Source organism: Lissotriton helveticus, chromosome 7 (assembly GCF_964261635.1).
Source record: "Lissotriton helveticus chromosome 7, aLisHel1.1, whole genome shotgun sequence".
NCBI lineage: Eukaryota > Metazoa > Chordata > Amphibia > Caudata > Salamandridae > Lissotriton > Lissotriton helveticus.
The window spans coordinates 1,654,453,768-1,654,525,856 of record NC_136068.1 but is presented as its reverse complement, the minus strand read 5'-3'; the positions used below and the strand labels follow the sequence as shown (position 1 = coordinate 1,654,525,856).

Here is a 72,089-nt window from a genome sequence, read left to right as displayed (position 1 = left end):
GGAGGCCTGTGTTACGCCCCTGGCATAACATTAACGTGGCAGCTCCTCGAACTGCAGCACGTTAATAATAACTACCTGATTTTGTTTCTTTTATGTAGTCACTTTGGGGTAGTTCAGATGGGAGCTCCGTACACTCCTATTTTTGATAGTTTATATGTTGGCGACACAAATGTTCATGAATTACGAAATAGCAGCAAGATAATGAAATATAATACAAAAAATACTCCCTTGAGAAATGAACCCTGTGTTTCAGAAGTGGTGACCACCGGAGTTATGCGGCAGGGAATGGTCGTACTATCCAGCAGGGTTGAGCTAAATTATGTGGCAAGTAAAGGCAACTAATGCGGCGTAACGAGGAACAGAAAGGTGACTAATCAAGCATTACAGAGGACCTCCCAATCCGCAGATAACCAACCAGATGAATGTTCAGAACAACCACACAAAGGTTTCATTTAAATATATTTTTAGATGATTGTATCCCACTTGAATTGTCCACAGAACATTTTGGTGAATCTTGGAAGGAAACTATTTCTACAGTTTGAAAGCTCCACCAGTAATGTCATATTTGGTGTATGTAGCTCTTATGAGTGATACTAACAAGCCCCAGGTCCAGTTTAGCACATCTTGGGGACCGATGTGGTAGACCAACCCATTTCTCACAGATGGACATCTTAGCAGCTTGAACTCTTATGACATCTTTTGCATTCAGTATTTCCCTCTCAGACAATAGCAAGCTGACGGCTTTCAGCTTGAGTGATTATTTTAATAGGTCTATCATTTATTTGTGAAACAACTTCCTAACTGTCCCACAGCATGTGCCATTGAATTAGCACACACTATTCTGCAATCAGCATCAAAGAACAGGTAACTCCCAAATAAACATGAGTAGTCACTCTTTCCAAATCATAGGAGTTTGGTTTTCTTAGTATTTCTTTTTCTGGACACCATGATATTACTTTGGCTGTTTATTCTTAAATGATTTTCTCTGAATCAATGGTATCAAGTATCCACTAACCGCCGTAAGCCTATAGGCATTAGATCCAAAATTATGGAGTAATCTGCATAAAATATGCTTTGGATTACAGATGTATCTTATTGAGGAGGAAAAGGCTGTGATCCTTGTAAAGTTTTAGGTGCATCCAAAACATAAAGAGAGAACACAGCAGGGCCAGAACACAGCCTGGTCTAAGACCATTTGGTGTCTCAATCCTCTTTGTTACAGACCCATTTTCACTTTTCTGTGCTCTGGTCCAAGACCCAGTGTGTAATTATCAGTTTCAGCAATGCTGAAGGTACCCCAAAATCTGCCATTTTTCTCATAGTGGACTGGGCATTCTTGGGTCATGCACCTTATAGATACCATATAGTGAAGAGTACTAGCTAGTGCATTGTGCAGAACATTTTGGTGAATCTTGGAAGGAAACTATTTCTACAGTTTGAAAGCTCCAGCAGTAGTGTCATATTTGAACATTTTGACATTTGAACATATTTGATAAATTCAAGTGGGATACAATCATCTAAAAATATATTTAAATGAAACCTTTGTTTGGTTGTTCTGTACATTCATCTGGTTGGTTATCTGCAGATTGGGAGGTCCTCTTTAATGCTTGATTAGTCACCTTTCTGTTCCTCGTTACGCCGCATTAGTTGCCTTTACTTGCCACATCATTTAGCTCAACCCTGCTGGATAGTACGACCATTCCCTGCCGCATAACTCCGTTGGTCACCACTTCTAAAACACAGGGTTCATTTCTCAAGGGATTATTTTTGTATTATATTTCATTATCTCGCTGCTATTTCGTAATTCATGACCATTTGCGTCGCCAACATATAAACTATCAAAAATAGGAGTGTACGGAGCTCCCATCTGAACCACCCCAAAGTGACTACATAAAAGAAACAAAAGCAGGTAGTTATTATTAACGTGCTTCAGTTCGAGGAGCTGCCACGTGAGTGAGGCATTTGTCGCATTCTACTCAAAAATGACAATTTTTCTGCTGCATAAGTAAGTACAAGGCGTTTTATTTTCAGAGGGTCATCATCACAACTATGACAGATTGGGAAGTAGGAAAGGCCTTGAGCTGAGTTTGGGGATGGAGTTTACTCACTGAATACATACCCTGCCCCGTCATGCGAAGGCACACAGACACCTCTTCCCCATGCCTTATTTATCCACAGTTTTAGATCACATATATGTCATTTGGGGGAAGGGCTTGCATGACCGTCCTTTGACCCTCACGCTAACAGGGTGCAGTACTCGGCTGTATACTGGCCTTTTGTTTTGGCACACAATCTGGAGCTGCCTGGGCACCCAGACAGTGACACATACCTCATAAGATAGTCCCTGAAGTCCTTGCTCTTCATGTAGTAAATACTTTTTCAGGCCAGTACTCTCGGCAGCAGTTGGGTGTTCACAGCGCTGTAACAACCAAGGCCAATGCAATCAGCCGGCAGAGGGACTAGCTAAGACACTTAGCCCGTCCTGCACACTCAGCTCAAAAAGTAATGCCCCCTCCTCTGCATCATCACTTTATGGCACCCTTGCACAGGGCCCCTAGGGCTACGTCACCATTACTTGAAGCATGGCAAAACATGAAATTATGCCCGGTGGCCACACTGTGAAATACAGTCCTTCCCAACTGTCTCTGGAGTGGCTGGGTCTTGGGATGCCTTACTGGTCATGCGAACATTTAATTGCAATGCGCATGACAATGGCATTAACAGCCCCACCCTGAAGTCTGCGCAGACAACTGCGCGCCCGCACTCAACCAACATTTAATTAAATGAAGAGCCGAGAGGCCCTGCCGGCCGAGGCTTCAAGGCCCAGCCAAGGCCAGGCCTGGCAACCAATGATTAATTAGGAGGCTGGGGGTGGGGCGGGCGTGCACACCTTTAATCAATTAAGAAGATGCTGTGGCGTGCCTCCATGCACCATTTAGGGTGGCTTGCTCCGCTGAGAGGGAGGGGGCACCTGGAGCGCGAGGCCCCCCCGCCGCGCCAGGGCCTCCCCGCAACGCGGGGGCTGCAGGGGCCGGTGTTACGCTCCTGGCGACTATTCCAATAAAGACATTTTCCAATGAAGAAAACAGGCTTATGCAACATGCCTAAACATAGGAAGGGCAGTACTAAACAGGGGATTAAATAAAAATCCCACTACCAGTTCTTTTTAATAGTTTCTTAGAAACTGCATTAAGCTGGTATCACCTTACAACTGCATGACCTGATCTGGACAGCTTTGGACCATATACTCTGCAAATGTGTGCCCCCTTTGTAAAAATGTAGGTTACTGGTTGAGGGGGGTTGAAACCCTTCTCAAGAAGCAACCACACTTCTTCTCAGGGTGAAGTCACAAGCAAACCCTAAATTAACCTGTGCTCAATCATCAGGTAATTTGGAACGATGCAGGGCATGCTTAACTCAGAGGCAATGTGTAAAGTATTTGTACAACACTTCAAACAGTAACACAGTGAAAACACACCACAAAGGGATCCCACTACAGAAAAATTAAATTAATTTTAATCAATATAACAAGTAAAAACAGCAAAAATCCAATCAGAAGAACATAAAGATATTACATTTTAAAGATTTCTGGAAAAAAGGGCCAACTGTGGATATCTGGTCGTGCAGGAAATTCGCAAGGTCAGGCCAATTGCGAAGGAGCATGGGTCAACTACAGGGACCCAGAAAGGCCCTCAGTTAGGTCCACTAAACAGAGTACCTCAAATCCTGGTTTGAGGAGCCTTGCGAGGATCAGCATCTAAGATACATTGTGCAGCTCAAGTGATGCCTCTGTACCGAAGCTGCGGTGCAAGGCCATGCATTGTCGTTGAAGATCCTGATGAGCAGGGCTTGCGATGCAAAGTACAGCATTGTGGATGCGTCGCACAGAGGAGCTGCGGAGCTGCACAGTGTAGTCCAGCGTCATCGCTAAGTCAGCATGGAATGAGAGGGCCTGTGCCAAGGATGTGTCCTGCAGCGGTGTTTCCGAAGTGTCTGCTGGATGCAATGATTTTAGTCAACACAGCAGTGGCAATTCGTTGGTTCTGCTTTGGTTTTTACTGCACAGCAGAGGAGATGTGTTGGCTCTGCTGGGTCCTGACGGAGCACCTTAGGCCCACTTCTAAGGTTCCAGGACTGTGGTTGGCAAGGCAGACTTACAGGTGGCACAGTCCAGGGGCTGTCCTTGAGGCTCAAGTCACAAGGCCAGCAAACTAACCCTATGTATCACTGTGGGGTCCAGGGTTCAACAGATGCAGGTGCAGTCCTTCTCACACAGGAGAGAGGGCTGCAAGCAGCAGGTCAGCAAAGCATTGAAGCAATAATTCAGAGCAGGAGATAGTCAGAGTGGCATTCCTTTCGACAGCACATCAGTCCTTCTTCCTGGCAGAGTCTCCAAATGTCCAGATGTGTACTGAAGAGGTGATGTCTGAGGTCCAATATTTATACCTTGTACCCTTCCTCTGGAAAGTGGGAGAAGCTTCTGGAAATTCCCTTTGAAGTCCACAGGCATTCTGCCTTCTGTGTTCTCGCTCCAGACTAACTACAGGGGGTATGCAGGCCTTTGTATGGAGGCAGGACACAGTCTACTCAAGTGTATATAGGGCTGTGCCCAGCTCAGCCCTCCCATCATGCCAGTGATGGCACATCCAGGCACACCTAAGCTCCCTTTTGTGTGTGGCTATCCAGGAAGAATGCAAAAAAAAACAACTGTCAGTTACAGCCAGGCATGTTACCCAGAGACGGGCTAAAGGCACTGAATGGCTAAGACAGAACAAGCCAACTGTCTAAAAGAGCGATTTTAAAAGTTGCATTTAAATTCTGACTTTACCATGAAAGAATATTTTGTATTACAAATTCAAAGACACCAAACATGAACCGAGTACCTGCTCCCATTTGGAAATTACAGCGCATAAAATTTAATAAGGTAACTCTAATGTTATCTCATTGAAGAGGTAGGCTTTGCAGTAGTGAAAAACATTTAGGAGTTTTTCACTACTAGGACATGTAAACCTTAAAAGTACATGTCTAAATTTGAAAATACATTGCACCCTGCCTGATGGACTCTCAAGGGCCTAAACTTGGGGCGACTGATAGGTAATAAAAAGGATGGTTTGGGCCTGGCAAAATAGTTATTTTGCCAGGTTGAATTTGCAGTTTAAAAACTGCACACAGGCTGCAATAGCACGCCAGTGGTATGTTTTGAGGGGCTACTTTAGTGGGTGGCATAATCAGTGCTGCAGGTCCAATAGTAGCATTTTATTTAAAGGCCCTGGCCACATGTAGTTCCAATTTACCGAGGACTTCTAAGTAAATTAAGTATGGCCATTGTTACAATGTTTTAAGTAGTGAGCACATGCACTTTAGCACTGCTCAGCAGTGTCGTAAGTCCAGCAAAAAACATGATCAGCAAGAAATGGAGAAGGAAGGCAACATGTTTTGGGGAAGGCCACCCTAAGTCTAACAGTCTAACATCCCTAAATATAACAAATAAATGACTGATAGGTAAGTAAGTTTAGATTTTCTATACCTAACTCCAAATATATGCACCTATGAGGCACATATATCTTCAAGGTACGTAGATGTCCACATAAGACTAGTATCTAACCTGCGGGAAACGGCTTTTACAACGAAGCCGTTTCCACGAAATCTTTAACCACGCATGCTGCACAACGCATGCGTGGTTACAACTAATGCCTTTACCACGCATGCCTTTACTACGATGTTTGTAGTAAAGGCATATGTGGTAAAAGAAAAAAAAAAGGGGGGGGGTTTGGGGGGGTCTCCCCCCCAAATAAAACAACTCACCATAAGTCACGTCGGCATCAGAGTCGATTAAGAGAAATCGGCAAAAATATGCCGTTTTCTCTTCATGACGTATGACGTCACCACGTAAATAGTCGGTGAAAGTTTTATGCGTGCTAAACGAATTCCGTTGTAACGCATGCGTGGTAAAGGCATGCGTTGCAACAGAATTCGTTGTATCATCATATATTCCTAACCTGCCCTAATTGCACTTACATTTTAATATATTGTTCCTCGATATTCTGTCCTCAATATTAGTAGGCCACTGTAAGTTATTGGGTTATTCATTGAAGGAGGGTAAGACACCCATTCAAGTAAAAAAAAGTCTATGTCAGGGTAAACCATATAAGTCACTAAATAAAACTCTGCTTTATCCTCTGGTAACTTGGTACAAAGAAATCAGGCTTAACTTAGAGGCAATGTACAAAGTATTTATGCAGCACACAAATAGTGAGAAAGTGAAAATACAACACTAGAAAAATACCAAGCCAATTTAGACAAATAGAGTACATTTTCATAAATAAAATGACACCAAATCAACAAAAATGGGATCAATAGAACCGGAGATATGAGTCATTTAAGTTTTAGGTGAAAATAGAGCCAAAAAGCACAAAGCACCACTCACAGTTATCTGGTTGCGCTGGAATGGGTGAAAGTCACTAGTTCAGGCAAACAGCAATGGCGCATTGGTCGAATACAGCGACCAGGTTAGTCTCGTTGAAGAGTTACGTTCTCAAGTCCACAAGAAGTGTTCCATTTGCTTTGGCAGGGACTAATAGGAAGTTGTTCTTGGCATGAGGAGCTGGTTGGGTGTCACTATCACTAAAGATTCACTTTGGCGGTCGGCGCAAACAATCGCTGTTGGTGCGAAGATCAGGATTTTCTGGAGCTTCACATTGGTGGTCGTTTTGGACAGTCGTTGTCGGCATGAAGAGATGGTTCCACTGGAACTTTACATTGACAGTCGTCTCAGACAGTTGATTCTCAGTGGGTAGAGGCCACTTCGTGGTCATGAGGAGCATGAAAGATCTGTATCTTTAAGTGTTTCTTTGGGGAGAGTAAACTCTGATTCCAGCCATGAGTCTAAAACCTGGGGGCCATCTCTAGGAGATCAGTACTCACTCAAGCAGAGTCCAACAACAGCCCTCAAATAGGTCCTGCTAGAGATGATCAAGTGGGCAGTTGCTGTGGGGCCTCTGGAAACGTATTGTATCCTAGTAGCTCAAACAGAAGATCACTGCGGAGAGCTTGGTTTTAAGGAAAGCAGGTCCAATCTTCCTTCTTCAGTCAGTTGGGCAGTTGTTCTACTGAATTTTCTACAGGGCGAGGAATGTCTTGATGAGAGGTTCTGAAAGGGCCACTTTTATCTCAAGTGGCAGCCTGTGGGTGGGTGATGCCGCTTTGGAGTAAACGTTCCCCTTTCCTGGTTTAGGCTCCAAAACTGTCTAGAGTAACAAAGGCAGGCAGGGATATGTGTAATCTGCATTTCTTAGTGGCAGGGCAGTTTGCCCTTAGAAGTCAGGAAGTGAGTGGGCAATCCCTGAGGCTACCATTTAAAGCCCAGGAAAGGTGAGTAAACCTCATCCCCACCTCTCCTCGATATCCTGCCCAGGAGAGCAACACCCTGTCACCAAGGCCCTTTTGTCTCTATGTCTGGAAGCAATTTACACAACACCTCAGAAGAGCTACTCAAGAATATGTGACTATGGACACTGGCAGAAAGGACATTTGGTTTTGGCACAAAAATGCCAACTTTCTAAGAGAGGAATTTTTAGAATAGCAACTTAAAATCCGACTTTACCATTGAAGCGGATTTCAAATTACAATTCACTTGAGTGTAAGAAGCATTTCTCTATCTGATCCAAACTTATTAAGAGTAATAACTCAGAGGTTTCAGAGGGTTTTTGTTCACTGTCAGGACATGTAAAATGTAAACCCACATGATCCCTTTACCATGGACCCTGCCCTATGAGCCTTTAGGGCCTACATTAGGGATGAATTAAAGGTATTAAAAAAGGAAGGTTTAGAGAGGTAAATTTTGCCAGGCTGAAATGATAGTTTGAAATTGCTCTATAGGCTGCACTGCCAGTCTTGAAACATCTTTTAAGAGGCTACTTTAGTGCGTAGCACAATTAGCGTTACATTACGCTAGTAGCATGCAATTTACTACTCCTGGATACATGCAGTAACAGTTACTAGGGATTTATAAATAAATTAAATCGGTCAATTGGGTGTAGACCACATTTACCCTATTTTAGATGGGGGAATACACACACTTTGCCCTGGTTAGCAGGTGTACTGTGCACATAGCCCTAATGCCCAAAAAAACACGAGCTCAGAAAAACAAGGGCGTGCAGATAAACGAATTGGGGGAATACCACGCAAAGGGCGTTGTGTCTCAGCCACGATATTGTTGGTGTGATCTGCGAAGAAAGACATAAAGGAATGCGTAAACATAAACCATGCTGATACACTTTTGGTCAACAACGGGACACAATGTTCTGCTAATTCATCTAGCATTACTCCACCATGTTCCTCACTCCACTCTGACGCTATAAATGAGCTTCTTCTGGTGTTCCAGGAGTCTAAATGCTTCATAAAAACTTGAAAAACCTGCAAGTGTTTTGTAAGTGTTTACATACGTTTTTTACATAACTGACCTTAATTGAGGTTTCACAGATGGACACGCCCACCATTAACATTGCTCGTGTACTCATACTCTAAATAGCATGGTGTATGTTCCTGTGCGGCTCCTACGCACGAGCCTGTGTAACAATCACTGGTGTAATTGCTGGGTGGTTGTTCATTCCATCCCGGTTCAGAGGTGCAGGGTTGATCTGCCTTGGTCGAATTGAAAATGTAATGGAACATTTCCAAAACCTGTTTCATTTAGCGTTTTGGCACCACACCAGTGTGACCACACCTCTCGGTGTGGTATAAAGATGAGTGCGTGGCCGTCCGGTTACACTTCATCTGTAAACAACTCGGTACAGCTCGTTGCATCGAGGATTCCCAGAAGACACCGAGACTTAGTAAGACGTGCATTTCTCCTTTAATTCTCTGCTCTGACAAGTCTCCTCACAAATATGTATTCTTTTCTATGTCCTCTCTAGTACACGGCATTTGCCTTTATGATTCCACACCCTAATATGCACTCAACTTTCAATAAGATGTATAACGTCAAATCTAAGAGGGCAATTTCCTTTATGGTGTATTGCAATTACATTAGTATAGTGCTTCTAAACCCGAGTAGATATTAAAGCACTTTACTAATAGCACGGTATTGGGTCTGGTGTTCTTGTTTGGAAGGGTCTAGGCTCAGCGTGACGAGTGCAGATCTCTCATTGCAATGTGTAATGGCCAGTGTTATACTGTTGTGTTGTGTTGTGTTCATCTCTTACGTTACATGTTGTTGGTGCACGGCACGTGGACATTGGTAGCTTATGCTTAGAAAGTGTAGATTATGTTGGGAGCGGTGTGGGAATGCGATGTGCCCTAAGCAGTGAGTGTTTGGTATTGTGTTTGATAGGAAATAAAGCTTATATGTAATCACTGCAAGGGCCTGGCTTGCTTGTGCATGCATGGGTGCCACAAAATGGAGGATCATTCTCACCTCAGAACTGAAGTCAAGTCTCTCTCAAGGATGGAAGGTATGAACACATGTAAAACTATCTCTCGCTTTCCTTTTATGGACTGCATGTACAAGCAACCCAGGCCCTTGCAGTGATTACATATGAGCTTCATTTCCTATCAAACGGTTCAGTGACTAAATATCGAGGGACAGAATATCGACTGCCTAAAATTTCGACTAAAAAATATAGAGGGACAGAATATAGTATGCCTATCTACAAACAGGTAAGTACTAAAATATCAAGTACAAAATATAGAATGCTAAAATATAGTTAACGAAAATATCGAATTTTTTAAAGGTATTAAAAATAATATAAAAGTAATTAAATAATAAACACAATTAAACAAAACATAGTTAAAATATTGTAAGAAAGCTTAAAATGTAAAAATAATAAATGTAATGTAAAAAACATTTTTTAACATATTAATTTACTTAATAATATTATAAAATAATTATTAATCTTAATTATAAAATATTTAAAACATTATTCCAAATACATTTACATATATATATAAATATATATATATTTTTTTAACAAAGGACGCAGCACTCCAAAAGGGTTTTAGCTTATTTTATTGATAAGCTCTCCCCCACCAACGCGTTTCAGCCTCAACAGGCTTTTTTCACGGTTAGTAAGTCCTTCTTTACTTTCCACTTATATACCCACATCTGCCTTTAAGTGGCATTGTGGGATATGTAGTTCATCACAATTTCAAACAACTTTACACTTATTACAGAAAGACACTTGCGCCTTTTGTCATTATTATATTCATTCATCCTTATGTTACTCATGTTTTTTGTTGTTAACTTCTGGTTTAGTACCCAGAAACATTTCATACATGTATGAGGCTATTGTCAATATTTCATAGTTCCAGGTGTAGTACCCTCGTTCTCGATGTATATTTTGCAGAAGCATTAGATTTCAAAGGAATTCTCGAGGACTGTCCTAAAGGAGAGAAAATGTATTCCAACTGAACATAAAGTTCTTCGTCATTCTTAATACCGCCAGGGTATTTTGTCCTGAATTTTATGATCAGACGTGATTCAATTTGACGTAGCTTTCGGACATGATTTCCAACTCAATCTCCTTGTGGTTTCATCTTTATTCCGTAGAAACACATCACTCTCCAGTCTCCCTTTTGACATATGCTTATGAGTTTGGCTGTTGCATATGCCATGATGGCATTTTTCACTGCTCGTATATGTTCGAGGATTCGTTTTTTTAACATGCACGTTGTGCTTCCGATATATTTCAGACCACACTTACACTCTATAATGTATATGACAAACTTCGATGTGCACGTTATATTTTCTTCAATTATCATCGATATGCCATCAGGTTCTTGAATGTTTGTCATACTTTTGCCTATTTTGCAGGCTTTACACGATCTGCATGGTTTGAATCCTTTTCTTTGGTTAGTAAGCCAATCTGTTTTTTGTTTCATTTGGAAATGGCTTTTTACCAACATATCTCTAAAGGAGACATTTTTCTGATACGTCACAGTTGGTTTGTTCCCTACTAGTTCTCCGATATCCGGATCCCCTGAGATCAGGTGCCAGTATTTTTTCATTTTGTTCAGGATGCTTCCACTCTCCTTGCTATACGTGGGTATGAACCGAGGTGGATCTTTGTCTGATATGACTTTAGGTTTTTCAATTAGAATTTCCGCTCTGGTTTTCTGGTCAATTCTCTTTTTACATTTGTTGAGTGTCCGTTCATTATAACCTCTTGATTTGAACCTCTCCATGCTTTCCTGAATCTTTTCTTCAGCATCTGTTTCCCTTGAACAATTCCTTTTCATTCTTGTGAATTCCCCATAAGGGATGCTGTTTACCAGTGGCCTTGGGTGGAAGCTAGTTCCGTGGAGAACACTGTTAGTTGCGGTCTTCTTTCTGAAAATTGTTGATTCGATCTTACCATTTTCTTTAAAGATCTTTGTGTCCAGAAACTCAATTTGTTTTTTGTTTGTAGTACAGGTAAATTGCAGACCGACTTCATTCTGATTTTATTTCGAGAAGTAGTTATGAAATTCACGATCTGTTCCATTCCAGATAAGGAACAGGTCGTCGATGTAACGAACCCATAAAATGACCCGCTCCATCTCCATTTGGTTTTCAGTGTTCCACGCAATGGTCCGCTCCCACCATCCCATGATGATATTGGCATAATTCCGGGAAAATGAAATTCCCATTGCTGTTCCACATTCCTGTTTAAACAGCTCTTTGTTAAAAAGGAAGATATTGTTCGTCGGGCAGATGTCTATCATAGCCAAGAGCATTGTAGTGTGGTTCAATTTGTTTATATTGCGTTGCTTTCGGAAATATTGGCATGCTGTTATTCTAACCTTGTATCTGATTGACGTGTACAGCAACATGACATCAATAGTGACCAACAGATATCCTGGGTTCCATGCTATTCCTGTAAGTATCCTCAGGAAATCTCCTGTGTCCTTCAGATAGGAACTCATGTTTTGGGCAATTGGGGCCAGGAATTTGTCCACACATTTAGATACATTTCCATATAGCGAACTACAAGAGGAAACTATGGGCCTCCCCGGAGGATCAGTCAAGGTCTTATGAATCTTTGGGAGGAAATAGATACATGGTATCACTGGAAAGTCTATGGACATCAATTTTCGTTCCTCCTCACTAATTAGCTGTTCTTCATACCTGACTTGCAACTTTTCTTTCAAATCTTTTGTCATTTTTTCAATTGGATTATTTTTCAGTCTACTATAGTTGTTGGTATTGTTTTTACTGTCACGATGCCTCTCTAATGTAATTCTTGGTTTCCATAATATTGATATTTATCCCTTTGTCGGCGGGCTTTATCGTGATTTCTCCATTTTCTGACAGTTTCTTGACTGCATTCCTTTCCTTTGTGGTCAGATTTTCTCTCTGATTGATGTTTCTCACTTTAGGTAGTCTTTCCAATTCATCTATCATCGCGTCAGAAAACAGGTCAATCTTATTACCTGGTGATAAGGCAGGACAGTATCTGGATTTCTTTTTTAGGCCGGTATCAGTTCTCCTGTTTGCTTGGATCTTCAAATGATCCAGAAATTCTTGTTCTGTCATTGCATCATCCTCCTGTTCATATAAGATATAAAAAATATTTTTCAAATCTGACAGTTGGTCTATTGATAGAGGTAATTCGCTTTCCACATTATTATTATTATTATTATTATTATTATTATTATTATTATTATTTATTTTTATAGAGCGCGTAGTCACCCTGAGGTATCCCAGCGCTAACAAATCCTATCTCTTCAGTTCAATGGGACAAGGGAGAGAAGAAGAGGGAAGGGGGACAGAAGATCAGGGTTACGGACGAGCATGATTCATTGGGGAAAAAGGTGAGTCTTGAGCCGCTTCCTGAAGCGAAGGTATTGTGGTTCGAGTCGCAGGTCACGGGGGAGTGAGTTCCAGAGACGTGCAGTATGGACTGAAAAACGTCTTCCTCCTGAGCGGGCTTTCTTGAATCTGGGGGTAGTGATGAAGTTTTCCGTGTCCGAGCGGAGGGGTCTTGTGGATTTATAGGGTATGATGAATTTCCTGAGAACAGGGGGGGCCTTGATTTTGTAGCAGTTTGTGGGCTAGGCATAGGGCCTTGAATTTGACCCGCTCCCTTATGGGAAGCCAGTGGAGAAGTTTTAGGGCAGGTTTAGCCGAAGCTCTGGCAGGGGTATTTGTGAGAATCCGGGCAGCAGTGTTCTGGATTCTCTGAAGCTTGTTAAGCGTCGCTTCGGGGGCGCCCAGGTAGATCACATTGCTATAATCAAGCCTCGAGAGTATTAGGCCTTGGATTAGCAATTTGTGGGAGTTGGAGGGCAGGAGGGGCAGGACTTTCCTCAACGATTTCAGGAGCCCGAAGCAGGTCCCGGCTACTTTCTTTGCCTGCACAGTAAACGAGAGGTCAGTATCGAGCCACATACCAAGGCTTTTTACTTCTTTTTTTGGGTCAGGGGGGGGGCCCAAACAGGCTGGCCAGATGTTCGGGGAGAGTGTGAGTCCTTTCGGGCCGAGGAGCAGAACCTCAGTTTTCGTCCCGTTTAGTTTTAAGGCTGAGTTGTTCATCCAGCAGTGAACCTGCGTAAGGCAGTTAAATAAATCTGCTGATTGTTGTCTGGGGTGAGATAGTGACACCACTAGTTGTGTGTCGTCAGCATAGCTGACGACGCTCACTCCGAACGGGGTGATGACCTCCTCCAATGTGGACATATAGATATTAAATAATGTGGGGCTCAGGGAGGAGCCCTGAGGCACACCACATTGGAGGGGAGTTTCGGAGGAGCAGGCGTTCTTCTCCCAGATCTGATAGGTCCGTTGAGCCAGAAAGTATGAGAGCCAGGATAGGGCCGAGCCTTCCACACCGACTCTCTTGAGTCTTTTGATGAGAAGTTGGTGGTTGACGGTATCAAAGGCCGCACTTAGGTCGAGGAGGATCACTGCCACTGATCCTCCTCCGTCCAATAGTGCTCTGGCCTCCTCTACCGCTGCCAGGAGGGCGATGTCAGTGCCCTGCCCTGGGCGAAAGCCCGTCTGGGAACTTTTTAGCTTGTTGTTGACCTCCAGGAACTGGGAGAGTTTTTTATTAACCAGTTTTTCAGCAATCTTGCTGATTCCTGGGAGTAGGGAAATGGGCCTGTAATTGGCCAGATTTTCAGGGTCGAGGGAAGGTTTCTTTAATAGAGCTTTCACGACCGCCGTCTTCCAGCTCGGGGGTACAACTCCCTGTTGGAATGAGGCGTTGATCAGATGAGTCAGGGGGGGAATAATCGTGCAAGCTACCTCCTTGAGGATCCGAAGTGGGGCGGGGTCCCTGGGAGATCCGCTTTTTATGGATTTTAACGTGTTTCCTACTTCTTCGGTCGTAACTTGACCCCAAGAGGAGAGACAACTAGGTGTTAGGGAGTGCGGGAGATCATTTTCCTCGCACGGATTCGCGGGGGGAATTGAATCAAGAATTTTAGTTGGTTCAGTATTGGTATTCCGAGCATTATGTCCTTTGTTTGCATTAATTTTAGTTAACTTCAATTTCCTGATATATTTATACATATCAATGCGTACTTGAGTGTAATCAAAATGGGATTCCGGACAGAACGAAAACGCCTTATTCAGGACTGCTTCTTCTTCCTTGGACAGGTTATATTGTGTGAGGTTTCTAATTAGGTTAACTTTTTCTATTTCCTGTTGCGTAGAGGGTAATGTCTTTTTTCGCTTGGATCTTCTTGTTTTTCTCATGTTTCTGAGGGATTCACATATATATATATATATATATAAATAAACCTATTATCTAAATATAAAAATAAAAAATATATAATAATTTAAATAATTAAAGTAATACTGTTAATGTTAATTAATAATTTACACTACATTAAATATAACAAAATTAAAAACATTACATAGCTAAGGGAATAAAATTAGTACTCACACTCCAACAATTGCAAAAGTAAAGAATTTCTTGGATCGTGGTGGGGTAAAAATTTCCCACTCCAGTGAGTGCAACAGTAGGGAAAGCGTTGGCTAGCGTAGGGGTAAAAATGACTATTCCCACTCCAGTGAGTGCAACAGTAGTGAAAGCGTTAGATAGCGTAGGGGTAACAATTACTATTCTCACTCCAGAGACTGCAACAGTAGGGAAAGCGTTGGATAGCGTAGGGGTAAAAATTTCTATTCCCACCCCAGAGAGTGCAACAGTAGGCAAAGCGTTGGATAGCGGGAGGGTAAAAATTACTTTTCCCACTCCAGAGAGTGCAACAGTAGAGAAAGCGTTGGATAGCGTAGGGGAAAAAGTTACTATTCCCACTCCAGTGAGTGCAACAGTAGGGTAAGCGTTAGATACCGTAGGGTTAAAATTTACTATTCCCACTCCAGAGAGTGCAACAGTAGGGAAATTGTTGGATAGCAGGAGGGTAAAAATTACTATTCCCACTCCAGAGAGTGCCAAAGTAGGGAAAGTGTTGGATAGCGTAGGGGTAAAATTTACTTTTCCCACTCCAGAGAGTGCAACAGTAGGGAAAACGTGGGATTGCGGGAGGGTAAAAATGACTATTCCCACTCCAGAGAGTGCAACAGTAGGGAAAGAGTTGGATAGCGTAGGGGTAAAAATTACTATTCCCACTCCAGTGAGTGCAACAGTAGGGAAAGTGTTGGATAGCGTAGGGGTAAAAATTACTATTCCCATTCCAGAGAATGCAACAGTAGGGAAAGTAATGATTTAATATTTAAATAAGAATACATTTTTATCAATCCCAATTAAAAAATAATAAAACATAATTACCAATCACAAAATATTTAATAATTAATTATTTATAAATACCCATAAATATTATTTATTACAAATTAATTACCTATTAATAGTTAATTAACAACCAATTAATTTCCGATACCAAAAATTGAAAAAAGTAATACAAAAATGCCCAATTAATAATCAATTAACAACCCATTATTTCTCAATACACAAAAATATTTTTAATAATTATTTAATTACAATTAAATTACTTCCCATACCATTCCCCTATAACCCACAACAGACTCCAAATAATACATTAATGCAATAAACATAATTACCAATTAAAAAATGAATTTAAATTAATTACCAATTAATAAAAAATAATTGCCAAATAATAATTAATTAACAATCAATTAATTATCAATACATATAAATAAAAATAAATATTTACTTAATTACAGTTTAATGACTTCCCACCCTATTCCCCTATAAACCCACAACCCGATACAGAACTAAATTGCAAACTGAAATTATTAATAATTATTCATTCATAAAAAGTAATATTTCATTTACTATAATTAAATTACTTCCCACCCTATTCCCCTATAAACCCACAACTCGCTATGGAATTTAATTATGCAAAAATTAAATAACATAGAATTCATTACTTAAAAAAACTTTAAACATGCATTACAAAAAAATATATAATTTTAACACATATACTACCATACATAACACTAAAAAAAAAAATGATATAATGGAAAACGATATTAATAAATTCGATATTATGGAAAACTATATTTCTAAATTCGATATTATGGAAATAGATATTTCTTATCTCAAATTCGATATTTTATACAACTATATTTTGGGAATTCGATATTCTGGCCTCTCTATATTTTTGATTCGATATTCTGTACAGAAGATATTTCAAATGTGATATTTTGGGTGTTTACCCCATGCAAGTACTCAGCTGGTTTGTGTGGTCAGTCGTTATCTGTTGCCTTGATAGAAAAGGAGGTTCCTTTAATGCAACTATTCATTGAGGAGGTGACAGTCAGAAATGTACCGCTCTAGAGGGCACATTTCTGTCTGGTGCTATCTGATTTACCTGGCTGATGACATACCCTTGCTGTAGAAGTCTCTTTGGGCAATCCAGAGCGCCTTGAAAGCTATGCTTAGGCGGTAAAGGGTTTCCGGGCTGGTGCCATGCATTCCCATGTGGAAAAGTATAGGAGTTTTCTTTTGTTTTCTTTACAGTCTTTAGAGCAGTAAAGCCCTCATTGAGAGTTAGTCGTATATTATTGTGGGGGTAGCTGGGATAGGAACCTCATGTTCTTGTCATTATCCATGCTCCTAGATCCATCAATTCAATACCGGAGCTGGTATGGGCCAGGTGTTGCAGAGCAGGGAAAGGGGTCAGGAAGCAGGTGCAGGTAACAGCGGTGGGGCAGTGGGGCCGCGTGGGGGGATTTCAATGGGGACAATGTTGAGGGAAAATTAATTATTTATTTAATTTTCCCTCTGCGTCGTTCCTTGAAACCCCCCCCCCCCCTTGCCCCCCCCACGCTGCTCTACCGCTGATACCTGCACAGACTGCGGCTGGATATGTTTATTACACTGCTCAATTGAAGGGAACTACTTACATGAGGATTATGTTCTTTACATCAATGTCATATGGCGATGCTTGTTGTACTTTGAATAATAGCACGACCAGCTAAAGCAATTCCAGAACAATATAACAGCGAATTGCACAAATAACTGAAGGTCAAAATGTTTTTCCTAAACTGAGTGCATGCACATAACCCTTCAAGGCAGCCTTCCGTGGGTTAATGTCAGAATCCAGGGTCCTGTGCCCTTCTAGGAATCATGTTATGGTTCAGCTATGATCACGATAGGAAGGGTCTATAGCGAGGAAAGGCTGTGGCCAGGCTGGAGGGAGCATTGCCGTTTCTCCTCCGGTGCTGGAGAGGGCAAGCAGGAGCTGTGTCTTTTCCTGCAGCTGCTGGGCCTCATATAGGCGGCTCTGATATTTTGGACCCAGTAATTTGAAGGCCTGAAACACCGGACGACTTGTAATATGTCGGTGCGATATTACCCGTAAATACTGCCCCACTGTACTCATAATAAGGGCCTGAGACAGTTGTAGTTCATATCTGGGGTTCAAGAGGAGACATGGCATCTGTAGGTGGCTCCTGGGGACAAGCTTGTCTATGGATGTAGTAATTATTTTTGATTGTTGTGGTCTTTGGCATTACCAGTAGGTTGTTGGTTCTGACTCTGTTGCCTTCTCTCCACCTGTATGTAGTTCAGTGTCCTCCGGCTCGCAGCAAGGTAGGCCTCGATGAATGGCTTGTTTGTATAATATTCACGATGGGATGCCAGGGAAGGTCTCTCAAGAAACAAGTGATTCTCGGATTTCTTGGTACCACTGTCTCGGGTTGGTGCTGCATAGAGAGAGCCCTTGAGCAGTGCTAAGGCCAGTTTGGAGAAGGCCAGCCAGTTCTGCATTGGTGCCATCACGTGACAAAGAACTATCGGTTGTGTCACCAGGAGGAATATTTTCTTTAAGCATTTCTTACTAAAGAGAGTTGGCAGGAATCGTTTTAGCAAGTTTTTATACAATGACGAAGGTCTAGCCCTTTTGAAAAAATAAAGTTACATCAGCTCCCAAAGAGAGCACGACTGAAGAGAATCTCAAACTAGAGAATGAGACATCACCAGCAATTGCACCTTGTTGCAGGAAATACCCTGGCAGATGATGTATTTTTAAATTATGATCACGGACAGGAACAACGAACGTGTCTCAAGCACGCATTCCATTTGCAACGCAAGTCGGTACAATGTCTTGCCATTGGGGGCCGCTGGACTTTGGAATAGTATAATTTACTATTCCAACTCCAATCCCGGCAACAGTACGGAAAGCCTTGGACTTTCAAAGTCCAAGGACGCTTTACCTAACACATTTACTGGCACATGCATCAACGTAGGCTTTTGCGATTCCTAAATAGCGATTTTAAGGAATCGCTATTTAGGAATCGCAAAAGCCTATGCATGTAGGAATCGCTATAAAAATAGCGATTCCTAAACATTCCCTAATTGCTACTCGCAAATTGTAAGTCACAATTAAGGAATGCTGTCCCATTCTTTCCTATGGGCCTTCAGGCCCATAGGCATGAATTGGAGATAGCATGAGCAATTTGCGAGTACCAGTAGCTACTCACGAATTGCTCATGCATTTCAAGGGTGCAAGTGTGTCAAAATGACACCCTGTTGCACCCCTGAAATTGATCTCTGCACATATGTTGCACACACACATGCCCTAAGGGCATGTGTGTGCGCAACATTACATTTTGAAAAATGCACAAAAGTGCATTTTTCAAAGTTATTGCAAATTACCATGAAGTTCAACTTCATGGTAATTTGCTACTCCTATTAGCGAAATCGCTAATTTTTTAACTTTCATACATTGCATTTAAGGATTCTCAATTTGGGATTCCTTAAATGCAATCGCAATTTAAGGAATTGCAATTTAGAGATTCCTTAAATTGTGATTTTTGCATTTGGGATACTGAGAATCTGCCCGTTTGCGACCGGTTTTTGGTTTGATGCATGGGGCCATAATTTGTAACTACTTGTGTTGTTTTTTTTTTTTTTAGAGAGTTTTATATATCGCGAACTTGAACCGAACCGAATCAGTTATCAGAGCGCTTTACATAGCACCAGTTACGTTACATGAGGACACACTTTCATTTTTTTTTAGGCACGGGGAGATTAAGTGATTTGCCCAGAATCACAGGGGGTTTTTGGAGTCGTTACCGAGACTCGAACCAAGTTCCCCCGGTCCGAGGTCGAGCGCCTTAGCCGTTAGGCCAACCCCTCCCCCCTGTTAACAGAATTCGTTATTCAGAGGCATTACTTGTTCCACTGCTTTGCAATAGGCAACAGGTTGTTTGGCATTCGTGGTATTTGCTGTTTCTCCAAAAAAAACAATTGGCAAAAATGAACAATTTGTCTGGGATTCCTTTTTTACTTATTTCTGTTTTGTAAGCATATGCAACAGTTCACAAAGTTATATGCGGAGAAACATGAAAGGAAAGCACACATTGTTTACCAGGATTGGTACTGAAGTGCATTATGTTTTAGTCTGTTGTGTACACATGCAAGTGTATAATGGAGTAACTCACAGTGAAGGTCAACAGTGCCTAGAGTAGGCTGACCAAAGGCCCAGGTTGTAGCCTATGATTGGTGGAATGAATGGATGAATGACGCTTGAGCAGACTGCAATGGGCTCTCTGAAAACCCCTCTGTGTTTGTATACATGTATGTACTTTATTAAGATATTTTAAAACATGAGGCAAATGCAATACCTAAGCTGTCTCTAGGCCATACCTAATTATGAGAGTTACTTGATTTCTTTTAAGATCAGAATGTCTTAACTCAGTTCTCCATTCTTGTATTAATCAATGACACACCGGGGGTCTGAAAGTGTAATAATTCAGTTAGATCCATTGCCAAATAAGGGAATTCATTGAAGCAGCCTTAGAAGACTCAATTGAAGATGACTTCACCATTTTTAAACAATCCTCAGGCGTTGTTGAGGAATCTCTTTCCACGTATCATTAGATACAGACATATCTTATCATCTAATAATTGGACAGCAAAGTTTTGCAAAAGGAATCCATTATTGCTGTTCACTGTACTTTTAATAGGCATTAGCAAGCTTCAAACCTGATTGTGAAGTTTCCAAAGTATAACATTGCCATTAGTAAGAAGACGGGCTCTAAAAAGTAGTGCTTTGTCCTGATTTGCCAATTACCTCACAGCCTTCCAATTGAACAAAACAGCATTGCCACTCTTATCATATCCCATTCAATACACATGCTTCATGCCACTGCTGCACCCTTCCACAAGTGTGTGACCTTTAAAAGTTCAAATTCGTTCCACTGATCGGTAAATAGAGAGGGTTAAAAGCTCCTCTGCCAGTCTCCAATATCCCTTTGAGAGTCTTTGGGCGAGGGTTTCACTCAAGGGGATGTTTTGTCAATAAAGTAAACAGCACCAATATGATGATCAGTGCTGCTCTGCCAGAGTGTGACTTATAAGGGTTCTTCGTGCCAATGGGAGCAGAGAATGAGTTAACACCTCCTCCTCTCTCCCTCACTGCCCCATCAGAGTCCTTGTGGAGGGCTTCTCTAATGTGTAGATTGTATTGATGAAGTAAAGAGAAGCAGCATTTGATGACTGGTGCTGCTGTGTGTGTTCTAAAAGCCCTATGCACCAATGGGAGTGAATTTAAGGTTTCTCCCATTCTAGGCTTCAACACTCCTGTCGAAACCCACTTGTTAATAGCATTTAGCACGGTACTTTTATAACAGAGGGATCCTCACCTGACTAAGAGATATTTTTATCTGATAAAATGGATTTTAAATTTTCAGAAATGTCTTGTTTAACCTATTTTGAGGTTTGAGGGGGTTTCTGCAGGATATCAGTACCCGGTCATCTTTTCTTTGAGTTATTTTGGGTTTTCAAGATGAATGACATTTTCGGTAAACAATTGGGTCCTGGATATTTCCTTTTCAAGGAGCCAGGAAAGATGTGAATTGGGAGAGGCCACATATTGAATAGATCACTATTAACTGTGATATGAGTAGATGGGGTTCCTTGTGATGATAAATCCTCTGAATCAAACACTTGTAAAGCCTTGTGTCTCTGTATAGGTGACCTGCTCACTAAAGTATCCCAAGAAGAGGTAAATATTATGGAATGAGATGGATTTTTTGTGTCAGTCTAATCAATACTGTCATCAGTATGAAGGGGTAGAATGGTGGAGAACTCCACATAATAGGGTTCTCCTTTACTTTTCATATACCAGATAAAACTCCTCTGTAAGAAAGTAGGTTATTAGTTGGGTGGATGGTAGTCCACCACAAGTAACAATATCACTATTCTTGTTAGGTCCAGTAAAGGTTTCATTAATTTAATCCTGAGCTCTGCCATGGTAGCTATGGGAAAGAGCAAAAAGGATTAACTTAAGAAAATATGTAAAGCATTTGCAAGTAGCAAAATGATTAAAATCTCAAAAACACAACTCAATAAAAATCCCAAACCAATTTTATAAAAATAGCAAATCAATTAATGAACAATTCATGTAATGAACAAAATGACTCCTGAGCGAAAACATCCACTAAGAGGTGCCAGAGATATTAATCTTTTAAGTTTTAGAAACATAAACAGTGCCAACAAACATTATGCACCAAATTTGGTCTTCTGTTACACATGACTGGGACTTTGACATGATAGAAGGTCATCAGCGATTGTGCGCAGGACGAATTCAGAAACAAACATTGTTCTGATTGTAGGTTTTAGCTACGTATCGGCTTGAGTCTTGCGTTTTGACGTTCTTTAGTCAGTACAGCATGTGGTTACATTGCAAAACACTTGAATAGCATGATTTGCACTATTACTGTTTATCACAACAATTGCATATTGAGGTATTTTATTTTTGACTCCTCGGGTTTACCGTGGTTTTATGTTCTTCACCCCAGGACCTAGATTTGGCATTCAGTTAATGGTCATGTTACGGATTGGATTTAATGTGCCTTGTTTGAATAGTACTCGTTTTTGGCCCACAGTACATTTCTTTCACAGATTCTTTATCCCCTGAAGAACGGCAACTTCAGCCCGAAATGCATTGGGATGGGATAGTTGTCACATGTGAATAGAAAAATGAGCTTGATTTATTATCTATGATTCCACACCAAGTTGAGATGAAGATCACCATTATTATGAATGGTTGGAATAAATTCAAAGATTGATAAATGAAGACTCTGAGTCAAGAGTAATTGATTATTGGATTGAATTATCCCCGTTTGGGGATGGACAAGCAGTGCAATAGGGGACGCTCTCCGTGGTGAGAAATTGAGAAGTGGCATCCAAGAAAGTCCCCTCACCAGACGGATGCATATGGAGCCTTCACCCAGTGAAGAGTTCTATGTTTGGATTCAGTTCCATTTTTGGATCTTGGATTCCTCCAGTGGGGTAAATCTGCAAGCTGCAAACAGGGCTCCAAGAGGCCAGAAACCTTATCCACTGAAATGGCTTTGAGGAAAGGTTCAGAGTGGGAGCAACCTGAAGCTTTGGCCCGGTTGTAACACACCTTCATCAGATAGACTTGGCAGTTGGACCAGGTCCTCTGGAGGTCTTTGGAGACAACAATATTCACACAGCCAAAGGTCCCAGAAAATCAGGTTCAGCACTTGGGGGTTAAGACTCACTCCAGGAGAAACCACCAACAGGGTCCAGGACAGGTCCAACTCAAGCTGATTGACTGGGCTCTTCAGGTAAAAGGCTTCACCACCTTGCTATGTCCTTGCTGCTTAACAGGAGGTCATCCAACTAACCCATGGAGTGCATTCCTTTTTATTGGGTACAAGTGGGAACAGACCCAGCCTTTCTGTTCTTCTCACAGGTCTCATAGCAGGTGCAGCACTTATGTCTTCCACAGATCCTGTAGTGTTCTGAAGAGGGTGTCTAGGGGTGCCATATTTATGCCTCACACCAGTCTGTGAATAGGGGTGAATCCTGGCCCCTCCCTAAATACTCAGGAAAGGGTTCTCAGTATTTACCCTACCCACTTTTGCAGCAGGTTCTGTGTGCCCTTCTGCGAACAATCCCACAATGCACCTCTCCACCTAAAACTAAATAGGCAGAACCTTTCCTCCCTGATGCAGATCTCCTGTGCCCACCCTAGAGGTGTAGCCATTGAAATGAGCAACCCCTCTTCCGAGGTCACTCAAAGCGGTTTTGGGGGCAGCTCCTCTCCCACTGTGATTGGTGTGTGGCTGACTGTCTAGATAAAGGAGGGGCGGGCTCAGGTGCTAGCTTCATCTGCCTGTGGCAGGGTTGGCGTCTTTGAAGTTTATTAAGCTCCTTGCCGCAGCCCAGAAGGTCCGCCTCTCCAAGTTACGGAACACCTCCCCATACCTAAGGCCTTTGTCTCAGATTTGCAATCAAGTTCACACCTCATCAAGAAGGCTATTCAGCTCCTGGATGACCCTTAGAAGCGTATGCACATGGTCTTCTAGAGACTTTAGGCAGGAAAAAGGTACCCTTATAAAAATTTATTTTCCAAAATATATATTACAAATCTGACCTTACGAATGAATTAGGCTTGTAATAAATATGTTAAAAAGTCCAAGAATGGAATTTGTAGTACTTTCATAGGTAGGGATAATGTAAAAAAAATTTGGGTTGTTTCCCAGTGCTCTTCTATTGAACAGTTCACATTGCTACAGTGAAAATTGCTTTTGGGGTCATTTCATTGTATGGACATGTTTAATATTAAACTTTTACACGTCCTACTTTTAAATATCATGCACCAGGCCTTATGGGCATTACGGCCTATTTAGAGGTACCAGATAAAAAGTTAAAAGGAAGGTTTATAGCTGTCTAAAAGGGTTACTTTGCAAACACGAGGAGATGATGGGCAGCGTACTGATCTGGGTTGAATCCATCATCGTTCTTTGGCTCACTTTGCCACCCCAGTCGGACCCAGCCATATAAAAATCAGTCTTGCCCTGTGCCTCCTGGGTGCAGTCCAGCCTGAACTGTCAAGCCAGTTCCTCCCAGGACCGTTAAGGAGCATCCTGGGACCGGTTTCAGGGTAACACCCCTCATCAGCCAGGCTTTGATCAATCCAGTGGCAAAGTGAGCAAGGGACCCAGGTCTGGGCATACTCGGCAAACTTAGGGAAAAAAAGCAAACACAAGGAGATGATGGGGGGTGTGCTGAAACTTTTCAGACACTTACCCCCAGACACAGATCACGGTTGAATCCATCATCGTTCTTTAGCTCACTTTGCTACCCCATTTCTGACCCAGTCAAATGCACATCAGCCTTGACCCTCTGCCTCATGGGAACAGTCCAGCCTGAACTGCTAAGCCAGGTCCTACCTGGACCTGAAATAAGCATCATGGGAAGGAATTAGGGGTAACACCCCTCATCAGCCAGGTTAGCTTGAATCAGTCACTGACTGATCAGTCCAATTTGCACTTGCAGACTGTAGTGCTGCTGTCATCTTACAGTAGAGCATCCTAGGCCCCAACCCGGTAGAGATTGTGCAGCAGACCACCTGTTCTACTGCCACCATTGCTCATCGAGAAATCAGTGGCGAAGCAGGGGTAGTTGCATTTAGACGCAAAGAAATTTAGCAGGGTAGACTCTTCTGAAAGATTGCCTGCATTTCTAGTGCATCCACCAGATGCAGAAGAGGCTGAAATGAAGATCTTACTGATGCCTATAGAAAACAACCTCACCTCAATAGATATCAAAATGAACATCTTAACAACACATGTGGAAAAACTTGCCTGTGCCCACTAGCTACTCTGGACAAGCAAGAGAAACACATCTCCAAGGCTATTGGTTGGATCTTCCAACTGGAAGATGCCAAGGCGGGGCATCATGAATAGTTGCTGGACATGAGTAAAGTGCTTAGTGTAATCAGAGCAAAAAATGAGGACCTGGATACCAGGTCCCAGCTCAACAATGTGTGTATAGTGGGTCTTTCGGCAACAACCAACACAGGAAACCTGGCAAACTTAGAGGAACCCCTCTTAAAGCAAAAACTGGCAGTGGAAAACTTCTCACCACTATTCGTAGTGGAAAGAGCACATCAATCAATTGGATCCAGGCCATCATTGTGGGTGACTCCACAAACTATTGTGGTAAAACTTTTCAAATTCCAAAATAGAGACACTGCTCTCAGCTTGGTTAGAAAAGGAAACACCCAAAAACGAAGGATCCACCATCTAAATATTCCCTGACTTCATGCTGATGATCCAGGAGGCCTGCAGGTTGTACTTTCTAATCATGTGCAAACTTCAAAACGTTAGAGTGTGATGTGCAATGCTCTACCTGGTGTGACTAGAGATTGTATACAGAGAAAACACCCACATCTTTGCCTCAGCTCAGAAAGCTGAACCCTTCATTAAAAAAAACTTGTCAAAACATTGTGAGTCACCACGCATCATGAGACTTTCCCCGTGGATGAGGGTTTGAGTGAGGTTGAAAGAACCTACCACAATTTCAGATCAGATGGGAGAGACTAACCCCTTTGCAAGAGGTAATTTTTCACATATGCAGAGAAAGCAGTCCAAGTCCATTATATTTCAGACATTCAACATTGTGGGGCTGGATGCACAACCTGCATTAACCAAAAGATAACACTCGATATCACTATTCACTATGTCATGACCAGCAAACACCCCACAAGGAAGAGGTCTTGATAAGCTCACACTCTGGAATCTCCCGTAGGGAGGAACCCATTCTTGGGCACTTTGTGTCCTTATATGTTTGTATACTATTCTTTGGCCACAGTATTTTATTATGCATCTGTTATGATTTGGGTATATTCAGAGGCATGTTAGGGTGGATGGCATGGGAGAAGGGTGGGTATATCCTATGACTGGCATATTCTCCTTCAGAAATTCACAACTTGTACAGAGCAGACACCAATTGCAGCACTAAGAGCTCCCAGCAAACTCACACCTGTGACCTTGATTAGTGAACCATCTGGGCATCTCCCTCTGCATCTGTTGATGTGGAATGTGAGATGTCTTAACAATCCTTGCAGGATGCAGCAACAGGCAGCAGGATTTGGCACACCTAGAACTCCTTTAGATAGATGATGCCCTTCTACAACACTCACACATTACACGAAACTCAAAATCACATCTGATATCCAAATGGATTGGTCTCTTTTCAGCCTCAAAATATTTGCCTCACGACCAACGAATGGCCATCCTGTGAAGAAGAGGATTGCTCTTCCGATTGCTACATGAGGCAAGCAATATTCAGGGTAGATACAACATCATTCAGGTGGCGGGGGAAAGCACATCACCTTGCCCAATGCCTATGGCACCAACACTGATGATCCCATATTTATACTTAACCTTTGAAATACATGTTAAGTCCTACTACTTCATGATGGACAGATAGCTTGACTGTTTTAACCCTACCACATGTACACATCATGCCACAGCATTTACTCACATCATGACCACCCACAGCCTGAGGGACCTCTGGCAAACTGGCTTCCCTCTCTAGATGGAGGGTTCACATATCTCCACAGACCACAGATCCTCAGATGACTTGGACTGTTGGATGCGCACGCCAAATATTAATGGTTGGACAAAAGAGGTAAAACATGTATTCACTTTCTATTTGACCACTCACTGGTCAAACTAAATATCCCCACACCTGCCTGCTGATGGCGCATATCCCCGCTGTCCTTGCTTGATAGTACTGTTCCAGAAGAGATGAAAACCGAGACCTTAGATTATTGCCAAATCAATGAAGGGTTGGTACAATCGCGTGGAACTTTGTGAAAAATGTTCAAGGCATACATGTACATCCTAATAATAATCCACATTTGTAAAGGGCGAACAATCACCCGTAAGGGTCTCCAGGCGCTGGGGGCCGCCGGGAAGATTAAGCAAGCTATTGCCCAGAGTCAAATTGTGCTGGGCTAATCTGCCGCCGGTGCCGGGGATCGAATCGCGATCCCCAGATTGCAGCGTCAGTCACCCTGGCCGTGGCGCCACACCTCTCCCTCTAGCAATCATCTGTATTGCTAAACAACACAGGGTTCACAATGTGCTTCATGACAGTGTTGATCATCTTGAAACAGAACTTAAAGACTTAGAGGAAAGATCCTACCCTCCAATGTACCGACCTCTGCGATTCTGGTGGAGATATGACAGAAACACAGTCAATCCATAGAAAAACTGCAGGTCAAAACTCATATATATATATATATCAAACTATATATAACTATGTATATATATTTATATATATACATGCTAGATCATATGGTGAGGTGAAGAGGTCGAGCAGAACTCTAGCCATACTCTGATGTCTGATAAGCATGTTTAGCAGTGGCGGCTGGTGACATTTGAAAGTGGTAGGGCGTAAAATAAATTGGCGAGCAAGCGAGGCGAGCGAGCTCGAAAAACCTACAGGGGATTCGGGGGTACCTCCTGAGAAAATTTTGAAAAGAAGAGTGGACAAATGGTGCATTTTCAAGCAAATTTAAGAACAAAGTGCTGCGCCTTACATGCACAATGACGCCGTCAGACCAGGCATCCTGTCTTCTGTGGATTTACTACCCCCTTAAGAACAACATTTCTAGTGCTCAGTGACAAAGACCTGCCAGAAATGCTCTGCATTAAATTCATTGTAGGACACAGGAGGGCACCACATTGCAATAAATGGCCTAAACTGTCTTTTTACTGGGAAAAAGGGAGTAAAACGGTAAAACACACATGTTGCTTGGAATTCCAAAACTATTTGGGCTGGAGACTAAGGGGCACCGGCTCAAATTAAGAACTGGTCCCTTCCATTTGCTGACAATGAATACTGGTATGTCCTATGTTGGACAGGGAGAGAGAGTATGGTTGGGGAAAGTACAAGTTAAGGATAAAGGATAAAATATTGGACTCTACCCAATAGGTTTCCGACTGCCCCACAGAAGTCTAATACAGCCCAGTGTGTTGATGAACGTTACGTTATTTCTTGGTGAAAAAGCCTTGCACTGCCCCCTGCTCTCTGAATGCAATCATCTGCATATTTCGACCTAATTACATATTTGTGTACAAAACGCGTATTTTGGAGTATGCAATCACAATAGGTGTGCTATAAACCTAGTTTACCGAGTCAGGGCCAGTGCGTGTACAGCAGACAAGGCATGAACTTGTGCCAAGCCAGACTTCATGAAATATAGCACGATGACCTCTTGAACTACTCTATTAATGAGGAGAAGTTAGACCTATAACAATAAAAATCACCTCTCTGAGCCAACCAGAGCGATATTTCCATAACACGAATAGAAATCAGTCCGTAAATAAATAATTTGATTAATGAATGAATACAAAGTTTGTGGGTGCAAAGTGAACACATTTGGAAAAACTATTCCACACGTTGAATGAATGACCTACCACTCAACCGTTCCTCTTGATTTGTTCAGCTGTATATTTAATGCGCCATGTGCAGGCAACGGCAGCATCACAGTGTTGCTTTACCTACAATACACATGCAAACCTCATAAAAACACACAGCATTCGATGGCTACACTAAGCACTTATGAATGAGGTATTAAAGAGCCGCCCTTTTCGCAAGGCCTGTAATTAGGCGGTTTCACGGTTCAAATCCTGACCTTTCATCCTGTTGAGTTTAATAAAGTGAGTACTATTGAGTTGGTTTGACCAAATGTGTTATTCATCAACGTGAGCCGTGTGCAAGCTTTACAAACACATACGCTCTGTCATTGACAACTGGGTCTGAACTAACTAACCCAATGTTACTTCAGACAAACCCGTAAAAAGAATCGTTGAATCCCTCGCCCTTAAATATGCATGTCATTTGTTTCTCAGCAGCCGACATCCTTTTGCGCATAGTTCTTAATTTACAATTGATTACGTGCAAACCTCTGGAAATGATCGCGATCCATCAATATACATCTGAGATAGCAAGCATACGATTACAGCTCAAACACTGGCTTTCTTTCAGTAAAATTCTAACATAACTTACTTTCCTGCCTTTAAGTTGGTTCCACTTCCGAGACTCTCGACTCTGTCCTGCCGTCTGCCTTTCGAATTCCCAGGGTGCTGCCTGCTCGTCAACAGGAGGGCTGCAGGCAGCCTCCCTCCCCTCCACCGCGGCATCTTTGATTGGTGCGGCCGGCTGCCCTAACCACGTCATTTCCCTCTGTATGCTGCAGCATACAGAGAGACAGGGAGAGTGGGAGGTGTTATTCGAGGGCAGGGGGGAGCGTCTTGCCCACTGTTGTTAATACTGTCTGTTCGGGCAGCCTCCACAACAGTGGGCAAGCCGCTCCCCCCTGCCCTCGAGTAACACCGCCCACTCTCTCCACCAAGAACTTCTGCTTTCTCGCCGTGCGAGAAGGCAGAAACAAATGGAAGTTATTACGGTAATAACTACCATTTGTATCTGCCTTCTCGCACGGCGAGAAAGCAGTGGGGCGGCGCACTGATGTTTAGGCTATTGCCTAAGTACAGAAAGAAGACGGCATCATGATTTACGATGCATGCAAAATATTGTCGGAGCTGGGTGGTTATTACACTGGCCTGTATACTTCATGAATCTCTCGACAGGGCCATAAATATACTCAATACTTTGATAGGGTGGCCCTAAACTTGATGGAGGGATCCTACAAATAATTTTTAGAGTTAGCTTTTAGGCTAGAGGAGACACAGGTAGACATATCAGGACTCCTCCTAGTGTAAGTGCCTGGTGGGTACGTATTTCCCACTGAATTTTACAGAACAGAGTTGTTGCTCCTCACACAACTACGATTCCAAATGTACAGGGTCACCCTGGAGTGGAGGATGCTCCATATTCATTACCCTCCCTAAGCCAGAGAAACCTCCTGATAACCCCATTATAAAAAAAAAAATGTGTCCACTATTGTCACTATGAACTGCATTGAGGAGCAGGTCTATCACTGGGCATTGCTTCTACTTTCACTGATGGAGAGTATAGCACTCATCAAAATAGTTATTTTGCGCAAACTATTATACTTGCTCAATGATATCCCCATACTACTAACTCAACATTTATTTCTTCAAAACCCACAAATAATACATGAGCACATTAGCCTGGGAGGGCCGCAACCCAGGGTACGATGGGAAACTCTCACATTGCCATATAAAACGAGCCGTCTCTCACCCCGCATTTTGAGGTCTACTACCTATGTGCACCAGCTCACTTTGCATATTTCTGGCATCACCCAATATATGGCGGAGGTATTATTAGAACGTACCAACACACATCCTACCCTGCATGAGGCACTTCTGAGCAGAATCCCTAGATGTGGATCGATTCAGTGTCCAATATACAATTAGCCTGGGTGAGGATTAGGAAATGATTAAATTCTTGGGGGCTCATTTATGAGCCCTTGCGTCACTTTTATGCCGCTGGTGCATCACTTTTTGTGACGCACCAGCGGAGTAAAAAATGTGCCTTGTTGCACCATATTTACAAAGTGACACATCTGGGTAGATGCGTCACTTTGTAAACCCCTGCACCACATTATACCTGCCCCAGGTATAATGTATGCAAGGGGGGCGTTTTGACGCAAGAAAGCGTCATAGAAGTGACGCAGTGAAATCTATAAGATTTCACTGCGCCATTTCTTGGACGCTAATGCATCAAAATCTTATGCCTGCCTCATGGCTGGCGTAAGACTGACGCAGGCGTTAACAACATGGGACTTGCCCATGCGAAAGTACACATTGCTGGAGTTGCGTCACTTTTATGACACACTCCAGCAATGCGTCACGTTTGCGACTACAGATACGTCAGAAATACGGACGTATCTGTAACTCCTTGCGACATGATGCGTCACACTGTAAATATGACGCATCGTTAGTGTCATAGGGAGAGCGCAGTGAAAAGTGATGCATCGCTGTTTTCACGCAGCGATGCATCACTTTTCATAAATGAGGCCTTTGTTCTTTTATTCGGCTGCACAATCAGTAACTCAATTCCCTGTACTGTCATTTACACGCAACAAAACACTCTCATGTTGGATGGCAAAATAGGGAGTGACCGCGCTCAGTAACCTCTTTCCACGGGGTCAATTACTGGACTGCCTGACTAGAGTGCAGGGAACCAGCCTGCCTCCACTGGACATTTTCACTCCACTGCTGCACAGTGTCTAGGGAGCCCTACTCAACTATCCCACAAGAAGCTCGGGTGTCCGCCATGCTGTTGAGGTTCTTGGCAGTCTCAATGATCAGAGACAGGGTGACCCACTACTCCATTTAGTCCGAGACCCCAATGCCCCAACTCACACCTTTAGCGCAGTGGGGCACTGATTTAGGTGCTGCTGTCACAGTTGTGGAATGGGCATGTTGCTGTGGACAGATAACAGAGCTGTTCCCCAATGCAGATTGCACATGATCCACTTCAAATACCTCTACAGAACTGACCATACTGCTCCAAAGCTGTTTCTACAAATGATAAGAGAAACTTCCCACTGTGTTAGGTGTGATGAAGTAGAAGCAGACTTTCTGCACCTTGCATGAAGGTGCAGCAGAATAGCTGCATAACTGGGACGAAGTAGGCAAACCATTATCAGATCACAGAAAATATTAATCTTACACTGAAAAAGTATGTTTGAGTACACAAAAGGGGTTCCACACGCCATCCGGCGCTTCATGTTAGTGGCTCTCTCCTGCTTGCTAAAAGAAGGTATTCAATGCATTGGGTGGGCAAATTCGCACTCGTGGGGCATGACTGACTACGTGATATGTTGTATTGCAATGACCAGCAGGAATGAAATTACTCCAGGATGCCTCCTACACAGCTCCCACAATATTTGCGCCCCACTGCAGGCATATCTGGCGAAAGGGTGGAGTAATGAGATCATCACTCTTCACAACCATTCCTAAATTACACCATTCTGGACCATTAACTCTAATGGTATTTCCGCATATCTTGCCCACCACACAAAGCTTACTAAATTACTTATCTCCATTTTATACAAAGACCCACTTCTTGATAGGGACCTTATCCCCAACTTCAATTTTCATTTTATGAACCTGGTTATGTCTATCAAATGTTCTTTTTTGCTCAACTTTGACCTTGTCTACATTCTTCTTGACTCTAACATTGTATTCATTCATACAAATGAATTCCAATCTTGACCAAATTACTCATCCAACTGGGCCAATTTTTTATGGCAGTTTTTCATTCCCTCAGCAGTTCAAATGGGAACAACTGTGTGATGGAATGAGGCTTCGTACAATTAATTTGTAGCACTGAATGAATGGCATTCAAAATAACACATCTATTAGCCATTGTCCATTGCACACACTTGGTCAGCACCCTGTTCACGCACTTGACCTGGCTGTTTGTTTGGGGATGATATAGGGACGTCCTGATATGCTTCACATCTCTATCTCCCAGCTTACAAAATGAATCTCATTATCTGAAATCAAAAACCTGGGGAAACCTTTGCTGATAAAAAAATCATTTAAAAATTCTGTAACAGGCTTTACACTAGGTTCTGTTATGAACTTCACGTCTGGCCACTTGGAATAGAGATGCACTTCTACCCATGTATAATGCAACTGGCTCGGTAAACAGTTGGATGGGACAACCAAATCAATGAGGTTTTTCTCCTAGGCTTTAGAGGAACACTCAGTTGTAATGGGGGTTTTCTGACAACTAAACCTTTTTTCGTGCTAGAATACACCACACACCTTCCCACAAAATAATCAATCTTTTTATCATTTGATGGCCACCAAAACATCTGTCCGATGCTCCACTTGGTGAAGGTCTTCCCCAAATGTCCATCATGTCCCATTTTGATCAGCCTCACTCTAATTTCTTCTTGTGGGACAAATTTATCTCCTCTCAAAAGAAGACCCTTTTCTATAGAATGTTCATCAAGCATCTTCCCAAAATGTTAAAAGGGAACTCCAATGATCTTTCCTGACACACAACATAATTTAAATACAAATATTTCTGAATATATTAGCAGTTATGAAAGCTCAAATTAAGCATTTATTTTTATACATTTTGAAAGATTACAGAAACAAAGACTTGAATAGCAGGCAAAACAAATCTAGACACTTTACTTGGTGATTCTCATTTAATAATTTAGCTGAAACTTGATTTCCACAAATGTTTTTGTGTACTATATTGTTTTTATCAGTAAAACGTATGTGCAAATTTAGTGGCCTTTTCAATGGAGTGCTATCGGTAAATGGCAGTACGCTACCACACCATGCTTTAGTAATATATTTGTGACAGTATGCTGCAAAATGCAACACTTGGTATTTATTCTATAATCTCACTATTTGCTGCTCGTCCTTTGCGTGACACTTGGAGTTTTCGCAATCCTTATAACTGCAGTGATGATGGACTGCTGGCAGCAATCCCCCCTCTGAAAAGTATTCCAACATCACTAGATGTCAGCATTTGCATCACTGACAAATATACTGACTTGTATTTTTCAATCATATCTCCTTTAGGAAATACTTACTTCGCTATTGTGTTTCTATATCAAAACAATCTAGCTAAATGATTGCCTTTCTTTTACATCCACAGAAGTACTCCGATATTCTGCCAACTGTAACCTCGTGGTGTGTGTATATACAAAGCAAGAAAATAAAATGACAATAATGAAGCCCTACATCTGTCTGTTGCTACTGCCAATTTTATGTAAGTCCATTGAAAAAGATGATTTTTGCTAGACATTACATATTTAAAGAACCAGATCAGTAATGCATATTTCTTTTTCAGGTTTGCCTTTGCTTTATGCTGATCAAATTCCGTATGAGAGTACAACTAGTTTGCCATCAACAGTTAACAGAACTACAATAGATAATACAACAACATATAAAGGTAATATGAAAATTTAGTGATACATGTGATTTTGTATACTTTTTTCATTCACTCACAATTAGGTCTTTAATTTTTGAGAGCTTAGTCCATCACACTATTCATAAAAAGTCAGAAATCTACACCCAGTCAATTCATCATCACTCAATCAGTATTTGTAAAGCCTTGCTGCTTTGGGTGTGATCAGTTGAATAGCCAGGTCTTGAGTCACTTTCTGAATTCTAGCAGAAAGGATGAGGTTCGAAGGTAAAGAGGAAGGCTGTTCCAGGACTTAGCAGTGAAGTAGGAGGAGTATCCTTCACTGTTGATTCTGCGGATGCGGGGATGTCGGCAAGAGAGAGGGAGACAGAGGCAGAGCGCAGATGTTTAAATGGTTGATGGATGTTCATTCAGTGGCTGATGTATGCAGGACCTTGATTGTGAAGTGGTTTGTAGCTGTGGATCAGCATCTTAAATTGAAGCTTCTTGAAGTGTGAGGTAATATGGGTCAGTTTGGGGAGGTCGAGGGTGAGGTTGTCCACGGAGATCTGTATGGTCCGCAATCTCTTCAGGAGGTGATTGGTGATTCTATGTACACTCCTACAATTACATATTTCTGACTTTGCATAGCTGAAGATGTTTAAGTTTTCACAATAACTAAAAATGTTAACGTTACGGCTTGAAACTTCCAACACTGTAGTGAATTGCATTTTGTCAAGCAACATTAGAAACATATCTTTTTACATACAAATGTGCAAATGCCTTTACAACCTTTTTTTTCTGAGTGAAAAACATTTTTTCCACAGAGAATTCCCTTCCTCTATATACCTACCAATTCTGTTGGTATTCCCTTTCCCATACTTGTTGGATAATAATGTGCCTGATAGAAGGATCCTTTATGTGATGGTGAAGCCTATTATTTGCAAAATCATTGGTTTTGAGACTACAAAATGGCAAGTGGAAATTTGCTTAGGGTCATTCAAAGTCAAAGAAGACTTTTCTACTCACAATGTGCACTTTGTGAGTCATTTAATTTCAGATGGAACAGTGTTCATGACATAGTCCCACCTTGTAACTTGTATGAGTGTTCTGTAAACACATCCACAGTAACAAATGATTTATTGGATAATCAAAAACAGTGGTATCCTTAGCAAAGTGAAGGCTGACACCAATGGACCAATTCTGCATTATAAATGTGGTATGCTTGCTGAAGGGGACACAGGTGGGCCTATTAACTATAACAGAGATTAATTCCTTTTGACATGAAAACTCCTGTTTGCACCTGAAATGGAATATCAGGTCAGGCCATATTTTACCGTTTTTGCAAAAGAGATTAACATTCTGAGTTGTGCATAAGGGGATGTGTTCCTTGTTGTCAATAATCAATTTGCTTCTCTTAGCATCCTCATACCGGTTTCAACCAACTTTCTAACCTTAGGTTGGTCTCCAATCTACCAGGGATGAGCATGAACTTTATTTAGGGGTTCGGATGGTCGCACCTTCAACTCCTGGCATGCTTCTTGAAACCTCTGGCACTGCTTCCTTGAACCCTGGACTTAGATATCACAAAGGAAGTGACAGGAATCAAATGAAAAGAGGACTTGAATGTACCCTGGTAAACTTTGTTGCTGAACCAAAAATTACTCCTTTTAATTAATTAGAGTTTGTATCCCAGTTCAGAATGTTTTTATTTAGCAAATAGGTAACATTCTGAAGTATGTAAAACTTCAATGAATTAAAATGTTGCTTTCCTGCAGACTTATTACAAAAGCATTATTCGTTGGTTCCAAAAGCAGCAGAGTTCCTTTGACTTTCTCTGCTGCTGCTGCTGAACTTTGCCTTTTCAGTGCCTCTTTCTCCGGGAGATGTGAGAAGAAAAACAAATCCTAGGGTCACCTGGCAGGTTGCACCTGCTTCACATGGACTTGCAGTCAGCAAGTTGGCTGACTGCCTTTTTTCTGCTGCTTCACATTCAATGTATAGTTAGTGTGTGATGAAAGCTTAAAATAATGGTTGTGCCTTTTATTTGAGTCTATATGTAAAAAGAACCGAAGGCTGTGTCTGCGTGCGGAGTATTGCGTTTGGCTCCTGCCTGAGCCTGGGCATTTTGATCTGTGTGTTGGTATGTGGGTCTGTGCATAGACATGTGTGGATGTGTCTATGCTGGCTGTGTTCACGGTGATGACTGCTACAGACCTGGTGTATCAAGGCATCAGTCCTGGCCTATAATGGCAGCACTCATAGCCAGGGCCACGGGAATGAAGCAATGTTGCGCCCATTGCATTTTCTGCATATTTATTTTTCTGCTGCATTTGCCACCGAATTGATCATTTGATTCATAATCTGTGGATTTTTAAACAAATGTTTCTAGTTCAAACAGATAAAAAGGTTAATTAAAACACTGCAACACATGTTGCTGCGCACTGGAAGCCCCTTAGCAAAGATTGACTTGTCAGGTTGCTTGTGGCTGTATTTGGGTGGCAGACTGGTACTACTGAGGCAAAACTTTTGCCCAGATAGTGTTAACTTGTGCATGAATGACAAAATAATGAGGTAATACTGTCACAAAATACGCTGCACTTTGATGCATAATATGCATTTTTTTGCTGCATAATTTAGTGAACGCCGTCACATAAATTGATTCTCTCCTGGTGCACGATTCCAGTGTCCCTGCTCAGAGGATATAATAGCACTGCCTCAATGGTTATTTATTCTATAGTTGTTTTTTTAGTTCAGAAATCTTAATGATAATATGTAAATGGTCAAGTGACAATAAAATATCGAACATCATCAGAGTCAAATGGTTATGTGATGTCACTTCCTGTGATGTCATTACTGGCTAAACGTTTACATGATGCCATTTCCGTTATCCCCGGCATTTGCCGTCCTTGGGAATGAGCAGAATTGTAGGCACATGCATGTAAGTAATCCTTCTTGAAGTTTTTGGGTTGCAAAAAAGATCACAGCAAGATGTTTCTTAGACTTGAAATTTAAAAAAATTGCCACCCTTCTGCTGGTACTTAGTACTATCTGGAGCAGCACATACCCTATCTGACTCTATTGAGAGAACTGAAAAAGCTGGGATGTACTGAGGGCCCTTTCCTGGAAAAAACGAAAAACACATCAGCTTCATTTCTTTCTTCTTCTTCTTTTTTTAAAAGTTTTAGGGCCAGATGTACGACGCGATTTTGCATGCGCAAACGGGTTTGCGAACCCGTTTGCGCATGCAAAATCTCTGTTGGCCATGAACAATTCCTAAATAGCAAGTCACAATTTATTTGCGACTCGCTATTTATGAATTGTGAATCTCAATAAGAATGGGCATTCCCTTCCTAATTCCGTCTCAATGTTATGTGTGAATGTTTTGTAGCCGCAATTGTGGTTGCAAAACACTCGCAAATTACCACCCTCTTTAAGAGGGTGGTAATGCAGTCACAATGTGGAAGGGGCCCCTGGGTGGCCCCTTCCACTTTGTGACTGTCTCTAAAAATATTTTTGAGGGGCAGGCAGTGGTCCCAGGGACTACGGACAGCCCTTAAAAAATGAAACGAAAAAGTTTCATTTTTTTTTTAATGCATCCCCTTTTTCTTTAAGGAAAACGGGCTGCTTTTTTTAAAAAAAAAGGCAGTCCCGGACATGGTGGTCTGCTGAGCCTAGCAGGCCACCTTCACTGGGAGGGCTGGCATTCCCAATGGGCTCGCAAATTGCGAGAGGCTCATAAATATTAATGAGCCTCACAATTTGCAACCCCATTGGGAATCGCAAATCAGTGTAATAACACTGTTGTACATTTCATTCAGAGCCTCGCAATTTGTGACTTGCGATGAGTCACAAATTGCGAGGCGCTAAATGAAAGGATCGTACATCTGGCCCAAAGTTTATTAGGAACAATAAAACAGCACACAATAGTTAACTTAAGCAAAAGTAATCAAATAGAACAGGAGTGAAAAGCATAAAATGCAATGCATAGCAAATATATTCATACTGAAATGTTTTTATAAATATGAAAATATGTGCATGCCATAAAAAAACATGGAAATGTATGAGGTGCATAGGGGGTGGAAGATGGAAATAGAAATATAACTATGCAGTAAAAATGAAAAATTATTAACTATAGACATTATGAAAAAATTTAAAAGAGAATAATATTACATACACATATTTGTAACACTGCATAATGATTTAATTATATAAATATAAAAGGCAGGTGAATAACTTCAAGGGGGCTTCCACAGCTCTGCAGACACAATAATGTTTTTATTGACAACTGAGTTTGAAGGATAAGTAAGCAGTGATGCGAAGCCATAATAGTTCTCTCTTATGATGTAGGAGAAACACAGTTGGTGTCTAATCTATGATAAGAGCAGATAGCATTCCACTAAGATCCAAAGTTAAAGTTGTGAGCTTGGACATAATTAAAAGAAAAGAAACAGCTAATAATACACCTAGCAGTACTGACTTGGAGCTAAGTGAGGCTATTGAGGTGCTAAACTGCACAAAAAAACATTGGTTGAGGAAAACGTAATTGCAGCCTTGAAACTTTTATCAATTTTTGGCCAAACCAGTTTCCTAAACTGTAGAATGGGAGGGCAATTTTGAACAGCATATGTTTCAAATCAGCATTTGAATAAGAACAGCACCAACAATAGGGATTTAAGGTTGGAGAAATGGATTTTAGGTTATAGGTGTAAGTAATAAACAATGATGGTCAAAATAAAGAGTTTGTTTGTGCAGTGTTTGCAGACCGGGGAGATTTATGAAGCTTAAGCCATATCATATCCCACAGAGCAGTAGGCCAACTTTCCATTAAATTCAAGTTAACAAAATATTTGTTTTGGTTCTGACAGAGGTAACATGCAGTGACTTATAAATACTAGAAGTCAAGGAGTTGTTACCTAATAATAGGAAATGTGTAGCTGATGTAGCGGACAAGGAAGATGTGTGAGGTAGCATGGAAATGTAATGCGTGAGGGATGTGCATATAAATTCATATTGTGGTATAGCGGTAGATGGTAGGGAAAATTGATAAATATTTGTTGTGAAAGTCAGAATTTCCTTATAATCAAAAGGGGGAAATAAAAGATTTTTCTAACAATATCCATAAAAGAGGATGCGAGGGGAGGTCTGAAAAGAGCCATTCAGCAGATTGTTTTTCAGGTAGAAAGCATAATGATATTTTTTTTAATCTGGAAATTTAAGGCCACCATCAAGTTTATCTCTTTTTAAGGTTGATAAAGCTATACAAGGGGTTTTGCCTTTCCAAACAAATTTGATAAAAGGGAATCTATTCTTGTAAAATATTAATTAAGAATGTGAACTGGAATCATAGAAATAATATATAATATCAATCAGGGTTTGTAAAGCGCGGCTATTTCACCCGTGATGGTCTCAAGGCGCTGGAGAGGCGGGGATGGTTCTGGTTAGTCTGAGCGCTGGGGTTCAATCAAAGAGCCAGGTCTTGGGATCCTTCCTGAATTGGATCAGCGTTTGGCATTATCTGAGGCGGGGATTCAGGGTGTTCCAGGTCTTAGCAGTGAGATAGGAGAAGGATATTCCTCCAGTTCCAGTCTTGTGGATCTGAGGGATGGTGGCCAGGGCCAGCTGGGAGGAGCAGAAGTGTCTGGTGGTTACGTGGACTGAGAGGCGGTGGTTCATGTATGCTGGTCCTGCGTTGTGGAGGGCTTTTTAGGTGTGCATTAGCAGCTTGAAAGTGATTTGTTTGTTGCCCTTGAGCCAGTGGAATTCTCTGAGGTGTTCAGTGATATGGCTGCGGCTGGGAATGTCAAGGACCAGTCTGGTTGTGGCATTTTGAACAATCTGTAGTTTCCTGGGAAGTTTTTGGATGACACCAGCGTGGAGTGCATTGCCGTAGTCGAGTCTGCTGCTGATGAGTGTGTGGGAGTTTGTTTTATCTAGATTCAGTGGGGATCCATCTGAATGTCTTTCGGAGCAGGTGAGGATACAGCATTGATCTTACGGTTCATGAAGGGCTTAATTACGAATTTTGCCAGTGTGGGAGCGGGTGGCACAATACTGCCTTTCTTCAGGTTATGAGTAAAATTGTGGTTTGGCCGATGGGTGGACGGAGCAACAGGGGGACCTGTTGTGACCCCTATCTTTCCTCACTGCCAGCAGTTTCATGGGCTAAGAACCTCCATGAGACCCCTGGTGGTAAGGAAATTCTTAATATACCTGACAGTGCCGCAGGTCACCACCAAGAATATTGCGGCCCTCAGACTGCCTCGCAACCGCCCAGCGAAGATGTGGTGCTTATATACCCGAAAGGTACAATCAGGGGTTCTTCCTAGATGTGTCATGGTACAGTGAGCAGGTCGTCCAAGAATGATGAGAGCGGTGACTTTTGTACAGTTATTATACAGAAGATGGTAATCCTTCTGTGTGATAATATGAATGCTCATGCATAATAAATGAGGCTAGTTTTCAAAGACAACCACACAACCTAACTAGGTAAAAGGTCAGTGCCAGAGCTCTTATGTAGAGGAAGGTATGACAAATGAAGGTAAAAGGTTGTGCAGCTACCTGGTCCTATACTGGGGTACATTGGGGTTCACAGCAGTGCTTCAAGGAAACCTTGTTTTTTGAGTGATAGTACGTATACTCAATTTTCTTGATAATGTCCAGTAATGTATTTGATTGGACTTCCACGGATTTTTCGTTTTGTGGTACAACATGTCATATAAAACCTTGTGATGCTACCTTGAAGGGATCAGAAATCATTAGAGATGAGGAGCTAGTGTGGTGTTAAAGGAAAAAAATCCAAAGGCAAAGACTTCAAATTGAGATGTAAATTTTGTGTCTAAAAGAAGTGAGTTGTAAAAAGGCCATCTACTTGCATGTTGCGAAAAATGTATAAGGTCAAGATCAGTGTATACTTGTGCGTGATCCGATATCAAAATGGATCCTATAACTGAGTGAAGAGCATGCTAGGCCAAGGACTTACTATGGAAAAGATAATCTATTTGGGACTAAGAATTATGCGGGGCAGTATAGAAAGTGTATTAATGAAGATTCGTGTCACATGATCTCCATATATACACTAAGGAGTTGCAAAGAATGATAAATTAAAATCTTAATGCATTTTCATGTGTACAAATGTGAGTGCTGATTTTGTATCCAAATTAGGTCATCAATTTGCTTACAATCACCTCCAAATATAATATAATAATCATCATCTTGAAGCAATTTATCAGAAATTGTGATCCACAAAATGTTGTCAACAACAACTGGGCCATAGACATTAAAAATGTGATGGGTATGTTATTAACAAGGAGTGTAACAACAGAGCATTGGAATCATGTACTTAGTTAACAACTGTAATACATCATTTTTTATGACAAAAACTCCATTCTTCTTTCCCATAGCAGGGGAAACTAAAGAAAAATCCTACCCAAAATCGTTTTAGCCTGGTGGACTCTAGCTCGGAGGCATGTGACACCTGAAGTAGTGCCACATCAGTTTTGAGTTTAGCTAGATGGGATAACACCCTCTGCTCTTTAATAGGGGTACATACACCCTTGATATTCCCTGTAGTAACTCAGAATATAATATTGAGCCTAAAGCATGTACCATTGATTTGTCCGTAGTAATTAGCAGAGCAATGGATCAAACATGCAGAAGAATAAGAAAATAGTTCAGTAAGATGGAAGAGGAAGATAGGGGTAGTAAGATGAGGCATAAGGAGGAAAGTGGGACAGAATGTAACCACAAAATGTAACATGAGCAAAAAAAAAGTAAAACGGAAAACATAGAGACAATACAACTTATATAAATGACGACTGAAAAACCTAGTTAAATTACAAAACAGGAAGAAAGGGAGGGTGACAACACCAGAAGACAATTGCAACAAAACCCAAAGCTCAAGAGGATGGCAGGGCAGCCTTGACGTGGATGAAAACATCACATAAAATTAAAACCAAAAAGGAAGGAGACATGAGAAAAAGATACCAGTATCATAAAAAGAGATAATATAGAACTAAGACATTGCTATATTATAAGAAAAACATCATAAAAATAAGTCATAAAAGAAACTAAATAGCTTAATAATTATAGAAAGAAAACATGCGAGGGAACATGTAAATAATCAATCAATTGGTGAGGTTTCCATGTCGTATCCTCCATATTGCTTATGAAATTTCTTAAAAACTGCACGCTTCTCATCAATAGTTGTCTTTTCTATATAAGTCGTCTTAAGCAATCAGGGGTACATTTTGACCAAACTTTACGGCTCTTTGTTGAGAGTACATAGCCATGAATTGCTTCCAGAGATCTGCTGTGACCTTAGCTACTTCTTGGAAGTAGAATATTCCATGACAGGCCTAGATTATTTGTTGTTTAAATTTAACCAAAGACATCAAAAACAGTATGACTTCTCTTAGTTTTGTGGGGACTCTGGGATCCAGTCTAAGTACCATCTTTATATTGAGAGAGGTGGTCATAGACATGTCAAGAAACTTTGGAATGAAGGGTTGAAAATAGACTGTTGGGCTAGAGCCCTCAGTATTTTCAGGAAGACCATATTTACAAAGGTTATCCCTGCAATTTTGATTTTCAACATACTCGGTGTGCTTTTTGAGGAGTGAAATCTCTGCCTCTACATGGGCAATATGTGTAGCTGCAAGTTGATCATTCTTTTGCTCCACCAGCAAAATTTGTGACTCCAGAGAAGACTATTTATCATCCAGACATTGCAATGTCTTGGTAGTCTCCTCCATAAAGAGTTTTAGTGAGTGAATTTCCTCAAGGATAACATCCATTGAGGCTGGGTTAGATTTCACTGGAAGAGGGTGGATCTTTTTTTGACCTCTTATTTGACCCAAGTGTCATTTTATGTAGTGAAGATGCTTTTGGAATCATCGTACCTGGATGAGAGCAAGTTTTTGAGAAGTAGTGTCATCCATATCATTATATGTAGAACCTGTGTCTGATAGTATAACGTCATTGGAGGCACCAGATGGCTTAAGATTTCTTGTTTTCCCCATATAAAATTATGCGCTAGAAAAGAGGAAAGACCAGAGTACTGCTGGCTGCACACGGCCATATGAGTTACCATTTGAAACAGCAAAAATGAGCACTGAGGAAAGAGAAATCATGAATTAGAAAAAACTGTGAACACATTCTTGGATATCGTTCTTGATGCAACTGCAGTAAAGGTAATTATTTAATTTAACAGTAAAGCAACATTCCAAAATCCAAACCTTACAGAGTAAAGGCTCCAAAGATTGTTCTTTTAACATTGAGACATGTGGCAGTACCACACTGTTGTAAACAAAGTTGTTTATAGAGAGGCTCTAGAAAGCAGCTGAGAGGAGCGCTGAGGAAACCAAACATCTTGACAAGAATTAAAGTATTTAAATTGCCCTAACCTCCTGTTAATTAGCACATGCACTATGTCCAGTATAAAAAAATGCAGTCACCAGAGGGCAAGGACATGGGGCTGAAGAGGTTGGGCAAATGCTAAAAGAGCGCAAAGACATGAGCAGGCCCAGCTTGACGAGATATGCGTTCACTGCTTCACAAAATGACGGGCACGCCCTATGCGTGTGAAGAGACAATCCCTCTGGGCCGACCACACACAAAGTGAGGGGTTGAGCAGCAAAAATGAAATCCAATGACTTACTGGGTGCCCAGGAGGAGATGCATCGATGTCTGCTCTGCCGGTGAGAGCTATTTTGGCCACAACATTTGAAAATTCTCCTCTCAACAGCCTGAGCTCAGAAGCGCTCAGCCATCTTAAGCAGCATCAAAACTACGCCCCCTTCCTTGTTCTTCTAACTCTCTCCCAATTGGAAGTCGTCTCCACCCACACTGTCCAGTTCTCATCCTCATTTCTTTCATCCACCTTTAACTTGTCTTCCTATGTTTTCAGCACTGAATCACTCCTCCACACTCTCCCTCAACTTCAATCTTATCATTTTATCTTTCTTTAACTTCATCCAAAAACCTTCAATAATATGCTAGCTTTTTTGCTGTCTTTTCTTGTTACCATAAATCCTTTGTAAAGAGATCAACCATTCCTTAAGCAAGTCTGTGCAATGTACAGCATGCTGATCTTCTGGTAAAAAAACACCCTCTTTCAATAAAACTCCATTCTATAAAATGCTGGACAAATAAATAGTTGAGTCTTCATCTTTGGAAGATGTTGGCACTAGGTCCTAGAATGTATTTTAGGTGTGCCTTACCGAATTGCTTGGTTATATGGGAAACTAACTGCATAACTCTTATGTTGCATGTTAGAAACTGAGTTGTTGGTTGACTGGGGTGTGAACTCTAATCAAGCAACATCCACAATCTCTTGCAGGGTAAACCACAAAAAGTCACTAAAATTAACTTGTGCTTAACCCTGGTCAACTTGGCACAATAAACAGTCAGGCTTAACTTAGAGGCAATGTGTAAGGTATTTATGCAGACCATAAACCGTAAGACACACTAGAAAACCCCCAAACCATTTTAGAAAAATAGAGTAAATTGTAATATATTATTTGACACCAAAACAACAAAAATCCAATCAGTAGACCTACAGGAGTGAATTGTTTTAGGTTTTTAGTAAAAAGCTCCAACCATAAACATCTAGTCGCATGAGACCGGGTCAAAATAGAAAAATATGGCCAAACTTGATTGAGTGCGGTTCAGATACAAGAAGTGTAGTGGGCCTGGTCAACACTTACCTTTGACCTTAAAACAATTATTGAGTAAAATGTTCTGAGAAGGTGAAGTTCAGTAGAATAAGGCTGCAGGAAGTGTCTGATGAGGGGGCTTTGTCACCAGATAGTTTTGAGGGGGCTTTGTCACCGGATAGTTTTGGGTCGAAGCCACAGTGAAGATTTCTACATTTATACATAATCTCTGAAATGGAAGTCTAAAATGTCCAGCCGAATGAGTCAGAGGGCAATAGCTGAAGACAGTTCCAAAAGGCCAGACAACCCTTTGATGAAGCACTGCTGATGAGGATTTGCTGCTGCAGAGAAGAACATAGCAGGTGAAGGCAATCCGACGGGCGATGCACCTCGGGAGGAAAACCAAGCAGGTTGGTCCTGGTCTCTTCCTGGTTCTCAGAGCAGTTTCTAGTAAAACATGTCCCCACTTTAGGATTTTTACTATCTGGGCAACTTTAGAGTCACTTCCAAGGATCCAGGACCGGAGGGACACGATTTGGGCCAGGAATCAGGCTGGGTAAAGGGGCAGGTATAAGATGGAGGAGTCTTTTGTGTCCCTGTGGCTCTGAACAGGAGGCTGGCAAACCCGCCTTTGTGAGTCACTCTGGAGGTCCTGGGACAGTTGAAGATCCAGTCCTTGTTTCCAGGCAGAATGTGGCAGAGCAGCAGGACAATGGGGCGGCAATCTAGCAGGGCAGCAATCTTACAGAACAGCAGTCTAGCAGAGTGGCAGTCCTTCCTGTAGCACAGCACTTCCTTCTTCCTAGCAGAGTATTCAGAGGACCAGAAGTGTACTGAAAAGTTAGTGTATGAGGTCCCCATGTTATACCCTGGTTCTGGAAGGTGAGGTAAAATTCTAGTCAGTGGCTTTGAAGTACATGAAATTGCCTGCCTCCTCTGCCCTGGCTCCAAGTGGGTTGTTGTCAGGCCCTCAAGAACTCCCGGCCCATCTCCCTGCTCCCGTTCCCGGCAAAAGTGACAGAGAAGATTGTCAACAAACAGCTAACCCGCTACCTTGAAGACAACAACATCCTGGACCCTTCCCAATCCGGTTTTCGCAGCAACCACAGCACCGAGACCGCCCTCATTGCCGCCACTGACGACATCAGGATCCTAATGGACAAAGGAGAAACAGCCGCCCTCATCCTCCTGGACCTATCAGCAGCCTTTGACACAGTCTGCCACCGCACCCTATCAGCACGCCTCCATGATGCCGGAATTCAAGAGAAGGCCCTGGCCTGGACCACATCCTTCGTCTCCGGCAGAACACAGAGCGTCCGCCTCCCACCCTTCTGCTCAAAAACCACCGAGATCATCTGCGGCGTCCCACAGGGATCCTCCCTCAGCCCGATGCTGTTCAATATCTACATGGCACAGTTTAAAGCTTGGCATTGGGGTTCTCATACCAAGCTAAATTGGCAGTTTAAAACTGTGCTCACACTGCAGTGGCAGACTTGGGACATGTCTTAAGGTGCTATTTAAACGGGTGGCACAATAAGTGCTGCAGGCCCACTGGTAGCATTTAATTGACAGGCCCTGGCTATATGGTATACCATTCTAAAAGGGACTTATAAGTAAATTAATTATGCCAATTGGGTATTAGCCAATGTAACCATGTTTTAGTGGAGGGAGCACAAGGTTTATAGCACTGGTTGGCAGTAGTAAAGTACATGGAGTCCTAAGGCCAACATAAATAAGTGCAGGCATAACTGGCATAACTGGAGGAGGAGAGGCAAAAGGTTTGGGCTGACTGGTCTAACGTTGGAATTTAATTTGCATGCAGTGGTGGGAGGATTTAGGTACCACTAGGAATACTGGTCAAACTACATTGTACTAGAAAGTATGTAAGTGTGAAAGGATTGAAAACATTTTACAGATTTAATTCAAGATCAACTATTACTCTATGCTTGTTTACTCATCCCAATGGAATCTTAAAACTAGTTTGTGAGATGGAAACATCCCTCATTGGTGTGCTTAAATGAATCCCTTTGTGAGCTTTTAAAGACTCTGAAATAGTAGGTTTAAACATAACTTGAATTCTTAACCTCTGGAACAATATTACAAAGTAGAGAAAGGCTGTTTCCTAGCATGAGATGCAAAACTATTCGGGACAAGTCTTATGGGGAATCCTTCCTACCTTTTAGAGGAACTTGCCTCTGTGCATATTAAAGTTCAGATTTAGTGGGAATGTTCAGGAATACAGTAGGCTGTTGGCCTGTTCGCAGGATTTTAGTAAACTAACGTCATGCTAGGAAGAGACACACAACTGTTGCCAATAGCTTAATGTGACTAAGTTCAAGAGGATTGTGATCTCTTGGGCCCATTCCCAAAATACCAATGAGAAACTTAAAGGCGTAGGACCTCTTCAGAAGCTGGCCATTATCACATGTGATGATGATTGCACCTTAGAAAAACTGGCACCACGGTGCTAGGTATTTATTGTGTGTGATAATGATCGCTTACCATGGGTTTGTGGGGAATTATGTGGATTTTGGTGGTTACTGCTACAAAATCGTCATGCTCTAGTATTTACTGAGCATTTGACCCCTAATAAAAATCAGCACATTTGACCTGCTGATAGTTTCCATGAAAGTTATATTTCTAATATGTACAGTAAAAGGAATTTCCACATGAATCGAAATGTATTGGTCCACTCATAATGAGGGCCACAGATCCTAACCCTGGGCCCGATTCACAGAACGAACTTACGACAAAATCCTAGACTCACTACTTTTGGTATTCACAGACGGCATTTAGTAGTCTTAAATTAGGATTTTGTCTTAAGTTAGGATTTTGTCTTAAATTAGGATTTTGTCCTAAATTAGGATTTTGTCTTCAGTTAGGATTTTGTCCTAATTTAGGATTTTGTCTTAAGTTAGGATGTTGTCCTAAGTTAGGATTTTGTCTTAAATTAGGATGTTGTCTTAAGTTAGAATTAATTGTTAAATTAGGATTTTGTCCTAAACTAGGATTTTTTCTTGAATTAGGATTTTGTCTTAAATTAAACTTAAGTTTAACTTAAGTTTGTCATAAGTTTAACTTAAGACAAAATGCTTACTTATAAGTCCCTAGTAGTGTACACTGCCAAATATGAAGAGAGAGACTTCTCAAGTTTGATGTCTCTGGAATCACAACTTACAATCCAAACTTATTGTGAAGTCGGATTTTACTTTGCAATTCTGAAAAGGCCACCTTTAGAAAGTTGACATTTTCCTCATGATCACATGTCTGGAGTGGGTAACAGTCGGGCTTTGTGTATTGCTCCTAGACAGTCACACACAACAGGAGCTTAGGTGTGACTTGATGGGAGGGAGCAGTTGGCCAAGGCTCACTTACATCTGAATAGGCTATGTCCTATCCAAAACACAAAGGGCTGCGTACCCTCTGTAGTGAGTCTGGATCCAGTGCAGGAAGGCATGACCTCTGTGCACTTCAAAGGCATTTGAAGTCTTCCCCACTTCAAAGGCACAATCGGGTATAAGTACTGGATCTCAGACACTGCCACTTCTGAACTCGTGGACACTCTGCTTGGAAGGACTGCTGTGCTGCTAAAGGACTGCTGCTTTGTTGGACTCCTGCTTTGCTCTGTTGACTTGCTGGCCTGCTGCCCTCTGCCTTGGCAAGAAGGACTGGACTTACATCATTTGAACCTGGAATGACTCCAAGGGCTAGCTGGCTGGCCTCCTGATCTGAAGCTTCAGGGACATAAAAGACTTCCAACCACCCTGCTTCAGCACCCAGGCTCTGCCATCTGTGAGTCTGCTCTGGCAAGTCATGATATCCAAGTCCTAGACCCTTGAAAGTCGGCCTACACAGATCAGAACAAGCACATCACCGCTGCTGTGTGTATCAACACCGACACATCACCACTGCTGCATTGATCTGACTCGATGCATTGCCTTCAGGACTGCCACTGCACAATTCTTCTTCCGGTGCAAGGTCCTTGCATCCCCGTCCAAGGCAGCCTCAACAATGACGCTGAATTTCTGCATTGCAGCTTCCCCACTCATCAGAGCTTATGCATTGCCTCAACTGCCCTACACATCTGCCACACCGGTCTTCACACTGCGTGCTACGTCCAAAGGGTTCTTGACTCATCAGGAATTAGCTCGCAGCCTCTATGCATCTTGGAACCGGCGCATTGGCTCTCCTACACAACGCATCCTCGACCTGAGCACAAGCAATGCTCTGCAACCTCAGATCAAAGTACTTCTCAATCAATCTATCTATGAGCATCTGTATAGCGCAGCACTGTCAGCCCTAGAGGTATGCTGCTGTAAATGTGATGTCTGCATCGAGGAGCCAGGACAGAAACTAGCAGAACGTGGAAAAATATTGGTCAGAAATGGGCGAAAGTGGAAAAATAAAGGTCAGAAACAAGTGGAAAGAGAACAAATAAAGGTCAGATATGAGCTGATAGAAGAAAAAGCAAATTCAGAAAGGAGAAGAAAGAAGCAAACTAAAGGTCAGAAACAAGAATAAAGAGGCAAAATAAAGGTCAGATACAAGTGAAAAGAGGCAAAATAAAGGGCAGAATGAGCAGAAAGAGTACTTACCCACTCCTCTGGCTCGCCTCCTCCGCTCTTTTGGTTCAGCTGGTCTAATTCGCTCCATGGAGGTCAGCCTGAACTTTTGACTTTGTCCCGGTCCAACTTTACTGGATATCCCATTTGTGCTTTACTCTGCTTAGAGCTGTTTTTACTTTAAACATTTAAAAATCAATATCTTATGTTCTACATATTGGATTTTTGTCATTTTGTTTTATTTATTAAAGTCAGAATTATTTTCTAACATGAGTGGTATCATTTGTGTGGTGTTTTCAGTGTTTTATTTTTTGAAGTGATGCACAAATATTTTACACATTGCCTCTAAGTTAAGCCTGACTGGTCTGTGCCAAGATACCAGAGGGTGAGCAAAATATTAAGTCAGGATTTGCCTGGCACTTACCCTGACTAGGATTGTGGTTGCTGATTGACTAATAAAAGAGGATAAAAGAGGTACAAGAAATGCTGCGTAAAACACAACACCACCTGTGTTTTTGGGAAAAGAGTAATAATTGATAAATGGCTAACAAAAAATATGGAGACCAATGAAAAAGAAAACGTTAGGCATGAGGGCTGTAGAATGTTTACATTCCACTGCTTGCTAAATTTGTGGACCCTGCACAGCTCCACCAGTTGCCATAATTTTCAGGTAGGACATATGCAAATTAATTTCTCTGCAAAAGTAGGTTTCACACTTTTTTCTCCTGCAAATCAGATCTTTACGAAGTATTTCATCCACTGTATATAGAGAGACTTCAGATAATCCGTGACATTTTAAAGTAGACAGATGAGACGCAGTCCAACTTTAGCCACCCCTGCAGAGCAAGGCATTTTTTTGTGAGAAGTACCATGTTTCTAAATACATTGCTGATTACTACACTTTACTTCCTTGCAGATATTGTATGTCCTCCAGGCAGCAACTACTCTTGCAACGCGACCTGTGTGAAATATTGTAACAACATCGCAGATGCCACCCTCAAATGTAACGCTACATGCAGATGCACCTGTCCTGAGGACCATGTGTTCCAGTCCAGCACAAGCTTGGTTTGTGTGCGAATCTCGGAATGCCAGGCTAAGTGTGAGCCGAACATGCACTTTGAGCAATGTGCCCCTCACACACCAGCGAGCTGTGCGAGTCCCGACCCAAACAAAGAAGGCTGCAATCCCAAGTGCGTTTGTAATGAAGGCTACACTTTAAGCTCAAATGAACCCCGGATCTGTGTGACCAAAGGGGAATGTTTTGGTCGGTCAGACTAGTAAAAATGTTCTTATGAAGAACTGAAACCTGGATACCATCAATGTTACAACATTTTACAATTTCATAATATACTCCTTTCATGGTATGTTACTCTCATATCACTGAAACGTATTTGCCTAGATGAAGGAATCACACTAGAAATCAATAGATTCATTTAATGAAGGACTATGAAGATCAGAGATACTGTTAAAGCATAAATATCACAAAAGAGACTATAGCAAAAAAATTCTTAGGCTTATATTCAAGTGAGTGGTTATAATAAAAGTTTACTGCTTCATAGCATAACCAGTAATGTGGTGAAAATCACACCACTAGTGATGTAACAAGTCCTGTTAATAAAATGTTTTAATCTGTCTGCGTGCTTTTCTCCTCTTCCAATTGTCACTGTGGGTCAGTGACTCAAATAGCTGCCTGCCATGTTAACTTTAATAACCACTGGTTATACTGTACCTAAGTGATTGATTTGATTGAAAAATGCAATAGTTTTGAGTCAATGAAAGATGGGCCAAACATATTGGGGGGAATTTACTAGGAGTTTGCGCTGTGTTTGCATCACAAAAGTGTTTTAATCTTTTCTCAATTTACTTTTCAGGGCTAAACTTGTTTAGCACTGAAAATAACAGAAAAGCAAAGCGCTGCTTCGAATTACTTTGCACCAGGGGGGCGTACCAAGAGTTGTGCATGATTGTTCCAATGCAACCACCCATGGTGTCTCAGCTAAACCCAATTTACTAAACAACGTAAACAGGGTTTAGTGTGAGAAAACTGCACCCTTCGAAAGTAGGGGCAAGGAAGGAAAAATGCTTTCGTTTCTCCTTCCTTTTCCGACTTTGCATGTGTGCTGCACTGTACAGCATGCCTGTAAAGAGGTAACAAGTTTGAAGAGAGTCTCAGCACAGTATTTTGTACTAGAAGAGTACCCTTCCAGTACAAAATCTATGCCAGACTCACAGAGGCACCCTTGCACCATGGCACAACAGTGTCTCCATGGCGCACTGAAGCTGAATAGAGAGCTGGCGCTAGTGAGAGGGAAAGAGCCTGCCTTATTTTAGTAAATAGGGCACTCTCCTCTTCTCTCTCTTTCACGTGGCGCAGTGCAGCATTTGTGGCGGATGTATGACATTACAACGCATACTTTTACATCGCATGCCTTTACAACGCGGTTTTTACAACGAAAATCTTTACAATACATAGCGATTTGGGGTGCTGGATAGTGAATAGTTTAATTTACTATTCCAACTCCAGTCCCGTGGACACTAGGGAAGGTGTGGGATAGTAAATTAAACTTATTCCCTATCCTAGAGCGCCTCCCAGTGCAATGCGTTGTAATGGTTTGCGTTGTAAAAGTTGTGTCGTAAAGGCACTGCGTGGTAAAAGTTGCGTTGTAAAGGATGTTCCTCTTTGTGGCTGCTACAGTGCGCTACGTGAAAAGTAGGTAAATCTCAACCATTGTATTAGTCAATTATCTGCTTTCTACATAAAAAATTCAGCGTTCAACTTGAAAGTAGAAAACGTTTGTCCACATATAAAGTCTGATATTAAAATTGCCTGTGGAAGAAGTGCCAGGACGGAGAGGTCTGTGAAGACATATTCTCAGCAGATGTTGGAACAGACATTTCTATCAAAAGCCAAATTAATCAATTATGGATTCAATAGTGTGCTGTTTAGTCATGCATCGGCTGGAATTATTTAACTGAATATAAATTAAGTGGCATGATCCCACATACAAGTTAATGTCAAATTCAACTTGCGTGCTGCTACATAAACTTTGATGTCGATTTAAGTGGTGTGTTACTACATAAAATTTGAAGTTGAATTCTAGTGGTGTGCTGTCACATAAAATGTTATACAAAATTCAAGTGGTAGTCTGTCAAATAGCTAGGTATGAACAAGGATTCACTAATATTTGGAGATGATTGACAGCCATACATTTCCACTATTATTCCCATTAGGAGACATTTACTGTGATTTTCGATTGATACAATGTCTGCGTGGGTCAATGACTACCACAGTGAATTTGCATAGAAAGCATTCTTCTCTGTCCAGGATCCTCTTTCTTTGTACCCCCATGAAATGGAGGGCAGATCTATTGTCTTTCCTAGATGGAGTGGCAATTATTGGTCTCTTGAACTGAATTGGTAATATGTGCATTTTCAGGCTCGGAATATACCTGCAAAACGTCTGTAAATGCAGAGAAACACAAGGTTTTAAGGGCCAGATGTCCATCCCTTCCAATTTGCGACTCACAAATTGAGTCATGTTTGGACTCACAAATTGTGACTCTCAAAATGGAATTTACTGCAGTGTCTCAGACACTGCGATATTCCTAATGGGTGCGCAAGTTGCCTGTCTCATTAATATTCATGAGGCCGGTGCATTTTGGGACCCCATTGAGAATGGCTAGCACTCCCTGGGATGGTGGCCTGCAAGGGTCAGCAGACTTCCATGCCTGTGACTGCTTTTTAAGTAAAGCATTTTTTTAATGCATCCCGTTTTCCTTAAAGAAAAACAGGATCTATTTGAAAATGAAATATGAAACGTTTCTCTTTCATTTTTATAGAGCAGGCAGCAGTCCATAGGAAAGCTGCCTGCTCTTAAAAAACATTTTTGCTACCAGTAACAAAGGGAAAGGAGTCCCCTGGGGACCCCTTACCGTTTGCGAGTGGCTTACCACCTACTTGAAGCAGGTGGTAAACTGTGTGTTTCGCGACCGCAATTTCCGTCACAAAACAGTTGTACATTGAAGTGCAACTCGCTATTAGGAAGGGACGCCCTTTGCATTCCCCTTCCGAATAGTAAGTCACAAACCCTATTTTACGAGTCGGTAATAGGTTACTGACTCGCAAAATAGGGTTTGTAAATAGGGCAGACCTATTCTGCAGTTGCAAGCGGGCCGATTTCCATATTTGCAACAACAAAAAATGGTGGTACATCTGGCCCTAAGTTTTAACTGCATAATATAGATCCACATCATGTATACGTCTTTTCGTTTCCTAAATTCTAAATTGATCTTAGTAAAAAAGTCATCACATTCACACATTTTCGGCTACCAAAATTGCAATTAATGATCGAAAATGTTCACAAATCCTGATTAGTGAATGGGGATGTTGAATTCTACATGAAATCGAAAATTGTTTTGTAAAACTAAGATATACTTAGGTGCACTTGGGTGCTTCTAAATTGCCCAGTTAGATTCAAGCATTGAACCCATTATAAAAACAAAACCTGAATACATTATTATTTTAATAGCTCAATAAATTACCAGTTGTGAAGGGCTAGAAACAAAAACAGTCAGTTAACCAATGCAAAGAACTTGTGTAGAGCCTTTCTAAAAAATCATAACATAATTGTACATAATATATATATTAAAATATGGAACCATAAATTACAACACTGAGTACAAAATGTCGAGAACTTTGTGTCTAACAGAATTAAGTAATCTTGAATTTGGCTTTGGGCACTTTCCATTTTGTAAGTCAAAGTATATGGGGATGCTCTGTTTTTGTGTTTTGTCTTTATTCTGCAAAGTACAAAGGGGCCGATTCACAGAACTAACTTAAGACAAAATCCTAAACGTACTACTTTTGGTAATCACAGAAGGCATTTAGTAGTAGTAAAGTTAGGATTTTGTCTTAAGTTTGACTTAAGACAGACTTAGGACAGACTTAAGACAAAATCCTAACTTAAGTCTGTCTTAAGTCTGTCTTACGTTTGTCTTAAGTCAAACTTAAGACAAAATCCTAACTTTACTACTACTATATGCCTTCTGTGAATACCAAAAGTAGTAAGTTTAGGATTTTGTCTTAAGTTAGTTCTGTGAATTGGGCCCTATATTTACAGTTTCATTTGCATGAAAAATCAGTCCTATAAATTTTATGTCTCATGAAGCTCTGTCTCTGCTGTGTTTTTTATAACAGGAATGGTGTAATTTCAAAAACAATGAATAGATGCAACTTAAGTATCTGTAATTGGACCAATTCCAATTTGATGCTCACTTCAGAACTGCAACTATAATAGCAATCATCATACTATGTATTTATGTCTGTAAACCTCGCTCCAAAAAAACTGATGGTTTATCGTGATAGTGTATCTATGATTCTGCACTTCGCGGCCCGGAGTATTCGAATGGAGCAGATCCACCCAACTACAAGTTGCTTGGTTGTTCTGTGCCCCTATTTCCAGAGTATGGGAACACCAGACGCAATGCCCTACTTTGCACCATTCTGGGGCCACAATTATACGTTAAACAGAGCTGGGTTGCTATAAGGCTTCGTCCCGTTTTCTGGATCTGGGCCTGGTGGTGGCTAAGCGACTGCTAACGAGGCACTGGAAGGCGCGTGAGCCGCCTGCTGTGCAAATGTGGGTGGCCTCCCTTAAGGCATGGGTACGGGCGGAATGGATAGCCATAAGGCGGGAGGAGACAATAGGGCTTCGGAAAGAACCCATGGCGGAAAGGTGGGAGCGCATGCTTAGCCTCTTGCGGCCGCCGGATGAGGCGGACGTGCAGGATACTAGAGCGGCCTAGTCAGCTGCCCCGGATGGTCACGCATGCCGCGGACTCCCCTACTGTCAGGGCGTGTTGCTGCACTGGGCCTGTCCGCGTCTGGACGCACAAGACTGAGATGCGTACATATTCGCACACAATGACACACATGGGGTGGGACGTCGGGGGGTGGGGGGCCGGAGGCGAGAAGGGAATGAATAACATGATGTGGTTGTGCCGCAATAGTTTGCTAGTTTGCAAGTTTGAATGTTTGCATTAACGGTTAGATTACTGTCATCTCTATGTGAAAGTACACAGAAGTGGGATTCACCTCATGATTATGTGATTATGTTATCTTGCACGACTGGACTGGCAGGAAGCCGTGCAACACTCCCGAGGACTCCGGGGCATAACCCTATGTGTATGTACCGTGCCATAGCACACATACTGCCCGAATGTGTTAGTGTAAACATAGCCGCAGGATTGTACAACACGCCGCTCTGTGAAAAGCTAACACTGCACTGGTGCGCCTGGATTGTCCTGTTATGATGTCTGAATATTGCACTGACTTTTTGAATACTATAAAATGCTAATAAAATAGATTTGACAAAAAAAACAGAGCTGGGTTGCTGTATGGTATAGACACCCCCCATTATAATTGTCCTGATGTCCAGGTACCCGGATTTTAAGAGTGGAGGAACACAAGATCCAATTTTCCCAGCCAACAAATCTGGGTGGAAAAAAGTCCCTTTAGGCTTGGGCTGCAAGTGATGCCTAGCCCTGTCACTTCCCCCTGAAATCTTCTTATGACCCAGGTGGCATATCCGATGCGCCACCCTGCACAACAGCATCATCCACTGCCACCCTCATCTCACCCCTTCACCTACCGCTCACTCCCATTCACCGGCTGCTCATAGCAAGTGGTAACTAGTAATATTGTGAGAACAGGGACCACCTGGTTATTCCATATTCCTTGGTAAATAACTAATAATAAGTGGACCTGGGTACAAACATACTAGGCATCATTAACTCTGGCCACCCACTATCTCTGCATTACTAAATCCTGATCTAGGTAATGCAAATTCATAATTGGACTTCATGAAATCTGTACTCCAGTTTGTTGGTGTGTTCAGGATGGTCTCTAAAATAATTTAAGGTGTTAATTTCAATGTTTAACTTGTCTGTAATTCTCTATACTAATGAAGGATATTTTCTTTTTGCATTAGAAAATAATATGTCACACTTTGCTGAGGTATTTTCATATTTGAATATTGTAAATAGCGGACTCCATGATTATTTGAAGTTTATAGATACCGTACTCCGATGGATTGTAGCATCCTTAAATCTTTCTAGAACCATATTTTATCTGATTTATTCTGATACCGCAATTACAAAAGATAAAAGGTGTTCTTAAAACCAATCATCTTCTCAATGTAAATATATTCTATAAGAAAAAAGGTATTTGCTATTATTATTGCTGTCATTACTATTATATTGAGTGGTTCTTTTTGATAAGCAGATTTTATTGAATTTTAGGCACAGGACATAGGTAAAATTTTGACAAACTTGTTTCAGCAAAGAAAATTACACAGCACGCTTTCAAGGCATTGGCATATAGTTAAGACGATACATTATTGTAAGAGATTAACAACAGCACTGCAATCACTCTTGGAAGAGCAAACATGTCTTATGACTCAGCCATATACCCTACAACCTGTTGTGTTTCTAAGGCCAGCCCTGGCTTCGTAGACTTCTTGTTGAACCACTCATAAATGACCAGGAGATGGGACGCAAAACAGCAGAGGTGGAGGTTGGCCATCACCAACCCACCATCACAGGGGCCTTGCATGAATGCAATATGGGTTCTGGAGCCATGCCAAAGAAAGCAGATTGCCACCACATTTAGGTTCTGAAACCACCTCCGTGGTATCAAAAGCTGTAGGTTTTGAAAGATGTACAGGAATCGAGGTAGCTCATCATTTTTATAAAGGGCAATACCTCCCATACCATTCAACAGAAGGGATTTCCATTTAACAAGGTCAGCTTAAGCTCTCTTTATCAGGGGCTCCAAGTTAAGAGACCAAATAAGCTCGGGTTTAGGGCAATCCAGATGCCCAATTATTTGGAGTTAAGATGGAGGATGGAGATGTTATCTTGCCAGTCAAAGCAATCCTGAGATGGGGCCAAAGGATCCAACACAATTTTAGCGAGAATGACCCAAAGGCCTGAGGCCTCTCCAAAACAAGATATGGAGACAGTGGGTCCACTCAACTCAGGGTCTGTCAAATAAAGCAGGACATAATCCACATACAGTGCTATACTGTGTTCATGATGGTCGCTCCACCTCCACTCCCTCATCTGTGCATGAACTGTGACAATGGCTCAGACATGAGCGCAAATAGGAGTGGGGACAGGGGGAAACCCTGCATGGTTCCTCTGCCAATGGGAAAGGTGTTGATCTGAATTCGTGCAGTCTGGTTGGAGTACAAAGCATGGACCAATCCACAGAATTGGGGCCCAAATCCGGTCTGCGCCAGCACCCACCGGAGGTAGCCCCAGTTCACGGTGTCAAATGCCTTTTCAAAATCAATAAAAAGCAAGGCCAGACTTAGGGACAAAAGGGTTCGGTGGGCAAGGACCACATGAAGCTAGCAAAGCCAGTGCCAGGTGCTACAACTTTGCCTGAAGCCACATTGATAGGCATATGTCAATATGGGTAAGACCTTTCTGAGTCGGGTAGCCAGCAAGGTCGCAAATATCTATACCTCCCCATTAATGAGGGATATTGGATGGTATACAACACACAATCTAGACGGATGCTTGGGTCTTCGGAATTACCATGATCGTGACAGTGTCTAATTCTTCAGGAAAAGCACCAACCTTACCCACTTCCTCATAGAGAGCTAATAAATAGGGAGTCAGGATGTCCCTGACAGTCGTATAATCTGCAGGGAAACCACTCATCCAGCTCTCGAGCCTCGGCCTGAGAGATGCGATTGACGGTGATATACATAAGGAATTGTACACAGTAATTCTAATCTCTCTTGGGAGGTGGTGTATACAAGTGTTGATAATGCTGTGCAAATGCTTTTTTGATCTCCGGAATGGACTGAAGGGATTCACCACCATCATCAACAATCTCCGCCCCTATTGTATTCACCTGTTGGTATGAAACTAGCCAATACAAAAGCTTCCCATTCTTGTGTCCCCATCCATATACTCCGGCCTTGAAGGAGTTTGGCTGCTTCCAGAGATTGAAGGTGAATTTCTTCATATAGAAGGGCCAGTTGTATCGGAGTATCTTCCCCAGGGCCCATCCCGAGAATTTCCCCCAAACAGAAGGCACATGCCTCCAATTGCGTAAAATTATGAGAGCAGGCACGTTCCTGTACGCAGATTCTCCCCTAACAAACCCACAAATAGTGGCCTTAATGGCGGCCCAGAAAGTGTCTAGAGTAGTATCACTGCCCTCATTGTTTTGAAAATATGCTTGTAGATCATTTCATAGGGCCTGAACATAAGTTTTGTCTTGTAAATACCAAGCATTAAGATACCCCACAAATCTTGGGCCTTCTCTTGGAGAACCAATATGGAGAAGGATAGGAGCCTGGTCCGATATGCCACGGCAAGGATTTGTATGTGATTGCACGCCAATCTGGGACAGGTATGAAGACCATGTCTATTCACAAATGAGTGTGATGTGCAGCTGATGTATGAGTGTATTGACTGGGTTTTGGGTGCCAAATCCTGCAAGCATAGCAGAGACCCTGGGCAGTAGCCCAGTCAGAGAGGCAATGGCCCCAGAGCACCGAGGTAATGATGGGGGTCCGGAAGCATCAATTTCTGAGACAGGAACTGCATTGAAGTCGCCACACAATCCTACTGGGAGATGTAAAAGGGCTTTAGATAAATCACACAGAAAGATGCCATGAGCTGCAGGTGGGGAATAGGCGCTCTCCAGGTTAACAGTCTTATGTCCTGAATAAGCAACGCCATGTCCATTCACACCTCCCCAATGAACTTGTCAGACAAAAAACTCGAAGGAACCAATCACAATAGAACACTGCCTTGCAAATCAGCACGCAATTCACCAGCATGCATTGTGGTAAACGCAGTGCATAATAACACTTACTTTAGTGGAAATCATTTGGTATTCACCATTGTTGGCACAGCCAGTGATGGGTATATCTTGACATGTGTTTCAGGATAGTTGTCCTCAGGGAGAACTTGGGTTATTAGTTGTGCAGGATGTACGTGCTGCACAAGTAATAGGTCCACAGTTGTCTCCTTACTAGGAACCAAGTACCCCAATGTATCACTTGACTAGTGGATTAGTGTAGTGAAGCAGAAAAGTCAAAGACTGTAACGCAGGACAACAAGCAAAGTAGCTGTGCTACATTATGTGAGAAAGGAAGCGAGCAGAAGTGGTCCCTATTTGTAAAGATATGGCACATTTGTGCTCTTTCCTTTAGCTGTTGCACTCTGTGCTGCCTAGCACCAATGCAGGCCCCCTTGCATCGTAGTGCATGAGTGCTTGTGTTACAGACAGGATTCTATTTGTGCAGGATGAGACACCTTTCTGCACAAAACAATCCTTAGAGGCAGTTTCCTCTTACTGCACATGTGGAAAGAGGAAATAATGAAGAGAAATAACGATATTTCTCCTCCTTATGCCTCACTGTGGAAGGCATAGCATTTTGACTCATTCCCAGTTTGACTAGCATTAGTAAATCTAGGAATGTGCCAGGATCTATGGGAGGAGGCATGGGAACATCCATGCTCCACTTATGGAACACTTCCCAAGTTGAAATGCAACCTTATGTAACTCAGTGTAAGAAGCTGCGTTGCATTACATTTCTTCTTCTTTACATTTCTTTACAAAGCCACACAAAGCCATGCAAATCAGGCCCTTGGATTCCCTGCCCGAGAGTACCAATGAGCAAAAGTTTGCTTTCAGTGTAATTTTATGAATAATAAATAATTTCAACTTAAGTGAAGGCTAGTATGTACTACTTTATCACAATTTATCTGGGCCAATTGTTTGCTGGTATGCTATGCAGAGTGCTTCTTTCCCCCTTTTTTGATTTACTTCTTTGAGTTATTGGACTGACAGGCTTATTTGAATGAATCTGCACGCTAGGAGTGGTTCAAGAACCTGAGAAGACTGTTAGCAGCATTGCCAGCACCACCAAATATCAGGTGTTACTCTGTACTGATGAGAGACAGATATCCTGAAACACATGTCTAGGTATACCCTTCACTGGCTGAACCAACACTGGTAAATGCTAAATACTTTCCACTAAAGTAAGGGTTATAATGCAGTTCATTTACCACCATGCATATGCTAGAATTGTGTATCGGTATGCCATGCAGTGTGCTCCCTGCCCCTTTTGTAACTGGCTCCTTTGAGTTATTGGGCTGACAAATACACTGGGATGCATCTGTACTCTCATGTTGGTACGGAAACCTAAAAAGGCTGTGAGCAGCATTACCAGTACCCCCAAATTAAGGATTTACTCGCTCCTGAAGGACCGATGTCCTGAATCACATGTCTAAATATACAATACATCTGAGTGAATTGTATCCTGGCATTCAGGCAGTGTGTTCCCTCCCCCTTTTGCAGCTGTCTATGAACCAGAAAACAGCAGTTTCTTGGTAAAAATAGTTGCCTTCATTAGGCAGAGATACAATAACCAACACACATGACTTTCAAGGCATTAATGTTTCTTGAACATGTGCACTGGTGGCCGCGTACGAGCCTTACAGAAATCCAGGACAGGCACTCCGCATGCCAATACAGTGGTAGCAGCCTTGGCTCTGGTGGGAGGAGTTCCCAAACCTCCTAGAGGCTGCTTCTTTGCCAACCCGTGGCAGATCCTAATACAGAGCACTATGTATTGTTATATAGTCTGCTGCCTTTCCTACCCTTTTCTCTGAGAAACCCTACAAACAGCTGATTTTCTACCCAATGGTCCTTGGTGTGATTGATGTAAAAACCCAGTGCTCATAGTGGTCCAAAGGATGGAGTCTATCTTCCTCTTTTGAAGAGTGTAGTAAAGCAGAGAATGTAGGACAATCATGGGAGAGAATCACAACCTAAGACAGTGATGTTGCTCTGGTCCATATCACCAGTATATTTGGTAAAAAGTTGGTGTAGGGCTGTTGGATTGAAAGACCCTAAAGCTCACTCATGCAAAGAGCTGAGGTTATCACAATGGCATAGACTATTTTTAGATTTAGGAGACGTAAATGACAGTTGTGCATTGGCTCAAACAGGGTACACATAAGGAATTTGAGGAGCAAATTTAGGTAACACTGAGGCATCACAAAGAGTTTAGATGGAAACATATATGCTTAACTTTTAAGAAAACGTATCACAACATGTGACTTAAAAAGGACAGCGTTAGACCTGGCACCATTGACTGGGGCCTCTCCTGCAAATATTGCCTTTACCTCCTGTGTTTTTGCTGTGTGTTGGACTCCGTTTTGCTGGTCTAGATGCGTTGGCCACTTTGCCACTGCTGTTCAGTGCCAAAGTGCTACTGCTCTCTTTATAAATTGTTGTTATGGATTGGTGTTTCCATGAATGGCTGATTTGATTTACTAGTCAATCCCTAATACAGTGTACTCTGTGTGCCCAGGGCCTGTAAATCAAATGCTGCCAGTGGGCTGCAGCACTGATTGTGCCACCCACATAAGCAGCCTGTAAATGTAACTCTGGCCTGCCATTGCAGAGCATGTGTGCAGTCTGGCACTGCCATGTCGACCTGACAAGTGCCCCCACTTGCCAGGCATTAACCTTCCCTTTTCTGACATGTTAGTCACGCCTAAGGTAGGCCTAGGGTATCCCTGTTGGCTGCGTGCACTGTATGTGAAAGGACATGCCCTTGTGTTTGTGGCATGTCCTGATAGTGAATTACTGCCAATTTCGCTTTTCATTATTGCAAGGCTACCTGTTTCTTTTGGATAGAATGGGGAGTTTGTTTATAACATCCTATAAACATAACTACCCCTAGGGAACAAGGTAGGAAAATAATGTTTGATATGCCTGAACTCATAATGTTAAAATGCATCTTTTAGTGAGGGTGATTTTTTACATTCTGTGTTTGAAAATACCACTTTCGGAAATTATGTATTGTATTGCTTAGCCATCCTGTATGCCTCTGCCTAGTTTGTGTATTGCATGTTTGGCTTTTGGATGACAGGGGCTGGGGGGGAGCAGTGGCTCCAGAGAGCATGATGAGTCAGGACTGGGCTGAATACCCCTGTGTTGCATTTAGATAAGGGGGAGGAGATTACCTTTTAACTGATTTGGCCTGGTCTTCCAAGGACAATGCTGTCCCCACCTCCTGCCAGAAAGTTGCACCAGAGAGTACAGAACCGGTTTTGACCAATCACAAGGCTTCTCTGCCACCAGAGAACAAAGGATTTTCTATATTAAATCTTGGGGCCCAGATCCCAGAACTTTAGATCACTTCTGGGAATCAAGAAGAACGTTTGCCAAGGAGAAAACCCAGAGAAGCTGACGAGGAATACTGCCCTTGTGCTGTTTGCTGTCTGAGGTTGGCCTGCAGTGGCTACTTGCTGCCAAGGAAAGCAAAAAAGGACTTTGCTGGTTGCTGTGTCCCCTGCTTGAAGAAGATCCCCAAGGGCTTGAAACTGAGCTTGCCTCATACTCTGAAGTCTCAAGGACATGAAGACTTCACCACCAGCTCCCCTGAACTGCCTTGCTGGGAGTTCTGACCTGCAAAGAGGTGCCTGCTGTTATTTTGGACCTCTAAAGACTGTTTTCTGCAATAGCGAGAAGCGTGACGCATCTGTACCTGTTTACAAAGCATCGCCGAAGAAACCGTTGCAGTACCTCACGCAGCTCAAAAAATCAACGCACCCAGCATCCAGTGCAACGATCTCCGAAGTCTGAGATCACTTCACTGATTCTGATGCAAGCCCTGCTGTGCGGCTGCATGAATCCACGCATCATACCGGATCATTGCATCGCATCAAGGCACCAAGTCTGTCGCATCTTTGGGGGATGTAGTAAGAAAGCGACGCATCACTTCTGCACGCACTAGGAAACCGATGCATCACCTTCTCTCTGGTAAGGAACAGACACATCACCTCCCTGGAGCAAGGAACCAAAGCATCACCTTCTCTAAGTATAAGGAATTGACGGATCACCTACAGTGCGGCCCAATTTGTTTGTTTGCTTGACGCATCCAGTCTACTTTGTGTGAATAGTGTTGCATCTGCAATTTGCTTTGAACTGAACTGTTTTTACCATCTTATGGTCATATTTTTATTATTGTATTGTGGATTTTTGTGTTTTGGTTTAGATTTTCTCTAAACTGGTGTGATATCCAATATGTTGTGTTTTCACTGTATTACTGTATGTGTTCACAAATGCTTTACACACTGCCTCTGAGATAAGCCTGTCTGCTCATGCCAAGCTACCAAGGGGACGAGCAGGGGTTATTTTAGAAGTGTATCCTCCTTACCCTGACAAGTAGTAAGGGTCCCCATTTGGACAAAGGTACCTACCCCTGCCAAGTAGACACCCCCATTTCTGACACTGGTGGTCAGCTGTGAGGATCTGGGCTTGCATTTGTGTCTTACATATAGTAATTGGTGTACACTACTAATATAGTGCATACCATTACGCTACCACATTGGTACAGTCATCTTGAGAACTGCCAATTCTCACCATGAGTAAACCTGCATCACTTGCATCTGTAGATATTGAATGTGAAGAGGAAAGGGTTGATACCTACAGTGTGCCACAACTTAAAGCTGTCTGCAGAACATTTAAAATCACTGTGGGAGGCCTCACAAGAAAGGGGGAATACCAAAAGGCGACGAGGGCCTGGTTGGAAACAAGAAATGTCAGTGAGCATACCGAGGAGCCTATGGTGGAGGGAGAGAATTTAGATGGGCAGCAGGAGGGGCTATTGGTCCTGACTAGAATGAAGTTCCATGGGGTGCAGCAGTGTGTCTTTAAAGGGTCTGTCTCCAGCGGAATTGGAGGACATGGGGAGAAGCAAAGTGCATGAGATGGAGCTCGCGTAGCGCAGCTTGGAAGTGTGACATGGAGAGTAAGAAATTAGAGCTGGGGGGTAAGAAATTGGTCATGGAAGAGAGGAAGATGCTCTGAGAGCATGAAAGAGGATTGAGGGAGTTGGATCTGAAAGCCAAAAGTCTAGAGATCAATCCCAATGGTGGCAGTGCACCATCAGTGCCTGGAGAAGGAAAGTTATACATCCCCAAGGATGTTAATAAGGATTTCATGAAGCATGGGGTCATTGGTCAGTGGTTCAAAGCCTATGAGCTTGCAATGAGGCCCCACAGAGTGCCTGAGAGAGATTGGGGAGCGGGGTTGTGGGGCCGCTTTATAAGTGAAGTAAGAGAGACATTGCTAGCATTGCCAACCGAGGATCAGATGTCCTATTGCCCCATGCAGGAGGCCTTAAAGGTAAGGTATGGGTTGACTCCAGAGCTGTACAGGCAGAAATTTAGAAACTGCAAGAAGATGGAGTCAAGTACTTGGGTGGAGTATGTGTCCTATTTCTGCAGAGCACTTGATTGTTGGATGAAGGGTAGCATGGTGAATGATTTGCAGTGGTTCTATGATTTGGTTGCACAGGAGCACTTGCCGGATAATTGTTTTCCAGAGCTATGCAAGCACTTGATTGACAGTAAGCTGACTGACCACAGGAAGGGGGACCACAGTGTCAGTACCAGGGTCCAAACAGGTCGTGTTGGAGACTCTGCCAAAGGTGGGCATGGTCCCGAGCAGAATAGTGAGGGGACAACAGGAGTTCCAAAAAGGGCCTCAAAGTAATTCCAAAGGGAACCAAGGTAAGGGTTCCCAGCCTCCCACTGAAAAGAAGAAAGGGGTTCCAAGGCATGTTTTGATTGTGGTCAGGTGGGCCACTTTCAAAGGGATCCTAGGTGTACCAAGAAGGTTACCACGTACTCACTGGTTCACCGCCCCGGGAAAGGGTTAGTGTAGCCTTGGGGGAAGAGTCAGATGCCCAGAAGGGGTGGGGACCTGCAGAAATGTCCCTGGTCTCTTAGGAGACAACGAGATGGTCCCAAGAGCGCATCTGCCTGATAACACTAAGAGCACAGGCAGTGGGTGAACATTAATGGCCATAATATGGAGGCTCAGAGAGACATCGGAGCCAGTGTGACAGCTGTCACTTATCAGTTGGTGGCTGAAGTGCAGTTGGGTCCCAACACATTCTACCCAGTAATTGACGCTGACAACTCAGAGTGCCTCTGCACAGTGGCACTGGTTCCCTTTGAGAGGGGGGTAGTCTTAGGTACCTTGAAAGTAGCTGTGAGGCTAGCCATGCCTGTTGACTGTCTGCTAGTCAATGATTTGGAGAGCTCTCCTTGGGCAAAGGTGGAGCGGAGTTCTCATTTAGAGATGTTGGGTCTGCCTGAGTTGCCGTGTTTGACCCCTCGGTCTATGGCAGCCGGTAAGGTCATTCAAGAGAACCTGGAGCCTGAAAGAGTGGCCCAGGTACCTGCCAGAAAGAGAAGAGACACAGCAAACTGGCGCCCAATGTTCTCACGGTCCTGGAGGGGGCAAACCTTGAAGGGGATGCCCAGTAGCCTACAGGGGAACAATGGCTGTACTTTGTTACCTTCCTGAGCTGACCCATTTGCGGAGCCCTGCAAGGCAAGTGGTAAGAGTGGGATGAAGTGTAAGGCTCCTCTCAAACCTTTCCCTGTGGTCAGCATCCCCTTTGAGAGGGTGGGTATTGACATTGTGGGGCCTCTGGATCCCAAGACAACCATGGGCAACAGGTTCATCCTGGTCTTGGTTGACCATGCCATCAGGTACCCGGAAGCCATCCCTCTCTGGACTGTGACTGCCCCTGAGGTGTGTCGTGCGCTGATGGGGATTTTCTCCATTGTGGGGTTCCCCAGAGAGGTGGTGTCTGACTGTGATACCAACGTCATATCTTAGTATATGAAGTCCCTGTGGCAGGAATGCGGTGTTACCTACAAGTTCACCACTCCTTACCACCCCCAAGGTAATGGGCTGGTTGAGAGATTCAACCGAATTCTGAAGGGCAAGATTATGGGTCTTGGTGAACCCGTGAGGCATAAGTGGGACGTCCTCTTGGCATGCCTTATGTTTGCTTACAGAGAGGGAAAAAAAACGGAGTTAAGTAAGGGTCCAGGGGGAATTAGATTAAAGACTGAGAACAACTCCGCTCCCCAATCACAGTTAACACAACTTAAGAGGAGATGCCCAGTCTAACATGAAAGGAACTAGAAAACAACTGAGTGCTGAAGCAGTCTAATTTGGAGCACCGACGGACAGAGCGGGGCTTCCTTCTCCGAGCAGTCAGCCGGGTGAGGTGAGGCCTTCCTCCCACATAAAGCTGGGAAAGAGAGGTAGCTCTTATCAGCAAATATATATTTTGCATTTCGGGTAGGGTGGCGAGGGCCACAACTTTACCTTAATATTCTGTTTCTTATACTTTTTGCACTTTTCAGGAAGTTTTTCCTGCAGTAGCTCATATCATATAAACATCTAGGTCCTGAAGAAAGCCGGGTCAATTTTACCATGACGGCTGAAACATGTCGACCATATTAATTTGTAGCCAGGAGATAGTGATTATTTCTCATACTATCAGGTTATTTTAAATATGGCACTTGGACAATCCCTAATAAATATATTTTTTGTCTAAGTAGCCATTTTTAATCTTCACACACTTTAGCACTGCACTGCACTAGAGTCACATACGGTTTGAACACTCACCTTGGCATGAGTCGTCTAGGAGTTTGAGGCCAGGTACCCAGCAGGGCAAGATGGCTCAGGGCTGTGGTCCTAGACCTGTATCTCCTTGAGTTCCAGATGACGATGTTCCGCCAGTAAGGGTGGGCCGATGGACTCTTGAATCTAGCAAGGTGATGGACAAACTATCAGAACTGGGTCTCCACACTCCTTCAGCACTCAGTTGTTTTCTAGTTCCTTTCATGTTAGACTGGGCATCTCCTCTTAAGTTGTGTTAACTGCTTACAGAGAGGTACAGCAAAAGTCATTAGGGTTCAGTCCCTTTGAGCTCCTGTATGGGCACCCCGTAAGAGGACCTCTAAGTCTGGTCAAAGAAGGCTGGGAGAAAGCTCCCAGTACACTTCCCCAGGATGCATATAGCTACATGCTGGCTTTCAGGAACCAGACTAAGCGCTTCAGAAAACTCGCTTAGGTGAATCTGGAAGCCAATCCTTACTACAAGACCTGGTTTCTAAGGTGTATATTTTCTGGTTGTATACTTTCTAAACGTATGCGATGTACTATAATTTATGGAATCCATAAACTCCTCTTTCCTTTAACTATGAGGAAGTTGCAAAACGTTTACCACCTTTATTTAAAACAACTTTTATATATATAAAAGACAGTCCCCAAAACAGTGAAGGGTTAAGTTCCTTATAACTAAAGCCAGAGTATGTTCACATTCTCAGTGATACAAAAAAAGTGAGAATGGCAAAATGAACCCTCACGTGTGCACCACCAACGGGTCCACTGGTTGGTACTCACCAGTTGTGCCCACTTTTATCATCATAGGTGGTCATTTTGCCAAAAGAAAAAGAAAAAGTGTGTGAGTGGAGGGAGACCTGTGTTTCTTTTTCCCTCTATAGTTTCTGCCTGGACAGAAAGTATGGGTCATGGCCCCAGTGGAGCCTTGTGTGCTCCATGATAAGTAGACCGGAACATTTGAGGTGGTGGAGCACAAGAGTAAATTCACCTACTTGGTGGACTAGCAGTCTCCTAGGAACCCTTTGCCGGTCCAGCATGTGAAATACTTTAAGCCCCACTTGGAGAGGTCTGAAGTGGGCATGCCCCTAGCAACAGATGCTGGAATGGAGGAGGAGACTGAACCTCTTCCTGACCTTCTGTCTGTAAAGGAACACAATGGGTTAGTCGATGGTGTAACACTCTCCCCCGCCCTGACTCCTGAACATCAGAACGACTACCGCCAACTGTCGGGACAGTTTGCTGCTCTGTTCTCACTGACCCCTGGTGTCACACACTGATGTGTCTATGATGTTTACACTGGGGAAAGTCCTACTGTAAAGCACAAGATTTACAAAGTGACTGGCAGGTTCATGGCTTGGATCAAGGAGGAGTTCCCAAAGATGTTAGCGCTAGGGGTGATTGAGCCCTCAAACGGCCCTTGGACCAGCCCCGAGGTCTTGGTCCAAAACGCTGTTGCACCTGGTGCCACGCCAGAACTCTGGTTCTGTGTCGACTACCGACAGGCTAAATTCGGTCACCAGGACTGCTGATCACCCCATCCCCAGAGTTCCCTAAATGGGATGGACTTTACGGTGGAACACTGCCCTGGTACAGAACACGCCAATGCTGATGGTCTGTCCAGATTTTTCCGCATCATTCAAGAGAACTCCCAGGAAGGTTGGTAATTATCCCCACATTTCTCCTGGAGGGGACACGTGTTAGACCTTGCACTATTGGCGTGGGTCTCCACTCCATTCTTTGCCTTTAATTCCTGTGCTTTTGCTGTGTCTTGGGCTCCATTTTGTTGGTCTAGATGCCTTGGGCACTTTGCCACTGCTGTTCAGTGCTAAAGCGCATGTGCTTCTGATCCAGCGAAAGCCCAGGGATGAACACTTCACAGTCAACAAGAATTTCAAATGGGCCCATATGCACATTCAAATTCTCTGGTTGTTTTGCTGGGGGTCAAGTTTTATGTTCACTTTGATCTGGATTAGTCAACGTTTAACTAATCTTCACAGATCAACACTTTTCCTTTGGTCAATGGACCATTAGTTGAGTAGTTGATGGTGATACTAACAATTAACTAACTAACTTACAGATCTTGGGGCCAGATGTAGGACACCAAATATCAGTCGGTAACGGCCGATTTCGGCCGTTACCGACTGGTATTTGGCTTTTGATATGTAGTGGGCCTAAAATTTACAGAATCGGTAAATTTACCGATTCGTTAAATGTACCGATTCGGTAAAATACCGAATCGGTAAATTTACCGAATCGGTAAACCTAGATGTAGGTGGCACTGAAAACACTGCCACAGGCCCTTAAGAATTCATTATTTACCACGAAATAATAGTTCGTGGTAAATAATGAATTCCAGTGTACATGCACATTTGTGCATGTACACTTGTATGTATGTGTGTCACATGGCACACAAGCCAGAATCAGGGGTGCAACAAGGTGTCAAAGTGACACCCTGTCTCCCTTGACAATTCGGTAATTTCACTGAATCGGTATTTACCAATTCGGTAATTGACATTGATTCTTATGGGCCTCAAGGCTCATAGGAATCAATGGCAATTACCGAATCGGTAAATACCGATTTGGTAATTACCGAATCATACCGATTCGGTAAAAATTACCGAATTATTTTCCTACCTCTTATTTACCGAATCTAGAATACCGAATCGGTAAAATTCGGTATTCTAGAGTCGGTAAATGAGATTTACCTACATCGGGCCCCTGGTGAAATAACTACAGACTCTGGGTAAGATTCAATAAATGTTATCTATCTCATAGTCATAAATGAACGCTCATTAGCACAAATTCACAGTGCAAACTCCATCAACTTTCATGGGAGAGAAAATTCATTTAAACAATACAATTAATTCACGGAATCATTCAACAATTTAATGCATTAAGAGTGGATAGATGGGCGGGCGTTGCCAACTGCCAACGGGAATGGCCGCACGGTAGCGGAGCTCCGTTGGGCCACTCCTGAAACATCCGCTAAAATGATTTCCCCCGGCCGAATCAAGGCCTCGAGTGACTCCCTGACTGCAGTGGCTGCAGCCAGAGGTGCAGCCTTAATCAGGAGCAGATAGAGTTGGTGATCCGGGGAGGGCTCCACGTGCCGGCTTCTTCAGAGGCGGCCTCATCGAGTGGAAGTGCCGCCGAGCGCCGTAAGTGAGCCACTCAACTCCGCGGCCGCGGCCTGGCCCGTGTATAGACAGGAGGGACAAACTGGGCAAACCCAGCATTCGGACGAACTACACCGGCCTGGAGCCGATCAAAGAGGGTCAAAAAGCAGGCGGGCAAGGTCGGGGAAGGACAACGTATCAATGCGGCTCCAAGAGGCCCCCTGGTGCTACTGTGTACCTACACCAGCGTGAGTACACATACCCGGGTGGAAACATCCCCGCGGCCCTGACGCCCAAAGTGATTGTCACCCCACACGCTGCACAACTGGTCGGGGGACTATGCGGGGGACCGTGGAGTATTTGGGCAACAGAGACCTTGAACATCCATAGGGCGGCCGCCGCCATACGAGATACCCCTACCTACGGAACTGGGCACCGGGCTTGGACCCTATTGCATTTCCGGGCTGCCAATTGAGTGCCTGGACCCAGCGATGTTTCCCTATGTATGTTGTTTTTTTCTTGTTTAGTATTGGTACTTTACAATGAATTGTTCCTCAATGTCACTAATGTGTTCACCGCAATCACTCCACATAAAGTCCCGGTAAGGGGCCTTAGGCCATCAAAAATATTCTCCTATATAATGGGGGAGGGGCCAGGGACCTTCTAGCAGATTAGTACACTTGGATACATACGTCTCTCATTAACGAGATAGATGACTCATGGCTTAACGCTTAGGTTGTCCATGTGGAATGTCAACGGCCTTGGGGACAAAATTAAGAGTGGTATAGTGGCACAGTTTATTAACCGTCAAGAGCTTGACATAGTGATGCTGCAGGAGACACACTTGGTCGGGAACTCCTGTGGAGCCCTGAATAGAAAAGGTTACAGAATGGTAGTCCACTCCGGGTTCACCTCTGGCTGCGGGGGGGAGGAGATTCTCGTCAGAAAGGGATGTCCATATATTGTTCATAACACCTGGACTGATGCTCAGGGTAGATATGCAGCAGTCACAGGCTTCTGGGAAGGGCAGGTCCTTAATGTTGTCTCTGTATATGCTCCCCCAGGACTACAAAGACTGACAATAAGCGACGTGGGTGCAGTGTTGCTGACGATGCCCTTGTAGGTGATGGTGTTGGGGGGATTTCAACCTTACGATGGATGATTCTCTAGACCATCTACCCCCTGGGAGGATCTACTGAAGGGCTTGTGTTAGACCTGTCAATCCTAGGGTGGTCTTACCTCGAATTTCTTTTCCCTTTTTGCCTCAATTTTGACAAGCCATTTTTGTTGGACATAGGACTCTGGGGGCCTTGCCACTGCTAAACATTGCTGAGGTGCAGGTGCTCCCTCCTAACAACATGGTCGCCACAGACCCCTGCTATTGCGGAGTGGCCACTGTCCTATCTGGGCACTAGTAGTGGGGATAAGGCTGGGACATAATGCTACTGTAATCCTGAGCATCCCACCTCCTTTCACCAGAGACAGCCACCACAGAGTCCCCAGAGCCTTCTAGAATCTTCCAACCCACCTCCCAGGTTGGTACCAGAACTTGCCGTGTTTTTGGTAGGGTCACCTGCCCTAGGGGTATAAAGGTAAACGAAGTAAATCTGACAGTCAGTTGGTGCACTACTGTACCTGGGGACCCTCTGCCGGAGTAAAGGCTGCTGAGCTAGGGGGAGGCTACACTACTGAGGCTGACTGATCTTAGGCCCTGCTGCCCCAAGATAGATGAGTGATCTGCCAGCCTGCTGACCTTGCCCTTTGTGAGGGGAACCAGGGATACCAACTCTAGTGTGACTGCCCGGGACTACCATCTTTCCTCCCACTGCAACTGACTTCTGCAACTAATACCTGCCATCTACTGCCAGCGCTGAGACCGGGAAGCGCTGTGGACCTGACACCTGAACCTCCTCAACTAGCGCTGTGATTCCCAAGTGCTGGGGAACCTGCAAACACTGCTGCTGCTGCTGGGGATCGCAAGGTAATGAGCGCTGTGTCTGCTGAGCACTATGCCACAAGAATCCTGCTAATGTCCCCAAGCACTGTGTGCCCAAAACCTGCCAGTAAACCCCAGAGCTGAATTGGCGAAGCCGTTCATGTCCAGAACTCACAATTATTGCTAAGCGTTGTGATCATATAGTGCTGGATAGCCTAAACCCTGCAAGT

General features: G+C 42.8%; 1 long non-coding RNA gene across 1 annotated transcript; it reads left to right on the top strand.

Annotated features, from left to right (window-relative positions):
* Positions 1–33,803: 33,803 nt before the first annotated feature.
* LOC144770639 (uncharacterized) lies at positions 33,804–50,906 on the top strand. The gene is made up of 3 exons (XR_013598963.1): positions 33,804–33,917; positions 33,999–34,100; positions 50,189–50,906. It is a non-coding gene; the product is annotated as an uncharacterized LOC144770639 (long non-coding RNA).
* Positions 50,907–72,089: the final 21,183 nt, after the last annotated feature.